At 36.7% G+C, this 72,089-nt stretch overlaps 2 long non-coding RNA genes across 2 annotated transcripts; one reads left to right on the plus strand and one right to left on the minus strand.

The window, feature by feature from the left end:
• Positions 1 to 9,701: 9,701 nt before the first annotated feature.
• LOC116579029 lies at positions 9,702 to 22,840 on the plus strand. Its single transcript, XR_004281119.1, has 3 exons — positions 9,702 to 9,712; positions 18,472 to 18,474; positions 22,736 to 22,840. It is a non-coding gene; the product is annotated as an uncharacterized LOC116579029 (long non-coding RNA).
• A 15,325-nt stretch (positions 22,841 to 38,165) lies between these two features.
• On the minus strand, positions 38,166 to 41,073 carry LOC116579028. The gene is made up of 2 exons (XR_004281118.1): positions 41,041 to 41,073; positions 38,166 to 38,448 (listed from the first exon to the last, which is right to left on the minus strand). It is a non-coding gene; the product is annotated as an uncharacterized LOC116579028 (long non-coding RNA).
• Between the last annotated feature and the right edge of the window lie 31,016 nt (positions 41,074 to 72,089).

Below are 72,089 nucleotides of genomic sequence, written 5' to 3' on the forward strand. Positions count from 1 at the left end.
ACATAGGAGCAATATTATTGAATTCAATGGAAACAGTGGTACATAGTTACTTCTGTTCTATTTAATTATCCCAAAGGATTTTTACTTAGTAACTCAACTTGTTATTTGGATATGGGGTTCTTACTCAACTTTGATACTTAGATTCATTATCTAATGATTTCTGCTTATGATTCAGTCTCTCTCCTTCAAAATACACACCCACACATGCATATACGCTCTCTGCATATTTTATAGTGAAGCTAACACTCAATTCTGCCATTCTGTAAATTTATTGTTTTCTGCTCAGCACCCCCAAAAAAGATTAAGAATAAGAGAAAGTCCATTTAAAGAACATGTATAAGATATTGTAATACTTTATTCTGAAGCTAGAGGAAGCAATGGAACAGAAGAACAGTTCTGCCTTTTGAAAATTATACTATACACTGTTAATTCTGATACAAGAATAAAAACTCAGTCCTAAGATTTGGTAAGTTGTGTAAAAGAAAATGAATTAGATGGATTTTCCACAGAAAGTTAAGAGAAAAAGGCAGAGTTATTCTGAATTACTGGAAGGCAAAAATATGTGAAATCAGAGAATATGTCTTTATTTGCATCAAATTTTAGCTTTGCAAAGGTGTCAAACAATATTTGCATCTGAGGACGGCATGGTGATGAACAGGACATGAGAGCAACTTTTACTGCCTCTGCCACTTTTTATTTAGTGACTAGTGGATAGCTAGATACAAAAATTCTTATGATTTGTTCTGCAGCTCCTTCTCTACCCACTTTACTGTAATAGGATCTGCAGAAATAATTTGAAAGGCTGTGAGATAATTTAGTGTTTTCGCTAAGCTTTCTTTCCTCCACCCCCTTCACACTTTCCACCAGCACTAAGTACCCTCCAAGTGAGCTAATCGTACTGTAAAATATTACTTCTGGTCTTATTCTTATCTATCTACTGTCCTCAGTTTTAATTACATGGCTTCAGATTAACTGTAGTGGAAATTACTACTCTTGATTATTTTCTTCTCTTCAGACTTCAGTTTCTATCATTTACTTTTTTAAAAGCTATTTTCTTTCTATCAATTCCCCATGCCCTGCTTCCCGCCTCTCTCTCTTTGTCTCTGAGAGCAGTATTACATAAAAATACAATTCTAAAACTTGAGTTTTCATTCTCTCAAAATTTTATTCAAGAATCCTTACTCTTTGGAAAAATAATCCCCAATTATCAATATACATGTAAATACCTGGGTAAATACACTTTTTGTGTAAATGGCAACTTTTATTCTATACTTGAAAATTATAGACCTGAAAGTAAACCCATATAGTAAGAATAAACAAGATTTATTAAATGATATAGCCCAGCCAAGGTAAACCATTAGGTAAGAGGATACTTGAATATCTAGAAAGCTGGACATATTTCTGGGTGACTCTGAAGCAGAATTTGCTGTGGTTCAAATCTTACTGACAATGTGATAACAAGACTACAGAATTAGTTTCAAACAATGGAGAGATGAAAACCCAAGTATTTTTGCTTCGGTGAAACCACTTCTAATGAGATCATAGACATGTTTCACTAAAATATTAAAGCATTTTGAAATGTGTCTATCTTTCAGATCTGAACTGATTTTCATGTCTAGAATTTATCCATCCCTTTATCCTTTTAAGTAATCTTTAAGAGTTGAGATGTGTTTATAGAGGAATTTAAAATGGGCTTCCAAGCCAAAGCATCCCTGTTTTAAAAGCAGGAGTTCTGATAAAAAAAAAAAAAAAAAAAGCACAGGCATAAGTAAGTGTCAGCCTAAGCAATGCACTGAATAACTTTGTTTAGTTTAACCAAGTCCTCCAAGCAGCTCTACGATGAACCCATAATGCTATTTCAATTTCTGCCACTCCCAAATTAGCATAAATTCCCTTTTATAAGTTGCCCATGGGCTTGTCTTTCATCTTGAGTTTTTAACCTATAAAAACAAATGCAAGCATATTTATAAGTGGGAAAATACTTGGGAGTTTGTAACCACAAATGAATCAAATCTATGATATAAAGGAGGTTGCAGTTAAACTAGACACAGTGAAATGTTGTATTTTTGAAAAGAAAAACAATTAAAATGAAAAATATTATGAATGAAATGAAATGAATGGGGTGAAGTGAAATGAAACTGGGTGGCATAGTTGGTTAAGTGCCCAACCCTTGGTTTCAGCACAGGTCATGATGCTGCGTCATAAGATAGTGGTATGGAGCGAGCCTTGCCTGGGGCTCTATGTTCAGTGCAGAGTCTACTTCAGATTCTTCTCCCTCTCCTTCAGCCTCACCCACTGGTGCTCTCTGTCTAAAATACATAAATCTTTAAAAAAAATGAAATGAATAAATGAGAAATGAATAAAAGAAAGACGTGTATAGCAACTATTTTAAAAATGGGAGAATGAAATGACATAATAGGCTAACCATCAAGGAAGAAAGAGACAAAAAAAGCAAAATGAAATAATGCCCAATAGAGGAATTAAAGGAAATCAGAAGGAATTAAAAATAGATTCAGAAAGGAGCACCTGGGTGGCTCAGTGGGTTAAGTCTCTGCCTTCAGTTCAGGTCATGATCCAGGGTCTTGGGATGGAGTCCCACATTGGGCTCTTTGCCCGGCAGGGAGTGTGCTTCCCTCTCTGTCTCTGCCTGTCTCTCTGCCTTCTTGTGATCTCTGTCAAATAAATAAATAGAATCTTTAAAAAAAAATATTCAGATGGAAGTAGGATAGGATGACTATAAAGCACAACAAATGAGAATTTGTAGAATGTTAAATAGCCCTTTTGCATAACTTACTGTGAAAAAGCCAATAATAAAAAAAGACCGTTATATAAGATACCAGTAAGTAAATCCAATAGTAGAAAAACTATGAACCTAAAGGGTTCATAGTTCATAGTCACAGAGAGATTGGAAAGAACAATATTTATTTATTTAGACAGACCCTTGCCTGATTTCAGGTGGAGGAGGGGCAGAGGAAGAGGGAAAGAGAGAATCCTAAGCAGGCTCCAAGACCAGTACAGAGCTCCACTTGGGGCTTGATCTTAGGACCCTGAGATCATGACCTGAGCCAAAATCAAGAGTTGGACACTTGGGGCGCCTGAGGGGCTCCATGGGTTAAAGCCTCTGCCTTTGGCTCAGGTCATGATCTTGGGTCCTGGGATGGAGCCCTGCATCTGGCTCTCTGCTCAGTAGGGAGCCTGCTCCCCACCCCCGCCGCCTGCCTCTCTGTCCACTTGAGATCTCTGTCTGTCAAATAAATAAATAAAATCTTAAAAAAAAAAAAAGAGTTGGACGCTCTTTTTGGACTGAGCCAGCCAGGCATCCCTGTAAATTATATTTAAATCTTAAGATTTAGGGTTATCTGGCTAGCTCAGTTGGTAGAGCATATGACTCTTGGTCTCGGGGTTGTGAGATCGAAGCGCAGAGTTTACTTAATAATAAATAAATAACAAATAAATCTACAGATTTGTATGAACTAGTCTCAAGAATGAAAAACTATGCAACACCCATAACTGATCTTGGAGTCCAGAGTTAATCCCATTATCGAAAGACAAACTAACAAACAAAAGGATGCTACCTTCACATTTTCAAGATAGCAGAATTTGAAACCTTGTGTTAATACAGCCTGACACTAGCTCCATGAAAACTATAAACTCACTACCAATTCATATATAAAGAGCTAAGAGAAAGATAACTGATTACCAGCAATCCTAATTTTTCCTAAATAATCCACATCAAATAAACCATATAGGCTTTGCATAAAATCTAGGATTTACATCATAATGATGATTGAGAATGGCAAGAGCAGGAATATTTCTCTCCAGGCAAGGGAAACAAAAGCAAAAATAAACAATTGGGACTACATCAAAATAAAAAGCTTCTGGGGGCGACTGGGTGGCTCAGTGGGTTAAAGCCTCTGCCTTCAGCTCAGGTCATGATCCCAGGGTCCTGGGATCGAGCCCCACATTGGGCTCTCTGCTCTTCGGGGAGCCTGCTTTCTCCTCTCTCTCTCTCTGCCTGCCTCTCTGCCTACTTGTGATCTCTGTCTGTCAAATAAAAAAATAAAATCTTAAAAAAAAATAAAAAAAATAAAAATAAAAAGATTCTGCACAGCAAAACAAAAACAACAACAACAATAACAAAAAAACCATCAACAAAACAAAAAGGCAACCAACTGAATGGGAGAAATATTTGCAAATTATATATCCAATGTGGAGTTAATATCTAAAATATATAAAAAGGGGGGCCTGCGTGGCTCAGTCAGTTAAGCGTCTGCCTTTGGCTCAGGTTATGATCCCAGGGTCCTGGGATTGAGCCCCACCTAGAGCTCTCTGCTCAGCAGGGAGCCTGCTTCTCCCTCTCCCACTCATCCTGCTTGGGTTCCCTCTCTAGCTCTCTCTGTGTGTCAAATAAATAAATAAAATCTTTAAAATATATATATATATATATATATACACACATATATATAGATGTATATATATGTATATATATGACTCAATTAACCCAATAACAAAATAACCCAAGAAAAAATGGAGAGAATGAACAGGCATGTCTCCAAAGAAGACATAAAGATGGTAAACAGAGACATGAAAAGATGTTCAATGTCGCTAGTCATCAAAGAAATGCAAATCAAAGCCACAATAAGACACCACTTTACACCTGTTAGAATGGGTACAATCAAAAAGACAAGGAATAGCAGGTGTTGACAAGGATGTAGGAAAAATGGTACCCTCATGTACTGCTGGTGGGAATGAAAATTGGACAACCACTGTGGAAAAAGCATAAAGGTTCCTCAAAAAATTAGAAAATATTAATACCATGTGATCAATAATTCCTCTACTGAGTATTTAGCCAAAGAAAACAAAAACACTAACTTGAAAAGATATATGTACCCCTATGTTTACTGCAGCACCACTTGCAACAGCCAAGATACGGAAGCAAGCCAAGTGTCCATTGACAGATAAATGGGTAAAGAATATGTAGTATATATATACAAAACGGAGTTATTACTCAGCATAGAAAAGAATGAGAACTTGCCATTTGTGACAATATGGTTGGACCTAGAGGGTACTATCCTAAGTGAAATAAGTTAGGCAGAGAAAGGCAGATACCATATAATTTTACTTACATGTGGAATCTAAAATATAAAACAAATGAACAACAAACTCATAAATAAGGAGAACAAACTGGCGGCTGCTAGAAGGCAAAAGGTGGGTAGACAGGCAAAATAGGTGAAGGGGACTAAGAGACACAAACTTCAATTATAAAGTAAGTCATGCGAATGAAAAATATGGCATAAGGACTATAGTCAATAATGTAAGAACTTTGTATGGTGACAGATGGTAACTACACTTATTGTAGTGAGCATTTTTTAATGTACAGATTTGTTACATTACTACGTTGTACAACTGAGAGTGACATAATATTGTATGTCAACTATGTTGCAATTTCAAAAAAAAAGAACATTTGGATATCATCAGGCATTTTTAATACCTAATTATTATTTTTAAAAACTTGTAACACTAAATAAATTCTAAGAAAATAAATTATGGTATGGTTTCTATATGACAGAGTCTATAAAGGTAACACTTCAATCTATTTCATTTTGATCACATACTGCCTGACTAAATGCAGTTGTGATGAATTCAGTGCAAAAGAAAGTGAATGTAAAGTTCCTCATACATGTTAGAATTTGATTAGTAAGTCTGAATAAAGAACAATGATCTGGATAATAGAAAAACTATAATAAATAGAATTAAACCCCACATTACTTTCTCTTTTTATCAGTGTCTAAAATAAACATTAACTCGTTTAAGTTAATGGAACACATATCCTACCCCCAGGTTTTATGCACAAGAAAAAGATGTGACTCTTCTGATTATTCTTATCTAAATTTTGTGAAAAGATAGAGTAGCTAAGGGGGAAGGAAGGAGTTGGGAAGAAAAAACAAAACATTTGAAGGTGGTGTTTAGAGATATTTCCAGTATTCAAGCACGCTTCAGAAATCTCTATGGGGTCACCAATTTAAAACATACTGCAAATTCTATTATAAATACCTCTATAAATGTCAACATCACTGCAAAGGAAAGTAACAGTAACAATGAATTCAAATTACGATGAAAGGATTAGAGAGAGGATAAACACGAGATGAAGTTTTCCAAATGTTCTAAATGGTTGTACATTTTGTATTTATGGTTTAGCAGACTGCGTTTTTTCCTACATAGTATAGGAAGTAGATTACAATGATAAACAATAAAAATATAGAGCTCTCATTCCATGATTAAGATATGTGAATAACAAAAATAAAATGGGAAATATGGAAATCTAGTGCCATAAGTAGGATAATTCTATAATTATTTTAATATTGTTAGTTTAAATGAAAGTATGAAATATAAGAGACAATAATCTGAAATTAGGAAAAAAATTCTTAGGAATATTCTCTGAAGAGAGAGCACAATTGAGTAATTTAAAAGATAAAGACAGAAGTGAAGGAGCCAGAGTCAGAATAAATTACCCATTGTTTAAGTGAAATTGTAATCCTATCTTTAAAATAATGAATTCCTGAAATAACTACACAAAAGGAGGCAATCAATAATTCTAATCTTAACTTTCATAAGAATAACAAGAAAATATCCCTCAACATCTTTCAAGTGGTCCCTTTAAGAATCTAAGGTCCACCTATACAGTAAGTTAATGTAAATTTATGTAATAATGATGGTTCTTGATAAACACAAGTAATTCTTTACCCTAAAAAGCAGTAGAGCCTGGTAAATCAGAAGAAATTTATACATTTTATAAATGATATATCCACAGAAAGTTAAACTTTTTAAGTTTTGAAGTATGGTAGACAACCACTCTTCCCCATAAAACCAGCTTTGGCATTACTTTTGGAGGCTGAATACCATGCTGGTTGAGCTGTAGGTTTAAAAAATATGGTAAGTCTTATGCTTCTTGTACTTATGTCATAAAGAATATTTATTCTTACCATGATTGCACTGATTACACCCAGAATGGAACAAAATAACATATTCTACCAAAATTGACATTAAAAATCAACATCAGAATCCAAAAAATCCAGGGCTAGCAGCAAATTTCCTGAGGTAAGTCATACCAGCTCTTTTTTCCCTAAACCCTATACATTATATATGTACATGTAAGTGTTTGTGCATGTGTGTGTATGTGTGTGTGTGTGCGCATGTGTTCTTTTCACGACTAACTGTGGTGAGGACCCAAGTTTTACAACTTTGATGAACATCTTCAGAATTACTATAGGAGCAAAAGAAGAACGTTTCTCCTTTTTTGCCATTTTTATAAAGAATCCAGAACTCTTATTATATCTTGGCAGTAGTAAGCATGTTAGAAATAAATATATGCTACATTTAACCAAAAGTTATATATAGATTGTAGTTTACAAATATAAAATATTTAGCAATACAGAGTTTATTTACAGAGTTACATGGGATACTTCAATTCATGTCTATATAAAGACATGCATCACAGGTGGTAACAGCTGGTAAAGCAAGACCATGATAACTAGCTTCAGAATGAGTGAAATAGAGAAATCTGGGGATATCTTAGAGGGTGGATTTTGACTGGTTTATTATGGGAGAGTCGGCAGTCATAGGCTAAGTCAACAGGTCTTAGGATGAAATTTAAAGAATCAGGAAGTCTACTTGGCACTTAGATTCAGAGATGTTTTAAGGTGGTAGAGCCAATATGAGAAATCTATCACCCGTCCTGATACAAACATTAAAGGCAAGTCCAGAGAAATCTGCAAGTTTGCAAAATGAAATGAGTAAAATCTTGCTACTGCAAATAAACAAAAAACCCAGACAATTTAATCTTATTACCATTTAATCAAGTATGCATTTGATTATAACAAATACTTTTTTGTTGTTGTTGCTCAGGTTATTTCTCTGTTTTGTGATCTATTATAATAATCATTTGATGAAAATACAGGAAGTTGGCAAGGGCCAGAAGTCATGTCTATTGTTTTTATGGAAGAATATTTGCCAAATGATTAAGAGCCCTTCTCAGATATAAATATTCAAAATAGTTCTCAATATGCTAGCTATACCACTGCAAAAGATTTAAAGATAAAATATATCATAGGCAGCAAAGAACTCATGCTCAAGGATCTAGTCTCAGCTTCTAAGGGAGATGCAGATGTTAAGACCTAAATAAAAATTTTAAAAATGGTAACAAATAGCATCTAGGGTGACAAGGATATTGAGAAATATGTGCCTTTCTAAAAATATTAAGCCCTAGATGAGCAAATTAGATACTTAATATCAATATTAAATTAGATTCTTCTGTGAGTTAAGTCAGTGGACATGATCAGTTTTACGATCTATTGTTGGAATGACTGTAGAAATGACAGCTATGCCTCTGCAGATGGGTTAGGATAAAATTATGACAGGGTCACCTCAAAGAACATAAAGAATGCAACTTTTTGGAGTTTACTATAAAAATGTCTTAAGAAAATAGTGAACTGTATGAACTATTTCAGGTACAGAAGCACCATTCCCCCTTTTATTTATTGTCACAAAGTTTTTCAAAGAATTAATGATAACTGTGCTTCTTACATCTAGCCTTTTAACCTCCCTACACTTCTGATGTTCAGGGTTCTATATTATATGAGAGTTAAGGCCAAGTTCTTCCGTAGTAAATAATTCAATAATCAAGTATAACACCTAGGCAACTACAGACTGAACTGAGGGAGCAGTTCTTGATATACTTTATACATTTTTGTTGTATATATATGATACTTGCTCAATTTTATACTGAAGAGCTTTATCTCTACAGTGGGGCAGTTTGTTGAAAATACGGGGATAGATGATATTGTTTAGTTTTATAAAGATTTTAAGACAAACATTTCACATTTGTACGCTATAGGCACTCAAGCAGCCAAATAATTCACACAAAATATCTTCAAAACATGGAGAGGGACCTTAGAATTCATTCGGTCCAGTCTTCCGTCCAATGTAGGCTTCTCCTCAGTTTCTTAAAAAGATAACATCAATTTATTATTTAATACCCTTTCCCCAACCATGGAGGGTATTCCTTCCTTCATCTTGGTGCACTCCATGACCTTACACTTAAGAGGAGGGGGTTGAGACAAGATCTCAAATATTTCTTCTAAATCACTGATTCTCATAAATATTTTCCTTGTAACCTACTGAGCCTAAGTATTATTTATGCCCTCAGGATTATACATTTTCCACATAGAAGTCATAGAAAGGCATATTCTTAAACCATAAAGATAATAATTCATAGATTTTTTGTACTGAGAAAATTTTTCAAAAGCATCTATTATGTAATACTTAATAAGTATATGTAGTCATCCAGAAAAGTGATTTCTTCATACATTATTCTGAATGACTCCTTGCCAATAGGTGATAATGTCTTGGGGTTTCCTGATATATGCTGTGATCACTGGAACATTGCACTGCTATTAGAATTCTGATCTGTGTGGGTTTTTTTTTTTTTTTTAATGGTTGTTATTCAGTTAGGTCTCAACTGCAGCACACTTCTCAGATGTTACTCTAGTTTATGCTCTTTGTTCTATAGCTGCTGGTAGAAGCATACACATGTATTTGCAAACAAAGCTTACATCATTGGGATACAGATGTGACATAAGTTTCATTCAGTTTTAGTAAGTAATCAAGAGAGGCTATACTAATCTTAATGAAAATAAGAAATTACAAAGCACTTGTAAACTTAATCTGGGAGACAAAGGAGAAGGTTAAAAAGAGTTAGGTAATGTGCTCCGAGGCTTAGTTTAAGTTGTATGTTTGACGAAGGGTCACCTATATGGGATATGAACTAGAATCAGCAGTTATGAATGTAAAGACTGGTAAAAAAAAAAAAAAAGCTCAGTGTAATTTGCTGAAGATAAATATACTTGTCAGCAGTGTTCTAAGGCTTAATCATTTTTATTACTACTTCTGTTTTGTCGATGGTAGTTAGGTACCAACCTGGCACAAAACAAATTCAGTCTTCCAGATGTCATTTTACTAGAGGTCTGAAGAACAGACATGTTATTCTTCCTTTATGGTATATAGTGTATGTAGCCATAATCTTCAAAAGCACTGTTTCATAAATTCATATCTACTTTGTTATTCATTTTCCCCCTCAGGTCTTTTTGACCATTTGATGACTTTCAGATCGGACTCCCTTTGAATATCTATTCTGTTTTATTGTTTTTCTCCTAATGCAGTAGTAATTTCTATGTTGGAGGGGCAGAATCTCATTTTGTTGTCTCCACTCCATCTTTCCTTCTTTTTTTCCCCAAGATTTATTTATTTGAGAGAGCAAAAGAGAGAGCCAGTGAACAAGCAGCAGAGGGAGAAGGGGAAGCAGACTCCCCACAGAGCAGGGAGCTTAATGTGGGAGTGGATCCTAGGACCCTGGGATAATGACCTAAGCCAAAAGCAGACATGTAACCGACTGAGCCACCCAGGTGCCCCTCCACTCCATATTTTAAGTTCTCTAGGTACCTTTATATTGCTTTACTGCCCTTACTGCTACTTGCAATTTAATATAACCTGTGAATTTCATTAACATGGTTTTTAACTCCCTTTTCTACATCATTAATGCAGCAGCTATATAAGGACATAACACTGATTCTTGGAGCACCTAGACATATTCCCCAACTTGATACATTTCCTTTTATGGTTTATCAATATTTTTTATGGTTCTCCAGCCAGTTTTGAATACCTGTGACTCTGCTTATATCCGGGACAATTTGAATTAATTGTGCACAGATGTCATGAGACACTGTATCACAGCTTGACTAATTTGAGAAATATTACACCTACTATATTTTTTCATTTACTAATACATCTACAAAACTCATATTTTCAGATTAGGTTAATATTTATAATTCTAGCCATCTATATATATTTACTTCTCTTTGAATACCTGCACCATTATTTTCATGTAATGAATATAGATGATCTTTATTCTTTGAATACTCTTTTTAACTTTTAATTTTGTAATAATTTTAGATTTACAGAGAAGTTACAAAGACAGCAGAGTGAGTTCCCTTTTACCCTTCCTCCAGCTTTCCCTAATATTATCTTGAAAAACCATGGTACACTTGTCAAAACTAAGAAATTAACACTGATAAAATACTATTAACTAAACGACAGACTTCACTCATATTCCACCCATTTTTCTCCGAGTGCTCTTTTTCTGTGCAAGGATCTAGGATAACACATTACATTTATTAGTCATGTTTCCTTGGTCTTGAATGATCTGGGACAGTTTCTCTGTCTTGCCTTGTTTTTTATTCCATTGACACTTTTGAAGGGTGCTGGCCAGATATTTAATAGACTGTCCCTCAGTTTGGGTTAGTTAGATGTTTTCTTGTGATGACACGTGGGTTATGTGTTCTGGGGAAGACTCCTACAAAGGCAAAATACCCTTCTCACTGTATCATACTGGGTATACCTGGCATTAACAGGATTTATCACTGGTGACGTTAAATGTGATCACTTTGTTAATGTGGTGTCTGCCAGATTTCTCCACAACAAGATAGAAATTTTCCCTTTCCATACTCTGTTCTGTGCATTCTCAGTCGGGGTTATTTACACCCTTAGGGGAGTAAAAATTCATTCCTACGGGCAAAAAAATTTAATTCTTCTTATGCATAAAACATGAGTATATAAATAGTAGATAAACAGATATACAATAAATTTACAGTATTAAAACTTCAACTCGGGGTGGGGAGCGCCTGGGTGGCTCAGTGGGTTAAAGCCTCTGTCTCTGGCTTGGGTGGTGATCCCAGGGACCTGGGATAGAGCCGGGCATCCGGCTCTCTGCTCAGCAGGGAGCCTGCTTCTTCCTCTATCTCTGCCTGTCCCTCTGTCTACTTGTGAACTCTGTCAAATAAATTAAAAAAAAAATCTTTAAAACTTCAACTGGGGACTTTATGAAAAAATGTCTAAAAAGGTTCCCGTGTCTGTGTGGAGCAGGGATTGGTATTTTAAAGGCAGTTACTGGCAGATACTGCTCTGTTCATTGGAAGCAAGTCACTAAGCCCATCCCACACTGGAAAGAAGAATTAAACCCTAGCTCCTAAAAAGGACAGAGTATCTACATATAGTATCAGGAATCTTTCTGTAAGAACATTTTTTTTCTTTAAGTCATCATTTTGGTCCATTTTCTGTCAGTACTGTACGTTTGTGTTTTTGTGCTGGTTTGAGGCTTCTAACAAGCATATGACAAATAGGATTAGACAAGCAAAAGATCTGGGGATTAGCTTATAATCAGTGATGAGAAAGGAAGAAGAGAGCCTTCAGATTGTGATGGGAAAAGGGAAGGAAAAGAGGCCTGGGTGGGAAGAGCATGAGACTGTAGCACAGTTCTAAGAAAGTTTTGGCCCAACTAATGGGAAGTCCTTGAACCAAAATATCCCAGTAAAGGAGTCCTGCATCTCATTGTAAAAGACCTGCCTTACAGTGGCCACCATGTGCAGTCACTGCCTGTAAGGGTCACTTGGGATTCATGGCCTTGGCATGAACTTGAGAGTGGGTCTAAAAGGCAGTGGGTGGGCCCATCAGTGAATTATGTTCCTTGCAGCAGGAAATCTAAGCAATTTGTTTTCACACCTCACATTCCATACTTTTACACAGTTGTAGTAAAACTCCAGAATTATTTTTGAAATATTACCTACTTCTTTCCATATTCTAGGAAGTATCTTATTTTCTGCTTTTCTAAAAACAGCTGCATACAATACAGTAAGCAGCAATTTCTTAGAAACCATACCCTTATCAAAATACCAATAACATTTTTCACAGAACTAAAAAGTAATCCTAAATTTGTATGTAACCACCCAAGACCCTAAATAGCCAAAGTAATCTTGAAAAAGAAGAACAAAACTGGAGGTATCAAATCCCAGACTTGAGAGATACTACAAAGCTGTAATAACCAAAACAGTAGGGTATGGACACAAAAATAGACATATAGTTCGACATATCGTTCGACCAGAAATAATCCCACAATGATATGGTTAATCTTTGACAAAGGAGACAAGAATATGCAATGGGAAAAAGATGTTCAACAAGGAGTATTGGGAAAACCGGACAGCTACTTGCAAAACAATGAAACTGGACCACTTCTTTACACCATACACAAAAGTAAATTCAAAACAGATTCAAGACCTAAATGTGAGACAGGAAATCATTAACTTCTCTGACATCAGCTGGAGCATTTTTTTTTCTAGGTATGTGTCCTGAGGCAAGGGAAATAAAACAAAAAATAAACTATTAAGACTATATCGAAACTTCTAACATATCAAAGGAAGGATCAACAAACCAAAAGACAACCTACACAATGGGAGAAGATATTTGAAAATGACATATCTGATAAAGGGTCAGTATCTAAAACATACAAAGAGACTTATAAAACTCAACACACAACAAACAAAAAACTCCAGTCAAGAGATGGGTGGAAGACACAAACAGGCATTTCTCCAAAGAAGATATACAGATGGTCAACATACATATGAAAAGATGCTCAACATCCCTCATCATCAAGTAAATGCAAATACAAGCCACAATAATATCCATCTCACACTGGTCAGAATGGCTAAAATTAACAACCTAGGAAACAACAGATGTTGGCAAGGATGCAGAGAAAGGGGAACCTTCTTACACTCTTGGTGGGAATGCAAACTGGCACATCCACTCTGGAAAACAGTATGGAGGTTCCTCAAAAGTTAAAAAGAGAGCTATCCTACAGCTCAGCAATTGCACTACTAGGTATTTATCCAAAGGATACAAAAATCGTGATTTGAAGGAGGGGTACCTGCACTACAGTATTTATAGCAGCAATGTCCATAAGAGCCAAACTATGGGAAGTACCCAGATGTCCATTGAGAGATGAAGGGAATATATGAAGAATATATGGTGTGTACACACACACACACACACGCGCGCGCACACACACACACACACACACACACACACAGAGGAATATTATTCAACCATCAAAAAGAATGAACTCTTGGCATTTGCAACGACATGGATGGAACTAGAGGGTATTATGCTAAGTGAAATAAGTCAGAGAAAAACAAATACCATATAATTTAAATCGTAAGTAGAATTTAAGAAACAAAATGGATAAACATAGGGGAAGGGAAACAATAAAGTAAGACAAAAATCATAAGAGAATCTTAACTATAGGAAACAAACTGAGGGTTGCTGGAGGGAAGGTAGAGGGCATGGGGGAAGAACACTTGGAGGGGCGCCTGGGTGGCTCAGAGGGTTAAAGCTTCTGCATTCGGCTCAGGTCATGATCCCAAGGTCCTAGGATCGAGCCCCACATCGGGCTCTCTGCTCAGCAGGGAGCCTGCTTCCTCCTCTCTCTCTGCTTGCCTCTCCACCAACTTGTGATTGCTGTCTGTCAAATAAATAAATAAAACATTAAAAAAAAAAACACTTGGAGTAATAAGCACTGGGTGTTGTACAACTGATGAATTACTAAATTATACCTCTGAAACTAATAATACAGTATATGTTAATTCAATTGAATTTAAATAAAAAATAAATGGAGGTATGGAGGAAGGAATCAGGAAAATTAAAGGATTTCCTACATATATTACTATATAAATACACCCCTATCCTTTATAAACTCTTTGGTACAATGAAAACTGTTTTTTTTTATTCCTACACAAATATATTATAATACCATGTTTAGTTCTCATCAGGGTGTTGCTAATAGATTACCTAATTTAGATAGAAAGTAAATAGAATAATAACTTCCTAATCAATTTTTTATAGCTTGGAAAGCAAGATTTTGTATTTATAACTCAGGTACACTAATGCTAATTATTTGCTTCCATCCCAAGGTAAAATTCGCCTTAAGTAAGCAGCTATAGGGGGCGCCTGGGTGGCTCAGTGGGTTAGAGCCTCTGCCTTCCACTCGCGTCGTGATCTCAGGGTCCTGGGATCGAGCCTTGCATCAGGCTCTCTGCTCGGCGGGGAGCCTGCTTCCTCCTCTCTCTCTCTGCTTGCTTGAGCTCTCTCTCTCTCAAATAAATGAATAAATAGAATCTTAAAAAAAATTTTTTAAAAAAAGAAAGCAGCTATAGTTATCATGACATTCACATTTTTTGAACTGTTTCAGGGAAACCTAATATTCCTAGGTACTTGCCATTCTTAGCTGTGACACTTCAGTAACCTTCCACAGTAGTAGGAACAACAGAAAGAAACATTTTTTTTTAAGAGTGAAAAAAGAATGAAATTGGCATTATTGTGTAATAACTGATGGATGACACTGGCAAGGAACTAAGCAGTTAGATAACTGAATTTCCTTTATGTGAGGATTAAAAAGAAATGGGAAATATTCCATAATGCAGACTAACAGCTATGGTATGTACCCATTTCTCCAAGTTATACAGCACCAATTTTGTTTAAACATCCACTCTTTAATAAGTGACACAACCCAAACTTCAGGGATAAATCTTGATTTTTCTTTTTAAGTGTTTATTTAAATTCCAGTTAGTTAACATACAGTGTAGTATTATTTTCAGGTGTACAATATAGTCATTCCATACTTTCATAAAACATATTCCTGAATCCCCATCACCTATTTAACCTATCTCCTCTGGTAACCATCAGTTTGGTCTCTCTCTCATTTCCTCTTGTTCATTTGTTTCTTAAATTCCACATATGAATGAAATCATATGGTATTTGTCTTTCTCTGATTGACTTATTTGGCTAGCTTCATCCATGTCATTGCAAATGGCAAGATTTAAATCTTTATATGGCTGAGTAATATTCCATTTTGTATATATACCATATCTTCTTTATTCATTCATCAGTTAATGGACATTTGGGCTCTTTCCATAATTTGGATACTGTTAATAATGCTGCTATGAACAACAAGGTGTATGCGTCCCTTTAAATCAGTATTTTTGTATTCTTTGGATAAATATCTGGATCATAGGGCAGTTCATTTCTTAACATTTTGAGGACCCTCCCTACTGTTTTCCAGAGTGGCTATACCAGTTTGCATTCACACCAACAGTATTTTCTCTTCATTCTCACCAATACTTTTTTACAGATTTTATTTATTTACTTTAGAGAGAGAGCAAGCAGGGGTAGGAGCAGAGGGAGAGGGACAAACAGACTCCATGGTGAAGGTGGAGCCCAACGCACACTCCATCTCACGACCCAGAGATCACGACTTGAGCTGAAACTGAGAGTCAGACACTTAACTGAATGTGCCACTAGGCAACCCCTCCCGATAGTATATTTTTGCTTTTGTTTCCCTTGCCTCAGGAGACACACCTAGTAAGAAGTTGCGGCTTATGTTGTCCTCTAGGATTTTTAATGGTGTCCTGTCTCACATTTAGGTCTTTCATACATTTTGAATTTACTTTTGTGTATGGTGTAAGAAAATGGTCCAGTTTATTCTTCTGCATGTTCCTATCCAATTTTTCCCAACACCATTTGTTGAAGAGACTGTTTTCCATTGGGTATTCTTTTCTGCTTTGTTAAATCTTGATTTTTCTAAGCCCACCTACCCCTAGGTAACCCATAATCCCTTTCTCCTTACTTGTGATCATTTAGGAAGTGAGGATATGACCTAGTCACTAAGTCATGCAGGCAAGGGTGTTGGAAGTTTTCCAAAAAAACATTCCCTTGTTCTTAAAAAGAAACACACACATTACACTGAAAAGAAAAAGAAAAAAAAAAAGAAACACGCACAAAGAGATGGTGTTTTCTTTTGCTAGATGCTGTGTTGACTGGATTTGAAGACAAAAAATTGAGTGGTCATCTTACGACCATGAGGAAACCTAATCTGAAGACAAGGGTTAACATTTTGAGGATAACAGAGTAGCAAAATGAGAAGATCTGAATTCTGATCATGCCACTGAGAAGCTGAAGTGATCAATGTGGAAGCTGTTCTATCTTAGAATTTCTTTGGGAGTATATTTTCTAAATTTTTAAGTAATTTTGAGGTTTAAAAATTTCATTGCAATGAGAATTACTCTTAATGTGTACTTAGTAGGTATCTGGGACTGTGCTAAATGTTGTACCTGGATTATTTCATTTAGTACAATAAATGTATGCGATAACTATTATCATGCCCATAAAACTAAAGAGAAAACTTTGTCCTACAGACAAAACTTTGTCCTAAATTATATTACCCACAGTCACATAGCTAATAAATGGCACAGTTAGAATTTAAAACTTTTTTAGTTCAAAGTTGGGCTCTTAGCTACTGACTTAATGTTATTTTATCAAAACCAGAAAAAAACAATTGTTTTGTTTAAAACAAAAAGTTTTTTAGAGGAATCTGTATCTAAAATCCATGTAGAAAACCTAAATATGATTAAAGATTAAAAGATAACTTAAGAAACAGAACAAAGAAAACCAAAGGGTTTTTGGTGGCACAGTTGGTTAAGCAAGTGACTCTTAGCTTCAGCTTAGGTCTGATCTCAGGGTTGTGAAATTAAACCCCAGGTCGGGCTCTGAGCTCTGCATGGAGTCTGCTTGGGTTTCTCTCTCCCTCTCCCTTTACCCCCTCCTCAACTTTCTCATTCTGTCAAATAAATGAAATCTTTAAAAAAAAAAAAAAAGAAAGAAAACCAAAGGGTTTTCTCATTAATTTTTAAGTTAGAGCAGCAATTCTCAAAAACAATAGCCACATTAAATTTTATTCATATATACATAGAATATAAAACTTAACCACTACAGCCATTTTTAAATTTATGTGGCATAAATTAATTAAATAAATTATTAAGTACATTCATAGTGTTGTGCACCCATCACCACTATCTATACCCAGAACTTCAAATCATCCCAAACAGAAATTCTTCATCCATAAAGTAATAACCTATTTGCCCCCTCCCACCAAATTCCTGATAACCTCTAATTACTGTCTTTACAGATCATACAACTTTTAGAATTATAAAATATTGAACTTCTATATATGGATTATTTTTTCATAGGGATTGAATATAATTTCTAGATTGCTTTAGCTAGTATTGTCATCTTAATGGTATTAAGTTTCCCAATCCATGTATATGGGATGGCCTTCTATTTACCTAGGTCTTCTTTAATAACTTTCAACAATGTTTTGCAGTTTTTGGTGCACAAATCTTGGGCCTCCTTGGTTAAGTCTATTGCTAAATATGTCTACAGTTATCCATGTGGTCACAGATGTTACTTTTCCATTACCCCCCCAGTCATGCAGAATTCTAACAGAGTTTACACAAATGCTTTTCAAAAAAAGGGAAAAGAAACCATCTCTAAATTTTTTGATAGTAGCCACAGCTATGGAAGCTGCAGAAACAAGAGTAAGCATCTTTGCTGGTCAAGGGTGACAAGACTGATCAAAATGAGTCTCCAAATTATGGAGGATGAAGTCCTTACTGCCTGCACTGACATCAGCCAGCCACTCCAAAAATGCACACTATTACCACAATCATGGCAGAGCAGAAGAAAGGAGGTTAATAGCTGGTTCATGCACGTCACTCTTTTACTGAATTTCAGTAGTCTCTCCTTTCATTATGCACTCCTCTGGTTTCTTTAAGTGTCTGATCAGGCTCCAGAGTTCCAAAATGGTTGACTGTGAGAAATTTTTCCCTTTTAGTGGGTATTTCGGTGGGAAGACCAAGCCTTAAAACTTTATATTCCATTATTTTTCATGAAATCATACACTTTATAAATTTTGTCTAATTCACTGATATGACAGTAAAGATCCACACAAGATGTACAACTAGGTTAATTTCCACAAGAAAACATTCTCAAAGGAAAGACAGGCAATGGCCATTGAACCATCCTTAAAGATAAAAAGTGGTGCTGTCTAGAAACCCAGAACCATGTGTGCCAGGACTTGAAATTAAGAAGTTGTTTTTTTGTTTGTTTGTTTTTGTTTTGTTTTGTTTTGTTTTGTTTACCATTGCTAATTGCTGTCATGTGGTTTTATTCCAACAATTCTTCCCTTACTATCTACAGGCCACAAACATGGAAAGAGATCCACTCCTCTACTAGACAGAAGGCTTATATTTTATTTTTTAAATGTCTTTACTATGAGGGGGGCTGAGGGGAAGATGGCAGTGGAGTAGGAGGACCCTAGGCTCCCCTCATCCCACAAATACAATTAGGTAAATATTGAGTCATTCTGAGTACCCCAGAAATCACTTGAAAACTGGCATAACAAACAAAGGTAGAGAAGAGTTCACAGTGAAGAAGGTAGTAAGTGTAGACGTGGCTTGGGAAAGAAAGTGATTGTGGCTGCTGCAGTGGGGAGGTAGCCATGTTTTTTAAAGCAGCAGAAATTAATTCCTTGAATTAATGGGCTTGGCATGAACAGAGCCCTAAGTGCAGTGGGGCTGTTTGTGGAGGTAAGGCAGGGCAAACAGCCTGTTGTCATACAGCACAGAAAAAGTGATCTGAAGAGTGCCTGAAGTACACAGTGGGGACATGATATATTCATTTCAGAGTGAGGCCCAGAGAGGCACCATTCATGGAGAGACCCCTCTGAGAACAAAGGAACTAGCAAGGCCCTTTCCCTCCCCTGCCGCTCAGCATAAGCACAGGGCCACATGTAGAAACCAGCATAGAGCAAACACTTGCTATCTAACTTGCTTACACCAATCACCACCTCCCCATGCTCTGGTGAGACTCCTCTTTCTAGTAAGCTTGCCTTACTCTAAGCATAGCAAGTTCTTGCATCCAGAAGCACCGATCACCGCCCAAACCCACGCCACACTATGTCTCCCTATCCAGAAGATTTACAGAGTCTCAGTTCCAGTGGTGGTGACAAGAGGTCTCATTTCACAAGCAGACTGGAGAATAGCTAGTTAAAACATGCTGTAATCAGGCCAAGGACCAAAGACTGCCACAACAAGCAAAGAGGGCATCTGCAGATGGCTGGTCTGAAGGATAAAATGGCAGAGCATAACAGCAGAGCACATGCAGTACATGTTAAAGACAGTTCTTGAAGTGTCAGGCTCTGGGGAATAGAAAATACTACATAGCAGTATAGGACCTAAGTATTATAAGACCTCCTCATCATAAGGCCATTACCCTCAAGAACAGGAGATACAGTTGACTTTCCTAACATACAGAAACAGGCATACAGACTTAGACAACATGAGAAGACAGAGGAATTTGTCCCAAATGAAAGAACAGGGCAAATACATAGAGAATGAAGTGAAACAGATATAATTTAAATGGCTGATAGAGAATTTAAAGTAATAAATGTAAATATATTCACTGGACCTAGGAAAAGTGGAAGGCATTAATGAGTCCCTTAACACAGAGATAATGAATAACATAGCACAGATAAAGCACTCAATAACATGAAGTACATGCTTAACGGAATGAACAGGAGGTTGTAAGGCAGGAAAAAAATTAATGAGCTAGAAGAGAGAGCAATGGGAAGTAATCAAGCTAAACAAAAGACAGAAAAAAACTATTCAAAACAATAACAGACTTAGGCAACTCAGTGACTCAACCGAACGTAATAATTTTTGTATTACAAGAGTCCCAGAAAAAGAAGAAGAAGAGAGAAAAGGGAGCAGGAAATTTATTTGAAGAAATAATAACTGAAAACATCCCTAATCTGGAGCAGGAAAGAGCTATCCAGATCTAGGATACACAAAGAACCCCAAGCAATATCAATGAAAGCAGATTAACAGCAAGACCTATTTTAGTTAAACTGGCAAAATATAGTGTGATTTAAAAAAGTGTAAAAGCAGCAAGATAAAAAAGAAAAGAAAAGAAAAGGGACGCCTGGGTGGCTAAGTCAGTTAAGTATCTGCCTTCAGCTCTGGTTATGATCCAAGAGTCCTGGGCTTGAGTCCCGGCCTCAGGCTCCTTTGCTCAGTAGGGAGTCTGCCTATCCCTCTGCCTGCCACTCTCTCTCTCTGACAAATAAATATATAAAATCTTTAAAAAAGTAATAAAATAAAATAACATACAAGGGAAACCTCATTAGACTACTGGTATTTTTCAGTAGAAAATTCCCAAGCCAGAAGGAAGGAACGTGATATATTTAAAGTGATGAATGAAAATAATGTGCAGCCAAGAATACTGCATCCAGCAAGGCTATCATTCAGAACAGAAGGAGAGAGGAAGAGTTTCCCATACAAGAAAAAACTAAAAGAGCTCATGATCAATAAATCAGCCCTGCAAGAAATATTAAAGGTGACTCTTTGAGTGGAAAGGAAAGACCAAAAATGACAGTACCAAGGTAGGAAACACCAAAACAGTAAAATGAATATTTCTGTAAAGAAAAGTGGTCAAGGAACTGACAAAATAAAAGCATGTAAAATATGACACCCTATGCCTAAAACACGAGGAAGAGAAGAGTCAAGAATGGGTTCAAATTTGGGGCGCCTGGGTGGCACAGTCAGTTAAGCATCCAACTCTTCATTTCAGCTCAGGTTGTGATTTCAGGGTTATGAGATCAAGCTCCATGTTGGGCTCCGTGGAGCCTGCTTGAGATTCGCTCTCCCTCTCCCTCTGCCCTGCCTCCCTGTACTGTCAAGTAGTCTCTTTTACTAAAATAATTCTTAAAAAAAAAAAAAAAGAAGGGATTCAAACTTAAATGACCATCAAAGTAATATAGACGGCTACACATAGATGTTATATACAAACTTAATTGTAACCACAAATCAGAAACCACTAATAAATATGGAAAGAGTAAAGAAGGAAATCAATATATATACGAAAAAAAAAAACCAGCAAATCACAAAAGACAAGAAAGGATGAGAGGAAATCTTCAGAAGCAACCACAAAAAAGTAATAAAATGATAATAAAGATATAACTATCAATAATTCCTTTGAGTATAAAATATAAATGGACTTAACACTCCAATCAAAAGATACAGGGTGGCAGAATGGATAAAAAACCAAGACTCATCTTTATGCTACTTTGGAGAGATTCATATTAGACCTAAAGACACATGAAGATTGAAAGTAAGGAGATAGATAAACATCATGAAAAGGATGGCAAGAGAAACCAACAGTAGCAATATTTATATCAGACAAAATACACTTTCAGATAAAAACTGCATCAAGAGACAAACAAAGATGCTATATAAAGGGGAGAATCCAAAAAGAAGTCATAAAAATTGCAAATACTTATGTCCCCAAAATGGGAGCATCCAAATACATATAACAGTTAATAACAAACATAAAGGATCAAATCAATAAAGTACAATATTAGTAGGGAACTTTAATACCCCACTTTCTCAACGGACATATTCTCTAAATAGAAAATCAACAAGGAAAAATAGCTTTGAATGACACAGTAGACCCAATGGGTTTAGCAGCTAAATTCATAACATTCCATCCTAAAACAGCAAAGTACACATTATTTTCAAGTGTACAGGGGACATTTTCAAGAACAGATCACATATTGGGCCACAAAACAAGCTTCAGCAAATTCTATATGGTCAAAATCATATCATGCACCTTCCCTAACCACAATGCTATGAAACTGGAAGTCAACCACAAGAAAAAATCTGTATACACCACAATACATGAAGGTTAAATAACATGCTACTAAATACTGAATGGGCCAACCAGGAAATAAAGAAAAGTTGCATGGCAACGAAAATAAAAACACAATGATCCAAAACTTGGAGATGCAGGAAAAGTGGTTCTTGGAAATTTACATCAATACAAGCCTACTTTATGAAAAAAAAAAAATTTCAAGCAGCGTAACACCTAAAATAAGCTAAAAAGAACTAACAAAACCTAAAGCCAGCAGAAGGAAGGAAATAATAAAGATTAGAGCAGACTAAATGATACAGGAACTAAAAAAGCAATAGAGCAGTAACACCAGAAGCTGGGTCTTTGAGGAAAAAAATTCAAAAACTGAAAAACCACAGGGTGCCTGGACAGCTCAGATGGTTAAGTGTTTGCGCTCTGCTCAGATCATGATCTCTGGGTCCTGAGATCAATTCCCACATCAGGCTCCTAGCCCAATACAAAATCTGCTTCTCCCTCTCTCTCTGCTCACATGTGTGCTCTCTTTCTCTCTGTCTCAAATGATTAAAAATAAAATCTTAAAAAATTGATAAACTTCTACCAGACTTATCCAGGAAAAAAAAGACTCAAATAAATAAAATCACAAGTGAGAGAATTGAAATGAAAACCAACACCACAGAAATACAATTATAAGAGAATATTATGAAAAGCTATGTGCCAACAAATTGGACAATCTAGAAGAAATGGATAAGTTCCAAGAAACATATAAACTATCAAAACAAATAGGAAGAAACAGAAAAGTTGAAGAGACTGATAATCAGCAATGAAATTGAATCCATAAACAAAAAATTCCCAACCAACAAATCCCAGGACCAGATGGCCTCACATGTGAATTCTACTAAAAAACTGAAAAAGAAAAAGAGGGGAAGAAGCAGGATGGCGAGCAGTAGCAGACTGAAATATTGTTAGGTCCCAGGTGTTCAGCTAGATAGTTATCAAACCATTCTGAACACCTACAAACTCAACAGGAGATGGAGGAGAAGAAGAGCAACAATTCTAGGAAAAGAAAATTAAACACTTTCTGTAAGGAAGGACATGTGGAGAACTGAATCTGAAGTGACCTAAACATAAACTGGGGGGTAGAGGGGCTAGCACCCGACAAACAGCGGAGCACAAAATCAGAACTTTTAGAGTCTGTGCCACTGAGGACATCACTCCAGAGGCTAAGCAGAGCTAAAGCCCTCGCAGGGGCCCTGTGGTCTTAGACCCCCAGGGTCACAGAAAGACCAGGGGTGTCTGTCTGTGGCAGAGGTGCCACGTATTGGAGTGGGGAACTGGCTACAGAGATGGAGCTGAGGAGTGAGCTCTCAGCTCAGGTTTACCTTAAACCATGATCCAAGGCACAGTTGGACCACTGCTCTTCAAGCAGGCAGCCCACAGGTAGCAGATCCAGAGAAACCCCCTCCTTCCTCCTCCAGAAGGAGCACCGCAGCAGTGTGTGACAGTTATCTGCTGGGATTGGAGCTTCCAAATGGAGGCTGTGAGCCAAAGGCAGAAACGGGCAGTCACAAGCCAGTGAGCACGGAGCACGGCCAGAGACCAGAGAAATGGGAGTGATTGACTGCTTTTCTCTGAGGGTGTACTGAGGAGGGGGGCCTTAAGCCCTCAGCTCCTCCAGGCCAGAGATTGGGAGGCCGCCATTTTCATTCCCTCCTCCAAAGCTGTATGGAAAGAGAGCAGGGAACAAAAGCTACCAAGAGCAAACCCAAGCAGATTACTTAGCCTGGTCCCTGACAAGGGGTGGTGTAACTCCACCTCCCAAAAAGACAGATGAGAATCACTGCAACATGCCCCTCCCACAGAAAATCAGCAAGAACACCCGGCCAAGAACAAGTTCACCGATGGAGAACTGCGGAACTCCAGAACTAGGAGAAAGCAATGCATAGAATTCATGCCTTTTTCACCATGATCCTTTAGTTTTGCAAAATTAAATTTTAAAAATTTTATTGTAACTCTTTATTTTTTTTAACTTTACCGCTTTCTTCTTTTAATGTTTAACTTGTTTACTTTAACAATACTTTTCGTAAAAAAAGTTCCTAAATCTTTATTGTTAAAGCCAAATTTTATCCCTTCATTGTATTTAACATCTTTTTGTACACATAAAGGGTTTGAGTTTTTTCTTTAAAATTTTGGAATACACTATCTTCTAATACATCAAAATATACCCTAAATCTAGCACATGGCTTTGTTCTAGTCTCCAGCCTGATCACATTCTCTCCCCTTTTTATTTTCTCTTTCCAACTAATTTATCAATTCCCTTTTTAGAATCTTTTTAAAATTTTCATCTTTACACTCATATTCCATCCCGTTACTGTGTTTACCCTTATTTTTGTATATATGTTAAGTCTTTCATCTTTAAAATTTTGGAAGATAGTCTCTTCTACAAGAACAGAATACACCCAAAATCAAGTTGGTGGCTCTGTTCTATTCACTGGTATAATATATATATATATATATATATATATATTATATATATATATATATATATAATAATATATATGATATATATCATTCTTTATTTATTTTTACTTCTTTTTCTCCCCCTTTTTTTTCCTCCCGATTTCGGTCTCTTCAGATTTGGTTAGGGTATATTTTTCAGGGGTTACTACCATCCTTTTACTATTTTATTCTCTCATTCACATTTTATTATCTGGATAAAATGACAAGGCAGAAGAACAACACCATAAAAAGAACAAGAGGCAATACTGATATCAAGGGACATAATCGATACGAACATTGGTAATACGTCAGAACTACAGTTCAGAATGATGATTATCAAGGTGCTAGCTGGGCTTGAAAAAGGCATGGGAGATATCAGAGATTCCCTTTATGGAGAAATAAAAGCGATTTCTGGAGAAATAAAAGAACTAAAATCTAACAAAGTTGAAATTTAAAAAAGCTATTAACGAGGTGCAATCAAAAAATGGAGGCTCTTCCTGCTAGGATAAATGAGGTTGAAGAGAGAATTAGTGATATAAAAGACCAAATGACAGAGAATAAAGAAGCTGAGAAAAAGAGAGACAACTACTGGACCATGAGGGGAGAATACAAGAGATAAGTGATACCATGAGACTAAACAATTAGAATAATTGGGATCCCAGAAAAAAAATAAAGAGAGAAAGGGGCAGAAGGCATATTGGAGAAGATTATAGTAGAGAATTTCCCTAATATGGCAGAGGGAACAAGCATCAAAATCCAGGAGGCACAGAGAATACCACCTCAAAATCAATACAAATAGGACCACACCCCATCATCTAATAGTAAAACATACAAGACTTAGTGACAAAGAGAAAATCCTGAGAGCAACACGGGACAAGATGTCTGCAACATACAATGGCAGAGATATTAGATTGGCAGCAGACTTATCCAGAGAACTGGCAGGCCAGAAAAAATTGGCATGATATATTCAGAGCACTGAATGAGAAAAATATGCAGCCAAGAATACTATATCCACCTAGGCTGCCATCAAAACAGAGATAAAAAGCTTCCAGGACAAACAAAAATTAAAAGAATTTGCAAACACCAAGCCAGCCCTACAGGAAATATTGAAAGAGAGCAAGAGAGAGTAAAGTAACAGACCAGAAAAGAACAGAGACAATATACAGTAACAGTCACCTTATAGGCAATACAATGGCACTAAATTCATATCTTTTAATAGTTATCCTGAATGTAAATGGGGTAATTGCCCCAATCAAAAGAAACAGGGTATGGATTAAAAAAAAAACAAGACCCACCAATATGCTATCTACAAGAAACTCATTTTAGACCCAAAGACACCTCCAGATTTAAAGTGAGGGGGTGGAAAACAATTTACCATGTTAATGGACATCAAAAGAAAGCTGGGGTGGCAATCCTTAGATCAATTATATTTTAAGCCAAAGACTATAATAAGAGATGAGGAAGGACACTATATCATACTCAAAGGGTCTGTCCAACAAGAAGATCTAACAATTTTAAATATCTATGTTCCTAACATGAGAGCAGCCAATTATATAAACCAATTAATAACAAAGTCAAAGAAACACATTGACAATAATATAATAATAGTAGGGGACTTTAACACCTCCCCCCTCACTGAAATGAACAGATCATCCAAGCAAAAGATCAACAAAAAAATAAAGGCTCTAAATGACACACTGGGCCAGATGGACATCACAGATATTTTCAGAACATTCCATCCCAAAGCAACAGAATACACATTCTTCTCTAGTGCACATGGATCATTCTCCAGAATAGGTAATATCCTGGGTCACAAAGGTCTCAACCTGTACCAAACGACTGGGATCATTCCCTGCACATTTTCAGACCACAGTGCCCTGAAGCTAGAACTCAATCACTAGAGGAATGTTGTAAGGAACTCAAATATATGGAGGCTAAAGAGCATCCTACTAAAGAATGAATGGGTCAACCAGGAAATTGAAGAAGAATTGAAAAAATTTCATGGAAACAAATGAAAATAAACACAACTGGTCAAAATCTGTGGTACAGAGCAAAGACAGTCCTGAGAGGAAAGTATATAGCAATACAAGCCTTTCTCAAGAGACAAGAAAGATCTCAAGTACACAACCTAATCCTACACCTAAAGGAGCTGGAGAAAGAACAGCAAAGAAAGCCTAAACCAAGCAGGGGAAGAGAAATAATAAAGATCAGAGCAGAAATCAATGAAATAGAAACAAACAAACAAATTAAAAAACCAGTAGAACAAATCAACGAAACTAGGAGCTGGTTCTTTGAAAGAATTAATAAGATTAATAAACCCTTGGCCAGACTTATCAAAAAGGAAAGAGAAAGTACCCAAGTAAATAAAATCATGAATGAAAGAGGAGAGATTACAATCAACACCAAAGAAATACAAACAGTTATAAGAACATACTATGGGCAACAATAAGCCAGCAAGTTTGACAATCCGGAAGAAATTGATGGATTTCCAGAGGCGTATAAACAACCAAAACTGAACCAGGAAGAAACAGAAAACCTGAACAGACCCATAACCAGTAAAGAGATTGAAGCAGTCATCAAAAATCTCCCAACAAAAAACAGCCTAGGGCCAGATAATTTCCCAGGGAAATTCTACCAAACATTTAAAGAATTAATACCTATTCTCCTGAAACTGTTCCAAAACATAGAAATGGAAGGAAAATGGAATGAAAACTTCCAGACTCATTTTATGAGGCCATAAAATGGCCTTGATCCCCAAACCAGACAAAGACCCCATCAAAAAGTAGAATTACAAACCAATATCCTTGATGAACACGTATGTGAAAATTCTCACCAAAATACTAGCCAATAGGATCCAACAGTACATTAAAAGGATAATTCACTATGACCAAGTGGGATTTATTCCTGGGCTGCAAGGTTGGTTCAACAACTGCAAATCAGTCAGTGAGATGCAATACATTAATAAAAGAAAGAACAAGAACTATATGATACTCTCAATAGATGCTGAAAAAGCATTTGACAAAGTACAGCATCCTTTCTTGATCAAAACTCTTCAAAGTGTAGGGATAGAGGGCATATACCTCAATATCATCAAAGACATCTATGAAAAACCCACAACAAATATCATTCTCAATGGGGAAAAATGGACAGCTTTTCCCCTAAGGTCAGGAACACAGCAGGGCTGTCCACTGTCACCACTGCTAATCGACATAGTACTAGATAGAAGTCCTAGCCTCAGCAGTCAAACAAAAAGAAATGAAAGGCATCCAAATCACCAAAGAGAAGTCAAAATCTCACTCTTTGCAGATGATATGATACTTTATGTGGAAAACCCAAAAGACTCTACTCCAAATCTGCTAGAACTTGTACAGGAATTCAGTAAAGTGTCAGGATATAAAATCAATGCACAGAAATCAGTTGCATATCTGTATACCAAGAGCAAGACAGAAGAAAGAGAGTTTAAGGAGTTGACCCCATTTACAACTGCACCAAAAACCACAAGACACCTAGGAATAAACCAAACCAAAGAGGCAAAGAATCTGTACCCAGAAAACTATAAAGTACTCATGAAAGAAACTGAGGAAGATGACAAAGAAATGGAAAAATGTTCCATGCTCATGGATTGGAAGAATAAATACTGTGAAAATGTCTATGCTACCTAAAGCAATCTACATATTTAATGCAATCCCTTTCAAAAATACAATCAATTTTTTTCAAAGAAATGGAACAAATAATCCTAAAATTCAATATGGAATCAGAAAAGACCCCAAATAGCCAGAGGATTATTGAAAAAGAAAGCCAAAGCTGGTGGCATCACAATTCCAGACTTCAAGCTCTATTACAAAGTTATCATCATCAAGACAGTATGGTACTGTCTTGTTAATTTTAGCCATTCTGACTGGCATGAGGTGGTATCTCATTATGGTTCTGATTTGTATTTCCCTGATGCCAAGTGATGTGGAGCACTCTTTCATGTGTCTGTTGGCCATCTGGATGTCCAGACACATAGATCAATGGAACAGACACAAAGAACAATGGAAACAGAAACATAGATCAATGGAACAGGAGAGAGCGCCCAGAAATAGACCCTCAACTCTATTGTCAACTCATCTTCAACAAAGCAGAAAAGAACATCCAATGGAAAAAAGACAGTCTCTGCAACAAATGGTTTTGTGAGAATTAGAAGAAGAATGCAGATGCAGAAGAATGAAACTGGACCATTTCCTCACACCATATGCACAAAAATAGACCTTAAATGGTTGAAAGACCTCAGTGTGAGACAGGAATCCATTGAAATCCTTGATGAGAACACAGGCATCAACCTCTTCGACCTCAGTTGCAGCAACTTCTTCCTAGAAACATCACCAAAGGCAAAGGAAGCAAGGGTAAGAAAGAACTATTTGGACTTCATCAAGATCAAAAGCTTTTGCACAGCAAAAGAAACAGTTAACAAAACCAAAAGACAACTGACAGAATGGGAGAAGATATTTGCAAACGACATATCAGATAAAGGGCCAGTATCCGAAATCTATAGGGAACTTCTCAAATTCAATACCCAAAGAACAAAGAATCCAATCAAGAAATGGGCAGAAGACATGAACAGATATTTCTGCAAAGAAGACATCCAGATGGCCAACAGACACATGAAAGAGTGCTCCACATCACTTGGCATCAGAGAAATACAAATCAGAACCACAATGAGATACCACCTCATGCCAGTCAGAATGGCTAAAATTAACAACTCAGGAAATGACAGATGCTGACGAGGATGCGGAGAAAGGGGAACCCTCCTACACTGTTGGTGGGAATACAAGCTGGTGCAGCCACTCTGGAAAACAGCATGGAGGTTCCTCAAAAAGCTGAAAATAGAGCTACCCTACAACCCAGCAATTGCACTACTGAGTATTTACCCTAAAGATACAAATGTAGTGATCCAAAGGGGCACATGCACCCAAATGTTTATAGCAGCAATGTCCACAATAGCCAAACTATGGAAAGAACCTAGATGTCCATCAACAGATGAATGGATAAAGAAGATGTGGTATATATATACAACGGAATACTATGCAGCCATCAAAAGAAATGAAATCTTGCCATTTGCGAAGACGTGGATGGAAATAGAGGGTACTCTGCTGAGAGAAATAAGTTAATCAGAGAAAGACAATTATCTATCATATGATCTCTCTGATATGAGGAATTTGAGCGGCAGCACAGGGGGTTTGTGAGGGTAGGAAAGAAAAAAAATGAAACAAGATGGGATCAGGAGGGAGACAAACCATAAGAAACTTAATCTCACAAAACAAACTGAGGGCTGCTGGGGTGAGGGGAGGTAGGATGAGGGTGGTTGGTTTATGGACATTGGGAGGGTATGTACCCCTGGAGCTAATAATACATTATATGTTAATAAAAATAATTTAAAAAGAAAAAAGAAAAAGAGAGACCAGTATCACCTTGATACTAATATCAGAAAATGACAACACAGTGAAAGAAGGAAAGAAAGAACGAATGAACGAACTCAAACTGCAGGCCAATAACTAACAAACACAGATGCAAGAACTCTCAACAAAAGACTATCAAATCAAATCCAACAATACATTTAAAAAATCATTCACTGCGATCAAGTGCGATTTATTCCAGGATTGCAAGGGTGTTTCAATATCTGCAAATCAATCACCATGATACATCACATCAATAAAAGACAAAACCCATATGATCATTTTAGTAGATGGAGATAAAGCTCTGAGAGTGTACAACATAGATCCATGATAAAAACCCTCAACAAAGTAGGTTTAGAGGGAACATACATCAATGTAATAAAGTCCATACAGGAAAATCCCACAGCTAACATAATGTCTAATGGGGGGAAAAGGAGCTTTTCCTGTATGGTCAGGAACAAGATAAGGATGTCCACTCTCAAGTACTTTTAGCCACAGCAGAGAATGAATAAATGAATAAATGGCAACCAAACTGTAAGGAAGAAATAAAATTTTCACTATTTGCAGGTGACATAATACCATACATAGAAAACATGAAATACTACCAAAAAACTGTTAGAACTGATAGGCAAATTCAGTATAGTGGCAGGATACAAAATCAATATACAGAAATTTGTTGCACTTGTATACACCAATAATAAAGCAGCAGAAAGAGAAATTAAGAAAACAAACCCATTTACAATTACATCAAAAATAATAAAGTACTGAGGAATAAATCTAAGCATAGATATGAAAGACTTATACTCTAAAAATTATAAAACATTAACGAAAGAAAGGAAAGAACACAAAGAAATGGAAAAACATTTAATGCTCATAGATTGGAAGAAGATCTTGAAACTGTCTATACTACAGAAGCAATCTACGTATTCAATGCAATCCCTATCAAAATATCAATAGCTTTTTTCACAGAACTAGAGCAAACAATCCTAAAATTTATATGTAACCATCGAAGACCCTGAATAACCAAAGCAGTCTTGAAAAAGAACACACTGGACATATTTCAACTCCAGACTTCAAGTTATATTACAAAGCAGTAGTAATCAAAATAGTATGTATTGGCACAAAAATAGAAACATAGATCAATAAAACAGAATAGAAAACCCAAAAATACATAGACAGTTACAGGTTAATTTTCAACGAAGTAAGCAAGGATATGCAATGAGTAGAAGTCTCTTTAAAAAATGGTGTTGGAGGGGCCCCTGGCTGGCTCAGTGGGTTAAAGCCTCTGCCTTCGGCCATGATTCCAGGGTCCTGGGATCGAGCCCCGCATCAGGCTCTCTGCTCAGAGGGGAGCCTGTATCCTCGTCTCTCTCTCTCTCTGCCTGCCTCTCTGCCTACTTGTGATCTCTGTCAAATAAATAAATGAAATCTTTAAAAAAAGAAAAATATTTAAATAAAAAAACACAAATGGTGTTGGGAAAACTGGACAGCAACATGCAAAAGAATTCAACTGGACCACTTTCTTACATCAGACACAAAAATAAATTTAAAATGGACTAAAGACCTAAATGTGAGACCTGAAACTGTATAAATCCTAGAATAGAACATGGGCAGTAACCTCTCCGACATCAGTCATGGCCACTATTTTTTCTAGATATGTCTCCTGAGGCAAGGGAAACAAAAGCAAAAATAAACTATTGGGACTACATCAAAAGAAAAGGCTTCTGCACAGTAAAGAAAACAATAAACAAAATAAAAGGTAAACTACAGAATAGGAGAAGGTATCTGCAAATTTCAAATCCAATAAAGGGTTAGTATCCAAAATAAAGAACTTCTACAACTCAACACCTGAAATACAAATAACACCAATTTAAAAATGGGCAGAAGACCTGAAAAGACATTTTTCCAAAGACTTACAGATGCCCAACAGATACATGAACGAATGCTCAACATCATTTATCACTAGGGAAATGCAAATCAAAACTTCAATGAGATACTACCTCACACCAGTCAGAATGGCTAAAATCACAAGAAACACAAAGATACAAGAAACATAAGAAACAACTGGTGTTGGCAAGGATGTGGAGAAAAGGGAACCCTTGTGTACTGCTGGCAGTAATGCCATGTGATGCAGTCAAAGAAAAAAACAGTATGGAGGTTCTTGAAAAGTTAAAAATCGTATTTAACCTTGGGACACCTGGGTGGCTCAGTGGGTTAAAGCCTCTGCCTTCAGCTCAGGTCATGATCTTAGGGTCCTGGGATCGAGCCCCCGTATCAGGCTCTCTGCTCGGCAGAGAGCTTGCTTTCCCCTCTCTTTGCGTGTCTCTCTGCCTACTTGTGATCTCTGCCTGTCAAGTAAATAAATAAATAAAATCTAAAAAAATAGTATTTAACCAAAGAATACAAGAATACTAATCCAAAAAGATACATGCACTCCATGTTTATAGCAGCATTATTTACAATAGCCAAATTACAGACACAGCCCAAGTGTCCAATGACTGAAGAATGAATAAAGATGAGGTATATATCTGCACATGCTATGGAATTATTATTCAGCCATAAAAAAGAATGAAATATTGCCGTTTACTACAACATGGGTGGAGCTATAGAGTAGAATGCTAAATGAAGTAAGTTAATCAGAGAGAGATAAGTATTATATGATTTCACACATATGGAGAATTTAAGAAACAGAACAAATGAGCAAAAGGGGGAAAAAAAAGAGAGACAAATCAAGAAACAGACTCTTAATTACAGAGAACAATCTGATGGTTACCAGTGGGCAGGAGGGTGGGTGAGTGAGTTAAATAGGTGATGAGGATTAAGGAGTGCACTTCTTGTGATGAGCACTGGGTGATGTACGGAATGACTGAATGACAATATGGTACACCTTAAACTAATATAACAATGGACATTAACTGGAATTTAAAAACTTGAAAAAATGTCTTTACTTTTAATTGCTACAAATGAAACATAAATTTAATTAACAGTAAGACTCAATTATCTCAAAAAGTTACAACTGTTATTGCATTTACACAACATTCTCAAAGTAACTAAATTATAGACATGTAGAACAGTTTAGTGGTTGCCAGGGCTTAGCAACTGGGATCTAGGTGGAAGATCTGTGACTATCAAAAATGTAGTATAACAAATCATATGGTGAAAACAGAGTTATGTATCTCGACTATAAAGGTGGTTACATGAATCTACACACAGATACAACTGCATAGAATGCACGCATGCACACAAATTAGTGTATGTAAAACTGGTAAAATCTAAGTAAGCCTATTAGCTATCTATTTCTTGGTTGTGAAATTATACTGTAATTATACAAGATACAGTTACCATTGCGTGAAACTGCGTGAAGGTGTACAAGGAACCACTGTATACTATTACTAGCAATTACATATGAATCTAAAATTTCAAAATAAAAAGGTAAAAAAAATAAGGTTTGTGACTTAAATGCCAAATATTGTACCATGTAAAACAGAACTGGCCTAGGAGTGAGAAAACTTTGCTGCTTCTTTTGGCTCTAAGTTACTCAAGCTTTCTGACTCTCATCTATAAAAAAGGGACAATCTCACAATACTATTGAAAAGACTATATGAAGAATGTATTTCTAAGGACTGTGAAAACACAGATAAATAAGTGATATTACTTTTAGAATTTTGAATAATAGCATTAGCCATCTACTGAATGTTTTTATGTATTAAACATTATTGCAAAGTCCTTTGATAATTCCAATTTTCTAATAACCTAATCTTAGTAACCCTACCTCCCTGCATGGATGTCTTTGTCCATATAACTTATTATTTTACAGAGAACACTTAAAAATTCAGGGGCACCTGGGTGGCTCAGTCAGTTAAGCCTCTGCCTTTGGCTCAGGTCATGGTCCAGTCCCAGGGTCCTGGGATCGAGCCCTACGTCGGGCTCTCTGCTCAGCAGGAAGCCTGCTTCACAGCCTCCCCTCCCCGCCCCGCCCCCGCCTCTCTGCCTACTTGTGGACTCTGTCTGTCAAATAAATAAATAAAATCTTTTTTAAAAAATTGAGAACAATTAAGTAACTTAAAAAAGGTCACTCAATAGGTCATTATTATTTAATCTTTATTATATGTCAGACACATATTTAACATTGTATCATTTCATTTCCATTTTATTTAACAGGATCTTAACCAAGATTGTATACTCATCTATTAAAAGGTAGACCTGAATTTTGAATCCTAGTCTGTTATATAAATTACTATACTACTTATGTACTTAGGGATAGTTTATAAGGTTGGCATATAAGATAACATTTATAAAACCATTTTCTTGATAAGTCTAGAAAGGCTGTTACTTGAAAAAATTTCTTTTTTAAGGCCTATATTAAAAAACTCTGTTCCAGAAATTCCTTCTACTCTTTTGTTTTACTTCTTAAAAAGGGAATTTTTAATTAAGCTTATTATTGATTTCCTTTACTACTTTACTACCCTGGAAAGACCTTTAAAAAAATCCCACTACTACATATTTATCTAAAGGATAAAAAAAATTGTGATCTGAAGGGGCATATGCACCCTAAGGTTTATAGCAGCAATGTCCACAATAGTTCATGGATGAACTTTATTTTCCTCTAAACCATATACTGCATATCTGTTAATGGCTTATCATCCTCCCTGTCACTCAAGATTTAATCTTTAGATTTTTCAATCTTCTTTCTTACAGTGGTCAGCAGATCAGTGTGTTCTTAAACTGAGGTCTTAAATTAAAAGATTAAATAACCTAAATCAAAATCATGAGTAAGGGTTGTTAAAAATGCAGATTCATTTGCTTCACCCTGGATTAACTAGGATTTCACACAAGATTCCTGCAACCCACCTTTTAAACAAACACATCTAAGTCTTAGGCACACTATGTTTGGGAACTAGTGCATTATACCAAGTATCATCTAATTTTGTAGCTTGGTCAACCTTTTCAATGTTTTTTATTTGGTTCTCTCCTTTTCTATGGACTTAACCCTAGTTTAGGGCTGTTTTATCTCTCAGCTGGACATCTGTAATAGTACTTCCTTGCCTCTAGGATATTTTCCACTCTAATTCATCCTACACACTGGAGTATTATTAATCTTACTAAGTCACAGCTCTGCTTATTTAATGTGACAAGAATTTATTGAGAGCATACTACATACTAGGTGCTCTAGGGCAGGAGGCTCCAAATGGGGCTGATAACCACAGTCATTAAGTGAGAAGCCTTTTTTAAATAGATTCTCTATCACCATTCCAGGTTTATTAAATTAAAATCTCTAGAAATAGAGTTAAACAAAAAAATTTTTTAAGATTTTATTTATTTGACAGAGAGAGAGATCACAAGTAGGCAGAGAGGCAGGCACAGAGAGGGAGGGAAGCGGACTCCCTGTTGAGCAGAGAGCCCAATGCAGGGTTCGATCCCAGGACCCTGGGACCATGACTTGAGCTGAAGGCAGATGCTTAACCGACTGAGCCACCCAGGTGCCCCAAGAATCTCTAGAAAGAGATTTGAGAAGTTTTTTTTTTTTTTTTTTTTAAAGTTCCCCAGGTGGGGCACCCTGTGGATCAGTGGGGTAAAGCCTCTGCCTTCAGCTCAGGTCATGTCCCCAGGGTCCTAGGATAAAGGCCCGAATCGGGCTCTCTGCTCAGCAGGGAGCCTGCTTCCCCCACTCTCTCTCTTTCTGCCTACCTTTCCGCCTACTTGTGATCTCTGTCAAATAAATAAATAAAATTTAAAAAAATAAAATAAAATTCCCCAGGTGACTCTTAATACTTTGGGGGAACACTAGATTGGAGCATATAAAGACTAAGACATTCTAGTGTGTTTCAGAGTGTATTGGAAAAGATGTGAATATTTATAAATAGCTACCATATAACACATTGACTAATGCTACATTAGAAGTACCAGGTGCCATAGGAAAGATTAATTCTAACTTTGTTAAATACCTTTGGTAAATACCCAGCTGGAAAAAATCTTTTCCTCCTCTAATTTCCCACAGTACTTTATCTATAATTCTTTTAAAGTGTGAATTTTGTCTTGCACTATAATTACCTTTGTTTATGTCTCATGTCTTCCACAGTTGTACTTCAGGGCAAAGCCTTGACCTTATGAGGGCAAATAATCTGACAAGGAATTTTTTGGTTCTAGTTTATTTACAGGATAAAGCTGTACTAAAACAAACCTAAATTACGCATACTTATGCATTTAATAAAGTATCTAAAAAATAGGATGTCTCTGTAACTCTTGGATATATGAGGCCACATTTGTGGATTTTAAGCACAGCACAGCACCACACTCAGTCAAGTTCCTTCACAACTGCAGGTACTCAATACAAAGTTATGTGTGAACTATCGCCGTCCAGCAGCGATAATAACAACCCTCCGTCCGGTTGGGTTTCAAAAAAGCAAGGGGCTTTATTTCATATGGCCATCGCTTATATAGGGGAGCTAAGCCAATCAGCATAGACAGTGATATGCATCCACCAATCTTAAGCTTGTTACCAAGTACCCACAGCATAGCAATAGTTCAACAGCCAATAGGTAGTACTTCCTGTTTACGATCACTCTACACACCTTCTGGCAAATCGCCAGGCGCCATTTTGCAAAGCTCTGCGATTGATGGATCTCCGGGCCCCTGGAGCATCTGCCCTCAACAGTTCCCCCTTTTTGTTTTATGGTAGAAGGAAAGACTCAGCAGGGGTCGTGCCTGTCTTAGGTTGTCGCAAGGCCAAGAATATCCTTACCCGTCATTGGATCATGATGTTTATAGGATCATGTCCTGTCTTAGGTTGGTATATTCCGCCTACGATCTTACCCGTCTTTGACTACCGATCCAGCATACTGAGCCATACCTGGGGCGGCTGTCCGGACTCGATGGATAACAGAGCTTGTTTGATGGCAATGGTGTCTCTTTTATGAATCCTCATCATGGGGCAAATGCACCATAAGCAACACACCACAGCGAATATCAGCAATCCACCCATGGATATGAACCCAAACCATTGCTTCCCCCATCCTACAACATTTTTCATAAAGGCAACAAATTGAGATACTGAAGCTACTTCTATCTTACTGGCATTAATGTTAACAATATTAGCACGAAGCTGTATTGTCAGATTCTCGAATCTGGCACTCCAGTTGCCTGTAAGCATCTTGGATAATTCCCTGGAATAATTAGCTGCTCGAGTGAAGTTATCATATGCAACTGGAGTAATGCAGAGTCCAGTATCTGAGCGAAGGCATCCTACAGTCAGTAGTTGTATTACAATGTCCATTTGTTCTTGTAGCAAGTCAATCTTTTTGCTGATTAGCAAAAAGAATACCCGCAGCGAGATTATCATTAATTTCACTCTGGGTTTGTAGAGCTTCTGCGGTATTCGTAGACAGTTGATTAATTTCCTTGGCTGCAGGAATAGCAATGGCAAGTGCAGTAGCAGTGGCAGCGGCGGCAGCAGCGGAGGCGGCAACATTTGTCACCACGGCAGCGGTGATACCAAAGTCTCTTTTATAAGTCTCAGCAAAACTGGAAGGTCTCCCTCTGGGACAGAGATGGGCATAGGCAAAAACACTGGAATACACATTATCATAGCAAATGAAAAGCCTGTAGCATTCCAACATTGTGTAAGGAAGCAAGTGTTCAACATACAGTTCAACTTATTAGAAATGGTTGTACTGTTACTGACAAGAAACATAAAAGGGGGGCGAATACAAACAGGAGTAGGCAAAAACGTGATATTTTTAGAACAAGTTTGCACTTCAACGCTCGTTTCAAATGTTTGGGAAAAGTTGTGCTTTTAAGAGGAGTTACATAATAAATTAGTAGTTAAGAGTGCGGGGTAAGTAGCAGAGGAAGACGTTAAAGGGAGTGGATAGGGCCAGGCTTTAACAATGGCCCAAAGGGTCTGTCCTGATGTCATGGTCAGGAGTGCGTAGATCATCATCATCCGGATTATTGTCACCATGGCTGTCGTCCTTTTGGGCTTCTGCCTCTTTTGGTGCCGAGTGTAAGACTGGCTTGACTAGCCATTCAGGGACCCAAATAGGGGATGGAGCGTTCTCTGGAAAGACACAAACAGAGCCTCGGCTCCAGATTAGCACTTGGTCTGGGCCCTTCCATTGACCCGACAGAAGGTCCCTCCAAAGAACCTTAGGTTGAGAATTGCCTAGTGTGCACCAATGTCTTTCGGCGGCAGTACGCTGGTTTTTATCCACATTCAAGAAATTTAAAATGCAGAGGATAGTGGATAGTTTGTCTCTTGGGGATCGGAATGTATCTCCTATTCCCCCTTTTTGTTTAAATAAGGTATTTTTAATAGGTGGGCACGTTCCACTATGCTTTGACTCTGGGGACTGTAGGGGATACCAGTGACATGAGTGATTCCAAATGTAGCACAAAATTGTTTAAATGTAGTAGAGCTATATCCAGGGCCATTGTCTGTTTTTAATTGTTTTGGTATCCCTAGAACAGAGAACGAATGCAAACAATGTGCGATAACATCTTTAGTTTTTTCTCCAGAATGCAAGGAGGCCGTAATAAATCCAGAGAAAGTGTCAATGGAAACATGAACGTATTTTAAGAGTCCGAATTTGGGCATATGTGTTATGTCCATTTGCCATATGTGATTAGGGAGTAACCCCTTAGGATTGACTTCCAAAGAAGGTTGAGGGAGTAAGGAGACACAGCGTTCACAGGATTTAACTATATCGCGAGCTACAGCTTTAGTAAGTTTGAATTTTAATTTTAAGGTAGAAACGTTCACATGGAATTTCTCATGAAAGGTTTTTGCTGCTTCTATAGAGTTAAATATATGTAGATCTTTAGCAGCAGAATCGACCAGGGCATTTCCCAACGAGAGGGGCCCAGGTAAGTTAGAATGTGCTCTTAAATGCCCTATAAAAAAAGGATGCTTTCTGTTCCAAATAAGAACTTGTAATGCTCTTAAGTAGGTATGTACAGAAGAGCTAGTAGATACAGTTCCTGCTGTTTCTAACAGAGATAGTGCATATACTACATATTTACTATCAGAAAATAAATTGAAGGGGCAAAAGGAGAATGCCTTGAAGACCTCAGTGACTGCTAATAATTCCACATGTTGAGCAGAGGTAGTGGGAAACAAAAATGTATTAATTTTCCCATCTGCCATAAAGGCGCCAGTTCCATTATTGGAACCATCAGAAAACACCACAGGGGCGTTATCAATAGGTTTTTGGCTGGTTATCCTTGGGAAAATTATGGGATGTTCTTTCCAGAATTGTAATAAAGGGTGGGAGGGATAATGATTGTCAAATTTAGCAGTAGTACTAGTCATGATAATGGCCCAATTAGAGGAGGAGTTACTCAAGAATTGAAGTTGGGCAGGGGTGTAGGGTGTGATGATCAACGCGGGTGACGTCCCAAAGGAAATGGTGGCTATTTTGATGGCTTTCAGAATTAGTTCAGCTATGGCCTCTGGGTAGCTACTCAAAACCTTAGCTGGGGAGTCAGCACCTAGATAACTTTTGACAATTGACCCTGTAAATCACCTGTGCCTTGTATGGTTTTCCACACCCTAGCGGCAGCAGTAGCAATTTGCAAATACACTGCAGGTGGAAAATTGATCTGATTTTGATTTCCAGAAAACTGTCCTGTACCAGTCAGCATTTCTAAATTCCAAGCTCCATTCCCAGCTCCCGCATTATGGCGAGCATATTTTCCACATAAGATATTGCCCTCCAGACAAGCAAGCTCGCACTAGATTACTCCAGTCTAAAGGTGTTAGGTTTTGTTCTGCGAGAGTCTCGAGTAAGGTAATAGTATAAGCAGCCTAAGGGCCATAAGACATGACTGCCTCTTTTAGCTGTTTTACTTGTTTAATATCTAATGGCTGATGCACGCGATTCCCTTGCTGATCTTGAAAGACTGGTAGGGCTAAGCCTAACTGTTGTCCTATTGAATTCCAATCAGTGACGTCATGTCTATCGTGCGAGCAGGCTCCTGGGCAGCTACAATTTATTTCAGGATTATAAGGTGGGGGAGCTGAAGGCTGCAACGACTCACAAGATAAGTTGCTTAATTTTTTTGCTAATTCATCCCCTGAAAGCTCTTCTTCCTCTTCTGAAGAGGCCCCTATAGTTGAGGCCTTCGATCGTTCCTCTTTTACTTCCTCCAAGACCTGTTCCCCTGCTTGTAGGCTTTCTTTTATAATCTCAGGGGGTTTGGGGCTAAGCAAACAGGATCTTATGAGAGCCCATATAGCGAGTGTGCCAGATGGAAGGGGTTTCTCTTTATCAACCTTCCTAAGATCCTCCCCTAAATGTTCCCATTGTGGAATGTTTAATGATCCTTCATCTAGGAACCAAGGGCTGACTCCTTCTACGGTGCGCAAGAACACCCGAGCAGTTTTCATTTTCAAAGGAGTTCCATTTGCTTTTAGCAACTCCCGCAGAGGCCCTTCCATACGCATTCTTGAGACCTCTGAACTCATAGTAGATCAGAAATAAATAGTCAAGAAGCAAAGAAAAGACTAGTCTGCTATCGTCACTAAAACAGTGAGCTTTCTCAAGATCGTCACTAACACCAGTGAGCTTATGTTGCAATGGTCACTATAATCAGTGAACTTTCCTAAAACTTCTCTGGCCAGAATTTTCTTCTAAATAAATTCGTCACTTACCTCAGTGCACTGTTAGAAACGGAGAAAGGTGGCGGGCGGAGACGTCAGGCTCCCGCGGCCCCAGCGGCTGCTGGGCTCGCGCGGCGCAGTAGGCTCGAGTGCGCTCAGCAGGGAGGTGGTGTCTTCGGCTGTCCTGCTGTCCGCTGCCGCCGGGCTGTGCCGCCTCCTTCCCCGTAGGGGCCACCATTTATCGCCGTCCAGCAGCGATAATAACAACCCTCCGACGGTTGGGTTTCAAAAAAGCAAGGGGCTTTATTTCATATGGCCATCGCCTTATATAGGGGAGCTAAGCCAATCAGCATAGACAGCGATATGCATCCACCAATCTTAAGCTTGTTACCAAGTACCCACAGCATAGCAATAGTTCAACAGCCAATAGGTAGTACTTCCTGTTTACGATCAGTCATTCTAGACACAAATCGCCAGGCGCCATTTTGCAAAGCTCTGTGGTTGATGGATCTCCGGGCCCCTGGAGCATCCACCCTCAACAGTGAACCAATGACATCTGGGGAAAATTCCTTTGGATATGCCAAAACATGCTTAATATGTCCAGTATCTATCATAAAAGGTTACAGATTCCAAATTAAATAATATGCTGGTAGTTTTTGCAAACCTATCCCTTATAAGCCAAAACCAGTTAGTCTTTTTGTTTTGTTTGCATAGTCTAGTATTATTAGGGATGTGTTTTGTTTACAAATTTTAATTTGAATGTTTTGCTTAGGCAGACACTCTGTGATTTAACACAGGCTCTACTACTTCCTATTATCTTACACTAATCTGATTACATATTTATGTCTATATAAATGGTCTAAACAGAAGAATTCTATTGGTGACAGACAACAGCTCCCAACCTTTTCTGCTTTTTGAGCACCAGCTATTGGTAAGCGCTGGACTGTGTGTACCCCCCACCAAACCTCCACATTTCTTTGTTGAAGTCCTAATCCCCAGCTTCTCAGAATGCAGCCATATTTAAAGACAAGATCTCTGAAGAGATAATTAAGCTTAAAAAAATGTCTTTAGGGTAGACCTTAATCCAGTATGAATGGTCTGCTTTTAAGAAGAAATTAAGACACAGTTTACATGCACGTAGGAGAGACGATGCAAAGACAAAGTCAGAACATGGCCATCTATATAAGCCAAGGAGAGAGGCCTCAGAATGAAATCAACCCTGCTAACAACTTGATCTTGGACTTTCTACCTTCTAGAATTACAAGAAAATAAATTGCTGTTGCTTAAGCCACCCAGTCCACAGTATTTTGTTAAAGTCATCCTAGCAAACTAATATAGCTACCAATTATATTTAACCTTAACCTTAGTCATTTTTACATCAAAATCATGTTTACTATGTTCAAGTCATTTTGCCAGGTACACGGCAAATACCATTCTAAGTAGTTTAAAAGCTAGTGGTTGAGGCAAACTATATGTAAGATATATTTGTCAATATAAAGGAGAAACATCACAAGGTCTAAAGCAAAAATGCCAAATAAAGAGCATGTTATAATTCTATAGGTGGTCTGGAGTGAGAATTAATTATGGGCTACAACTCAAAAAAATTAGAATTTAGCCTAGGTGTTAAAGGATAAGTAAGAGTCAACTAAGCAGAGAGGAAAGGACATCTAGGTGAGAGGAACAGTGTACAAAAACAAATATATCTACTATTTGAATAAACATATTTTTTCCATGTTATAGGTACATCTAAGGAGTTCAAGTTTTTTCTCAAACTTAAGTCACTATACAGTATTAATGACTAAGTCCTTATAAAATTTAGGCATTTTTTTTTCCTGCCAGATAAGTAAGAGTCCAACTGACTTTGTTCAGTACAATACTGACATCCAAAGGATGCTCTGGTTCATCTCTAAAGTCTCCTGGGTCTCTGCTGAGATTTAGTTTTATTTTCAAATAGTCTGTGAGGGCAGTTAAGCAGCTCATTGAACATTCTCTTTTGAAATTCTGGCCATTTTTTGATCTCTTGCCTATATATCAAATCTCATCACATTAGATGGCTCCACAATGCAGGTGGCCTATGTTTTCTTAAGAGCCTCCTCTTTTGCAGAATGTATTACACAGTTCATTAATGTTTCATACCTAAGCATTCTAATGTATTTAATTTTTTATTTAATGAAATTTCTAACCTAGAGGCTGGGGAAGTTATTCAAAATGTTTCATCCAAGCTGCTGGAAGAGTGCTCATTAGCAGGGTGTTCTGAAGATGAAATATTAAGAGGTTGGCAGGAACCTAAACACAGATAGATCTAAGCTTTCAAAAATGCTTCCTTGCCTTAACTCTAGAGAACTAAATTCTTCCTGATAAGCAGGTAAGTTTTGCTGAAGTTTTCTTAAAGACACTGGTGACAAGAATTTAACAATGACTCTTGTGGTTTGTTTAACAGTGTGTTTTAAAGCAGCAAATCTTTTTAGAAGAATTATGTCTTTAAAGAGCCTGATTTCTCTTCTATCATTTCAAGGTTTACTTCACGACTTATGTGAGACAAATATCTTCAAACGAGATACACTTTGAAACAAAGGCGCCATATTTAGCACCTGGCTTCAATTATTTTAGATTAAAATGATTCTCCTAAAGAAAAGAGCTGAATTAGTTTGATTCTTGGAATGGTTCAGGCTCAAAACACCTGGCCATTTCACCATCTACCTTCAGATTTGTGGGAGATTAAGAGTTTAAGTATGAGAATCTTTGACACTGTTAACAGAAAATTTGAAAATTTAGGTCTTTCTCCATTACCGGGTTAAGATGGAATTTGGCAGTCAGGAATAACCAAATTTTAAATTTAAGAACAACAACGAAATTTAAATTTAACAGTAAGTCGAATTGCACGCGGTGTTTTAAAACTACAAAATGTGTACAGTGCAGTAAAAAATCCGCACTCTAAGAAGATACTGAATTTTCACCCTTTCCTTTTTTCAGTACCTGCTCCTCCGGTGACAAAGTGGACTAGACTTTCCATAAACCCCTATATAATGAGTGGGTAGGGTTACCACACGCTTACCTGAGGGAAACAACTTGCACTTTGTAACTGGACAGGAATATCGTTTGGTGACACAGAAGGGTAAAGAAAACGGAGGCCAGTGGCGTGACCCTAGCACAGGCCCGCCTTTACTCTTGAGGAAACTGTCTCAGCCAAACAGCTCCTTGTCCAACTAACAGGGACGCTTTTCCCGCGGAGTCTCGTCTTCCGGTCCGAAGTCACCTCGGCCCGCCCACCCGGAAGCCGTCGTCTTAGCAACAGCGTATCGACCCGCCTCCATTCCTTTACCACGCCCACCAACTTTAGCGTCTGGAGCCATTCTGGCTTTGATTGGTCCATCTCTCCCTCACTCTAGGAGACGTTTGGGGCGGTGCGACTCCAGACTTCGTATTTGAATTTATGGCGCGTTGAGTTCTTGAGGTGCGGTATGGGGCTGGGCGTTTTGCTGAAGCCAGTAATCTTGTGGTGAGCGACTTTGAGGGGAAGATGACAAAAAGGGCGGCCGGAGGTGTAGGGGCCTTGAGTCAAACAGGTCGCCGCGAGATGGGGGACTTCAGGAGGCTGCTTCACTCGCCTGAGGCAGGACCTCTGTCCGCCTACACACACCTCCTCACGTCTTTTTCCCTGCGATTCAGAGACAGAAACAACCCTCCCGAGCTCTGAAGCGCTTCCGCGTCCCACCAGCTGCACTTTATGCCCACCGCTGTCTTTCATAATTGTATCCTCCTCCCCCTCATCAGTATTAGAAACTTTACATCTGCTCTTGACTGTGGAAAGATGTCTCCGCAGCAACTGGTGAGCGTCCACACCTCACAATCTGAATCCAGGACGTCCCTCATCAAGAAAGAGGATGCTGCTGTCCCAATCTTCCCGAGTGGGATGTAGTGAAGGTCACGTGGAGATCGGAAGCTCTGTATAAAGCAACACAAAAATGTAAGTTACTATTGTGCAGTTGCTGACTCTGAATAATGACGGATTCGTATCAAAAACATGGTTATTTTTTTCCTTCTCAGACCTATTCATGTATGCGTTTCACCTGTATTTTGGAGTACATCCAAACTCAGGCTTGATCTGAAACAAAAGCAACAGCTGATTGAAACCTCTTCACTAAATTTCAACTTACTTGGTATGACCTGATTTCCCACCACTCCCCAGCGTATTTAAATGTCAAATTGAGATTCAGGACCTGAGATTCAGGATGTTTCCCAAACATCTCCTGTCTATGACTATGAGAATCTTCTTTTTCTTTCTAACTGGATAATTCAACGTAATTTTCTAAATGTCCAGCCTCTAGAACAGAGGTTCTTAACTGTGGGGTGTGGCGTTCACAGTCCCCTCTAAGAACCAAGATAAGTCTTGGAGATCTTGTATACAATATAACATACAAAAATTTTGTATCAATTTCAGGGAGTTTTAGGGTCCACTTTGAAGTATGGATATCTCTAGGGCCCCTGTTCAGTTCTAGAAGTTTATTTCTATTGTTTAAAAAAGTAGTAGTTATGCAGCAAAAACAGGTGTTTTATTTTTTAAAAAAAAGTGTCTTTTAATTTCTGTTGTTTTGAAACTCACAGTTCTGAAGCAAGTGAGATTGAGAAACAATTGTATTAGTAACAAAACTTTTAAAGGAGCACTGATTTAAGAATTTTGGAGAAGTCACTGAAATGCTTCTTAAAATCATAGCAAAGTCAACCACAGATGACGGTAGTATATGGGCACAGAGGCATACAAAAAATAAGTGGACAAGGGGTGTCTGGGTGACTCAGTCAATTAAGTATCTGCCTTTGGCTTAGGTCATGATTCCAGGGTCCTGGATGGAGCCCCATCTAGGGCTCCCTGCTCAGCAGGAAGCCTTGCTTCTCCCTCTTCCATTCTCCTTGCTTGTGTTCCCTCTCTCACACTCTCTCTTTCTCCGTGTCAAATAAGTAAAATCTTAAAAAAAAAAAAGTGGACAAGATTTTGTATCCAGAATCTTTTTGAATTAACATAAAAAGTAGGAAAATTCTTGACAGACACAGAGTTAAAATAATTTACTTGCCTTAATTTTTTGAATGTTTTATATTGAAATACTTTTTGTGAAATTCCACCAAATGTCTATTATACAGTGTCTTCTGAACTATTTAAAGCATTATTTTTTCACATTAGAACTTTAGTTCACCTGAAACTTAATTTTGTGTATGATGTGAAGAATGGCTTTAACTAAATTTTTTTTTATTGTTTTATTGCTGTTTGGAAGTCTATGGTTCATGGGCCAAATCTGGCTCACCATTTTTGTAAATAAAATTGTTGGAACACAGACACATCTTTACTTGTCAGTGGCTACTTTTGTGCCACTATGTCAGAGTTTAGTAGTTGTGACAGAGACTACATGGGCTTCAAAACCCAATTATCTTACTGTCTGTCCCTTTACAGAACAAGTTTGCCAGCCCGTTATATGACATTCTTTTGCCACTAAAGGGATAATATCATGTTTGTCCCATGTAGTTTCCATTTGTTTGTCTTTGTTTTTGAGTTCTCTAGTCTGTCTCATTTGTCTAGCCCTGCACGTATATCACAATGTTTTCATTTTTGAGCTCTAAAATAAAACAGTATCTGATAAGTTAAATTGCTGCCCTTATTCCTCATATGAGTTGTTTTTCACCTTACTCTTGGCTGTTAGATCCTCCATATTAAGTTTATGATAAGTTTACCAAATGCCATGAGAAATCTTTTTGGGGGTTTGATGGTAATTACTTTGAATATACAGATTATTTTGGGAAGAATTATCATCTTTGTGTTATTCTACCTGAACATGAGCATACTATATCCTGATTGTTATTGTGTCTTTTAATGTGATTTTATTTCTGTTTCTTTTAGAGTGTTCTTAAGAGAGATTAGTCTTTGGTTTTGCTTTCTTGTCCCTAGTCTTAGGATTAGGGCAAGGCTGGCTGGTTTCTTTAAGTGAGGAAGAGTTTCTTTAAGTTGGAAGAGTTTGTATGGAATTGGTATTACTTCTTTGTTAAATAGAATGCATCAGTGCATCTCTCTAGGCCTGACATTTTCTTTGTGAGAAGGTTTTAATGAAATTTAAAAAATGAGAACAAAGTTTACTTCTTTACACCTTACCGTTTCTGGCACTCTTGCTTCTTGTCTAAGTTTGTATCATTTCCCTTAAGTCTGAAGAACTTCCTTGAACATTGCTTATAGTGTGGCTTGTTGGTCATGGATTCTATTAGTGTTTTCTTGAAAATGTTTTTATTTATCTTTGATTTTTGAAAGTTATACTTTTATACTGTATATATGATTCTGGTTTTTAGCACTTTTGTATTGTCTTTATGCTTGTGTTGTTTTTAGTTAGATATTTGAAGTTGTATTTTGTTCTCTCATATGTCTGCTTTTTATAAAAATTTTTTTTTAAGATTTTTTACCTTATTTGAGAGAGAGAGTGAATAGAGCAAGGGGAAGAGGACACAAGCTGGGGGACCCAGCAGAGGGAGAAGGAGAAGCAGACTCTCAGCTGAGTAGAGAGCCCAGTGACCTGGGGCTTGATCCCAGGACCCTGGGATTATGACCTGAGCCAAAGGCAGATGCTTAACCAACTGAGCCACTCACACCTGCTTCTTATTTTTAAAGTCAGTTTTATTGAGGCGAAATTCACAGAGAGTAAAATTCACTCTTATTAGAAATACAGTTCCATGAATTTTGACAAATGTAAACAGTTGTGAACTTTTACCATAATCAAAATATGAAGTATTTCTGTAAATCTACAAAATTTCCTCATTATCCATCATCGTCAGTTCTCCACCTCCACTCCCAGCCCCTAGCAAAACTTATCTGAGATTTGCTGCTCATAGATTTGCATTTTAAAAACATCTTGTTAATGGCATCTTATGCAGCTTTTTGTGTCCAGCTTCTTCCAGTTAGTATAATGCATTTAAGTTTCATCCATGTTGTTGCATATATCAGTAGCTTATCCTTTTATGTGTGTTGAGTAGTATTCCATTACAGATATGTACCATAATTTGTCCATTTGCCAGTTTGTAAACATTTTGGGTTGTTCCCAGGTTTTGGCTTTTAGCAATAAAGTGCTGTATATATTGGCCGATAGGTCTTTGTGTGATTATAAATATTTATTTTTGCTAGGTGACTACATAGGATTGATACTGCTGGGTCATATGATAAAAATATATTTAACTTTATAAAATACTACCAATCTTTTCTTCATAGTGGCTATTCCTTCTGTTTTCCTATCAGCAACTTATGATCACTTTCATTAGTGTACATTCATATCAGCTCTTTGATGGTGTTAGTAGTTTAAATTTAACTGTTCCAGTACCTGTGTATTAGATGTCTCATAATTTTAATTGCATTTCTCTGATGACTAATGATCTAAAGTATCTCCTATGTATTTATTTGCTTTATGTATAACTTCTTTGGATGAAGCATCTATTAAAATCTCTATTTTTAAAATATAGCTTCACTGAAGTAAAATTGACATACAATAAGTTGCATATATTTAAATCATATGTTTTAAGTTTTGATATATGTATATACCCATCACTACAATCAAATTAATACACATGCTACAGCATGAATGAACCTTGAAAACATTATACTATGTGAAAGAAGATAATCATAAAAGGTTACATATTGTTTGAGTCTATATAAAATGTCCTAATAGGCAAATCTATAGAAATAGAATGTAGATTAGTGTTTGCCAGGGACTGAGAGAAGCAGAAGTGGAGTGGGAGAGGGGTTTTTTGGGGGGGATTATAAAATATTCTGGAATTAGAACTTGTGATGGCTGAATAGTTCTGTGAATATTCTGAAAAACTACTGAGTAGTATTTTAAAAGGACAAATTTTATGGTATGTGAACTATATGTAAATGAAGATTTTTTTAAAAAAGAGGGAGGGACAACTTAGTGGCTAAGTTGGTGAAGCATCCAGCTATTGATTTGGCTCATGTCATGATCTCAGAGTGCTGGAATTGAGCCTAGGGTCCAGCTCTGTGCTTAGCAGGGAATCTACTTGGGATTCTCTCACTCCCTCTCCTTCTGCCCCTCCCCCCACACATTCTCTTTCTCTCTCTCTTTCAAATAAATAAATAAATTGTAAAAAAAAGAAAAAGAAAAAGAAAAAAACAACTAGTTGTGATCTGCTAATGGACTGTTCAAACAGCATTGTTTATAAGTGCAAAACATGGAAACTAACTCTATGTCCATCAATAGAAGAATGTAAAAAAAAAAAAAGAAAAAGAAAAATTTGAATGAAAAAGTGAAGCTATTAAAATAATGAATTCATTAAAATTTTAATGAATAAAAGCTTGTATCAGTATGATGAAACTCATGATCATAATCTGAGCAAAAATATTTTGCATAAGAATCTGTCAGAGGTATAATACCGAATTAAAGTTTAAAAATATATGGAACACTATATAATTTAGTTTAAAAAAGAAAAATTCATGGGGTTACAAACATCAGCTTCCAGAGAGTAATTGGTTGTGGAGGTAACTTGTAATATGTACTTGTAGCAGGGAAGAGTGAAAAAGTAGAACTAAGGAAGAACGCATACGGTGCTTGAACTATATCTGTCAGTGTGTTATTTTTTAAGCTATATGATAGGTATACAGAATTCTTTTTATTTTTAGAACATTTTATATAATTTTGTATAAGAAAAAGGACACTAAAATGGAGATGGAACCATAGCACCTGGAAAGGCAAAGTTAGGTAATTTTTTTTTTTTAAACAAAAGAATAGCAATGTCAAATGTAGAATCGAAAGCAGATCAGATGGAATTGAGAAAAGGATGTTGAGGGAGTACTGATTTGCATAAATGAAGTTATAATATAACTTCTTCTAAGGTTATATTTTCCTTTGAGAAACCAAGCAAAAATATAGAGCAAGATGACCTGGAAGCAATTTAACTAATGCTATATTTGGCAAAGTGGTACTACTCTCAGAAGTCAAATCAGTGCCTTCTAGGAGATTTTAGCCAATCTCAGAAGAAGAACATAAAGATGTGGGATATGAGGAAATGCCATGCATGAGATCTTCCTTACATGGAATAGGAGCTCGGTTAAAAGATAATCACCTCCTTAGAAGGCACCCTGAGAAACAGATTATTCAGTTGAGCAGGAGGATACATGAGTGGTTTCTAGGTTTTTTATATCGTACCCCATTCTAGTGTCAAGGAAATGTAAAAATTCAATTCTTGTCCACAACGAGGAAAGGAATTTGTTAAAATTGTACTATCAAGACTTTTGCCTGGGAAGATAATTTTTTATAAAGAGAGGACTTTGTAGAAGCTGTGAGTTCAGAGGGCTAGGGTCATTTAAAAAGTGCTACCCACAGTGATAAAAAGAGGAAAACAGGAGTGCCAAAAGACTTCCAGAAACCCCGGGCCTGCAGAATATGGACAGGGATTATATGAATTCTGTACAGTTTCTTAAATATGATATTCTCTATTTTGGGTCAAATGATATCCCCCAGAAAGTTATATTCATGTCTTCACCTTCACCTTGGGTATTTGTGAATGTGACCTTATTGGGAAATGAGGTTGTTGCAGATGTAACCCAAATTAAGGTCATTCTCAGTTAGGTTAGACCCTAATCCAGTGGTAGGCATCCTTATATAGAGAAGGGAGAAGATTGAGATTTAGGGAAGGAAGGAATAAAACAAAATCCTAAGACCTGTTTCTGTAGTAGTGTATAGACAGCTTATGACAGATGTACCCTATAGGGGTCTCATTTGTTTCTATGAGGAATCCTCAAGATTCCTTAGAGGACCTTATCTAGATACTTGACCTTACTCTCAAAGCAGTTACCATTGCTGGGAAAAATTAGTAAACAGGAATAATAATAGTTATAGCAAAGCAACAGCTAACCTAACATTTTCATCTTGTGGTTATCTCATTTGTTTCTTTATTGATAACAATTATCCCTCTTTCACAGATGAGGAGGTGATGTTTACTAGAAAGTTGACTGATTAAAAAACAAATCTACATTTCAAAAAAAGACATCACCCTCCCCAAGAGAGTAAGGAAAACAGGAGTTCAGGCATTGAATGGTACCGGTTAACAACTGAGATTCTAAGCTTAAGATATGTTTAAGATTGGAAGGGTGAATGCAAACATTTTAATTATGTGGTCTGGAGTTAAACTCATACAACAAGTATCTTGTAGTTGCTGTAGAAATAAAGGCATGATTTCTCAATTGGCATTTTATAAAGATAACACTATTACAGTCACCTTTTAAAAAAATTAATGACAGTTGTTGTTTTTTTGTTTTTTTAACTTACATAGCATGTACTTTTTCCCCTCTCCCTATGAAGAGCTATCTGGAACAATATATACAATTCATTTTTTAAAAAATTTTTTATTTATTTGAGAAAAAGAGATCACAAGTAGGCAGAGAAGTAGGCAGAGAGAGGGGAAAGCAGGCTCCCTGCTGAGCAGAAAGCCTGATGTGAGTCTCGATTCCAGGACCCTGAGATCATGACCTGAGCTGAAGGCAGAAGCTTAATTCACTGAGGCACCCAGGCGCCCCTATACAATTCATTCTATCTTCTTCAGGTTAGACAACCATTAGAACTATCAGCCATGATGAGACTTCTAAGAGCATACATAGAAACTATTTATATTAAAAAGTAGGTATTTTATTTCCCTTCAAGGAAATAGGTATCAGGAACTTGAAAATGTCTCGAGTACATAAAGATTTCCCTTATCATATTTTTTTCTGGAAGAATATAGATTTTTTTGTTAAAGTAAGAAGAATATTAAGTCAAATTATTGTTAACAAAATCTTTTTCACCTTTTGTGGTAGGAAATAAGTCCAATTTTATCTAAAACAAAAAAATCTTAGATATTTAAGATTATAATTAAAATTATAATTAAAATCAGGTAATATGGAATATAAAATATATCCCAAAGTATCTTAAATCCCAAGTTCTTATTTTTCAGTAAACTTTTAGATTTCTTGTTCCTGCATTGTGGAAGAAAAGATAAGCTAAAGTGCCCTCACTTATGAAAAAACAAAAACAAAAACTGTGTCCTATTAAAGGGAAATCTCTAGGGTCTAGAACTACTGAGGTGCTGGTGGGGGAAAAGCAGTAAACTTATAGACTTTATTCATTCACCTACTGAAAGACGTCTTGGTTGCTTCCAAGTTTCGGCAATTATGAATAATGGTGCTATAAACATTTATGTAGTGATCTTTCAACTCTTTTGGGTAAATAGCAAGGAGCAGATTGCTGGATTATGTGATAAGGGTATATTTAGTTTTGATAAAAAACAAACAAACAAAAAACCCTGCCAAACTCTCTTCCAAAGTGATTGTACCATTTTGCATTTCCCCAGCAATAAATGAGAGTACCTGTTGTTTCACAGCTTCACCGGCATTTGGTATTGTAATTGTTTTGAATTTTTGGCATTCTAAGAAATGTGTACATTTTTTAAATTTGTAATTCCCTAATGCATTATATAATGAGCATCTCTCTCTCTCTCTCTCTTTTTTTTTTTTTTTGCCATTTGCATATCTTCTTTGGTGAGGTATCCCTTCATGCTTTTTTAAGAGGGTTATTTTCTTATTGTTAAGTTTTAAGGGTTATGTCTAAGAGTTATGTTCAACAATTGTCTCTGGTTGGTTTTAACAAATGGTCTCAGGGAAAATCCTTTTTGTACTGATGAGCTCTGGTAAGTTTAAATAACAATAGTCTTACATGTAGGATCTTTCATGTCCAATAATGACGACCTTTCTCTGGGATGAGACTTTGAAAGAATTCTAGCTTCTTGGACTGCCAGACATGATTGTAGCTGTTGTTTTTTGAGAATCATGTGGGGCTGAGGGTGGACAGATGGGTATAAGGCAAATTAAAATGCTACAAAGCTCATTGTTCTTAGGAGATTTTCTTGGGCCCCCATGTTGGGTCCCCCAATAATGGGTCCGTGATTAAAGGAGTGAGACTGATACAAAGTGAAGGTCAAGCAAAGCTTTATTTCACGCCAAGCATCAAGAATCAACCCAACTGGCCGGGGTCACGCCTCTTACAGAGAGCGGGACCCCTCCCTGCCTCACAGACTAACTTTTATAGAGCAAAGGCCATGTGGTTGATCCTGGCCACACACAGGTGGCCAATGAGATTACAATACACAGAGAAAGCTGCACAGTCATGCTAGGTCACACACGGGTGGCCAATTGAACTACAGTTCACCCTATAGTAGCTATTTGAACTAGCCTATCACTTTAGTCAGAATGGGCACCCAAAAGGCACCCCAAGGGTGGGACCCACACTCCTTGGTAGCTAGGAGACAGTATGTGCCCCCACTGATTGAATGTCTCCACCTGACCTGACCCACCCTTGTATTTGGGCTTTATTACCTGGGACTGCTTTCTGGGACTTGCTTTTAAGTAAGTTCCCCTGGGGGGAGGGCAGGGTCAATTTAAGTTTTACTGCATAAACAACAAAATGGCAGTTCAACTGGGTGGGGCCCCTCTGGCTGAATAGGCCCTTACAATTTGACTGTTTTTCTTGAATAATCATTCCCTGCATTCCTACAGGCTTTTGGTTAATTTCTAGCATTCTGAAAAGGTTTAATAGGTTTTGTTGATGCTCTCATTTTTTCAGTAAAGAGAGGATTTTTAGAGGTCTTTGAGATATTCAGTGATGTCTACTTTACTTTTTGCGAACAGTGACACAAAATTTATAAGTTAGTGCTATGAGATCTGGAAATATTCCTTGTCTGTGGAACAGGACAAGATATAAGTTTACCAAGAAAGGTAATATGCTTGCTATCAACATAGGTCAGTTTATAATTTTATAGAACACAATCTTATGGAAAAGTCTCTGCCTCTGATTCTTGATAAGCCCGATACTCAGAAGTAGGAAGAGAGATGGAATCTACAGGGTCAAACAAAAAGACATAAAAAAACCTAAGCATGTCTAGAAAAAAACTGTGGCTACTGGACACTAAGGACCTAACTGAAATGAAATACATAAGCCAGACAACTTTTTGAAACAATCGTGTATTTCAATTTCCTAGCACATCATAGTTTTCCAAAATGGTTAAACCAGTTTGCACTCTCATAAAACAGTTGAGATGATTGATCAAATAGTGTATTAATCTTGTAGCAGTTGTAGTGTTATGCCCCCCCACAAAATGGGTCCGTGATTAAAGGAGTGAGACTGATATAAAGTGAAGGTCAAGCAAAGCTTTATTTTGCGCCAAGCATCAAGAATCAAACCGACTGGCCAGGGCCGTGCCTCTTACAGTGAAGGCGACTCTTCTCTGTTTCACAGACTAGCTTTAAAGGGCAAAGGCCATGCAGTTGGGCCTGGCCACGCACAGGTGGCCAATGAGATTATAACACACAGAGAAAGCTGCACAGTGATGCTAGGTGACCAATTGAATTACAATTTACCCTGTAGTAGACATTTGACCTAGCGTATCACACCTTGGTTAGAATTGGCGCCCAAAAGGCTCCCAAAGGGCAGGGCCCATACTCCTTGGTAGCTAGGGAGACAGTATGCAACTCCCCACTGACTGGATGTCTCCACCTGGCCTGACCCACCCTTGTATCTGGGCTTTGTTATCTGGGGCTGGTTTCTGGGACTTGTTTTTAAGTCATGGGGGAAGGAGAGCAGGAACAGTTTAAGGGTTAAACAAGGTTGTTGTTTAACGTTAATGGAAGCCTCTGGTTAAATAGGTCCTTACAGTAGTAGTGGTTTAATTGGCATTTCCTTGGTACCTAATGAGGCTGAGCATACTTAAGTTTTCTGACCATTTGAATTTCCTTTTTTGATGAAGTGTTTGTTTATAACTGTTTTTGTACTTTTGACATGTAGTAGAGTGTCGGGGCACTAATCTTAAGTGTACAGTTCAGAATTTTTTTTTATTGTTTTCTACATTTATATATACATCCAGATCAAGATATTGAACATTCTCAGCATCTCATAAGTCCTTATGTTCATTCAATTAGTACTATCCTATCTTCCTAGAGATAAGCACAATATTCTTCTTATTACCAGCATCAATTAAATTTTTATTCCAAGTTTTTTATTCTGGTAAAATATACATAACATAAAATTTATCATCTTACCCATTTTTAAGCATGCAGTTTAGTGATATCAAATACCTTTATAATGTTCTCCAACCATCATCATCACCCAGCTTCATAATTTTTTCCTCTTATAAAACTGAAACTCTATACCCATTAAACAGTAACTCCTCATTTCCTCTTTCCTCCAGCTCCTGGCAACTACCATTCTACTTTATGGCTCTGATTTTAACACAAACACACACACACACACTTGTATTACATATATAAAATATATTTTAAAATTTTATATAATTTTTAATTGCTACTGTTATATATAGCATGTATACTAGTATGTATAGTGTGTAATGAACCTTTACATGTTGATAGTATCCTATTTCCTGGCTGAATTCATTTATTCTAAAATTTCTTTGTGGCATCTGTAAGATTTTCTACATAAAAGATCGCATGATCTGTGAACAGAGATAACTTTATGTATTTTCTAATTAGGATGTCTTTTATTTTTCTTACCTAAATGATCTGGCTAACATCAATTAGTTTTACTTTCTTTTGAACTTCATTTAAAAGTATGTGGTCTTTTGTGTCTGGTTTCTTTTACTTAAAATAACACATGATGCCGTTTATGTTGTGCGAGGCCACTTTTATTTTTCATTGTGTGTAATATTGTGCTATATGAATATAGCGCAATATAGAATTGTATAGAATATACAATCCTCTTGTTCATGCACATTGAGGTTGTCTATCAAGCTCTTAATATCCTTGTACATGTCATTCCAGAGACATACACTCACATCTTTTTTAGGTGTGTATATGTATGTATATCTGTATGTATCTGTTTGTTTGTCTAGGAGAAGATATAGGATATAGAACTTCTGCCTGGGTCATACAACGGAGATGTGTTTAGGTTTAGTAGAAATTGCTTGAAGAGTTTTCTAAAGTGGTTATATCAACTTACAGTCCTACCAGATTGTAGAAGAGTTTTAGTTGCTCCCCATCTTCCCCACACTTGGTATTGTCTGTAATTTTGACAGTTTTGTTTCGTGTGGCAGGTTGTATTTCCCCTTTCATTAAGAACTTTGCTGGATAGTTCTAAAATTACCATGGGTGGAAGACCTTTTTAATTTTGTTATAATTTTCCACTTATTATTATAAGTGGAAATCAGAGAATCAGAGAATACTATTTATATTGTTTATATACTATTCCTATTGTTTTTATATATTGTTTATATATATACTATTGTTTCTACTTTATGGAACATATTGAAGTTTTCTTTGAGATTTATAGTATTTGTGATGTTTGTGATAATATTTGTGATAATGTTTGTAAATGTTTCATGTACACTTGGAAAGTATTTGTTATGGGAGTTTAAAAATCTAGATATTGATAGAGCTTTGTTTAGTTTATGACTTCCATGGTTGTTTCTTGTTTTGTTTTGTTTTTTACTTTTTGTACATTTTGTACTGAGTTTTGGTATATTGATGTCTTCTGTTTGGTTTCTTTCTTGCATTTTTATTTCTCCTGGACTCATATCATCAAAGCAGTTGCCATGTTATTTGGTGTGTAGATATTCATAACTAATATGTTTATTTTGAATATGGTCTCTAGGTCATTATTATATAATGCGTTTTGGTCTCAGTTCTACCATGTCTGGTATCAGAATTATAACACTGGGTGCCTGGGTTGCTCAGTGGGTTAAAGCCTCTGCCTTTGGCTCAGGTCATGATCTTGGGGTCCTGGGATTGAGTCCCGCATCGGGCTCTCTGCTCCACGGGGAGTCTGCTTCCTCCTCTCTCTCTCTCTCTCTCTCTCTCTGCCTGTTTGTGATCTCTATCTGTCAAATAAATAAAATCTTTTTAAAAAAAAGAGTACAAAGGCAGAAGTTCTATATCCTGTAACTATTACTAAGCTGCAAACTGTTATTTTTTTTCTTGCAAACATGGTACAATATGTTTGTTATGTCAGTAGAACAGCATCCCACACACTTTTCAGGAAACAATTTTATGTTATTTCGTAAGGCGATTTTACAGGTTTCTTTAACAGTAACTAAGGGCTATGTGACTACAGTCAGAAGTAACTAGGAGCCATATATCTAAATTGTGTGGTGTGGAGGAGTATGTAGTTTTATCTTTAAAGCCCAGTTATATATTGCATACTTCCCATATTAGTTTCCCAGATCTTTCATAGGTCTTTTTAACATATAGACTCATGTCTTCTCTTATTTCTGCTTATCTTTTTTTGTATTCAAGTTTTAAATATTAGCTCTACAATTTTATGTGTGTTGGATCCTCTTTCTCTTTTTTGTATATTAACACTTTTCTTCCTGATTCTCATTACAGTCTTTCTTCATTTTGTTCTAGTATTTTCATTCTTTCATTCAATACCTCTTACTGTATTCTCATTCAATTCTATCTTCTCTTGAGTAATTTATAATTTATTCTTCATTTCTAAAATAACTTTGTCTACAAAATTTCTTTCATTAAACCACGTATCTCTCATGTCACATCTTCCTAATGTGAAGATTTGGGGCTCATTTCTGTTCTCAATTATAGAATATTTGATTTGAAGGGTTCCCCCTCCCCAATATTTGTAAATACTGTTTATATAATTCAGGTTGAAATATTGTTAAAGTTATCTCTACCTTATGGCCTTTTCTTCCTTCCTTTCTGCCTTCTTTCCTTCCTTCCTTCCTTCCTTCCTTCCCTCCCTCCTTAGAGAGGGGTGTTCATCAGTGGAAACATTTTGGTTCTAATTTTCTGTATTCTTTTATAAACCTACTTACAGTTGTTGCCAGCTATTTAATGATCAGTTAAGAAATTCAATTTTCCTTGACCAATGATAATAGTTTAATAGTGAAAATACAGAGTTTCTTAGTTCAAAAGCAGTCTGTTCTGTTACTATAATGAACTGCAGTATCTTGAAATCCATGGTGCATTTGTTTTGGAGAATGACAGCATTTGAGATCTCTCTAATTTTGTGCTTCTCTTTTATATCTTTAGGACCGTTACTGTTTTCTTCTTTCTCTTTACCACCAAGCATCCAAGAAGTACCACTTCTAAGTCTCTTATGGAAGTGGAGCTTCTATAAGATGGTCACTTCCATTTCTTGTGATTGCCAACATCTTCTTTTTGATTCCACAGTAACAAGTGCTCTGATCTAATAGGTCTTAGACCCATTATAAGGATTTCCCCACTTCCTGGTGCTTATTTTATCTGTATTTTGTCACCTTCTCTTTTCTACACAATCTTCATTTATTTCTCTTTTAAAAGCATAGGCTCCTGGGTTTTCCTAGTTTTTGTCTCTCAGTTTTGCTGTAGATATGAGTTTTGAGGGTTTTTTCCCCACTCCCTTTTTATTTTTATAGTTTTGTTAAGGTTATGTAGCAATATCGGATTTAGATGGGCGTTATTTTATGGGAAACTAGGGTCCTCTTCAATTTTTCACATATTAATTGAAGATATTTGAAGTCCACATTTAGGAGTGCCTGGATGGCTCAGTGGGTGAGCCTCTGCCTTTGGCTTAGGTCATGATTCCAGGGTCCTGTGATCAAGCCCCACATTGGGCTCTCTGCTCTGTGGGGAGCTTGCTTCCCCCGCCCCCCCCCGCCTGCCTCTCTGCCTACTTGTGATCTCTCTTTCTGTCAAATAAATAAATAAAATCTAAAAAAAAATTATAAAACAAAGTCTAATAAATCTAGTAACTAATAACTATAACTAATAACACATCTAATAACTCTGGTACCTGTATATTTTGTAGGTCTGTTTCTTTTCTTTTAAATTTTATTGTGGTTTTGTCTCTTGATATGCCTAGTAATCATCAATGGAATGTCAGACATTGAGTATGTATTTGGAAGGTCTGGATGATACTAACTTTCCCAAAGATTTTGTTTTTGTTTTTGTTTTGCTTCTGACAGTAGGTAGAATATAGAGTGTTAAACTTAATACAACCTGAGACTGCGCTGATGTATAGCTGGATTTCATTTTTGTGATACGTTTCTGGTTTACCACTAGTAGTATCCAACAGCAAAAATTTCCCCTCTGGCCTGTGATACTGCTAACAATTCTACTCAGTTTCTCATCCTCCTAATTAAGTATTGGCAATGACTTAAGAAAACTGATGCCGAAAGCTGAGCTTCATTCTGTATACCTCTCTTACGTACTTCTTGGTTGGTTTTGGTAGCTCTCTCATGTCTTTCCATAGTTGTTTTCCATATTTTACGTAGTTTTTCTAGTTCTTTTAATTGGAATGTTAGTCTCATTGGAGATAATCTGCCATATCCTCTCCACTGAGTTTTAAATTTAACTACTGTGTATTTGTGTAGATGTCTTTTGAAGATTCTAGGTCATTTATTTATTTATTTTTAAAAGAGTTTATTTATTTATTTATTTGGCATACAGAGATCACTATCAGGCAGAGAGAGGAAGGGAAGCAGGCTCCTTGCTGAGCAGAGAGCCAGACATGGAGCTCGATTCTTGGACCCCGGGACCTAAGCCGAAGGCAGAGGCTTTAACCCACTGAGCCACCCAGGCACTCCAAGATTCTAGGTCATTAATTTTTTGTTCTTCAAAATGTGTTTACAATCTAAAAATTATTTTAAATATATTAAATGTGTATAAACTGTTTTTGACAGTTCCAAGAAGTGAAATCCTCATAGGTTCATTTTTGCTGGTTCTCTTTCATGGTGCCTTCTTTACTTATGTATTTAATAGTTTGTTCCACCAGATAACATTTTCGTTTGCTGTGATCTGGCTTCTGTGATACTACCAGTTGTGTACCAGTTTATGTTTATTTACTTATTTATTTATTTTTTGATCCATTCTGGTGATAAGGATTTAGCATGTATATTTTCTTGAGTTCCAAGGTTATGGTTACATCTCCTTGTGGTTTTCTGTTTTCCCTGCTTTGCTCATTGCCACAGCAACTTTCCATATGGTCCCTTAAGGGCTAGACTCCTGATCACCTTTACATTGAGGAGATAACAATTTGAGTTCCCAGCTTCATGGGAGGAGAGTCTCCTGTTAGACTCTTAGGTGGTGTTCAGGTTTGTTTTCTAACCCTCATCCCAAATAAGATCTAGATAAGTTTTTACTTTGGTCAAAATGGTTGATGAAGTATTTCTGAAAGCAAAAACATATTCAGTACTTTTGACTTCTGAGTTCCATTTTCACTGAAACTTTGAGTTGATAACTTCTTACTATTCTTATCAACTAAGAAGCTTTTAAGAAGGTATTTTTGTATATTACTTTGCATTTTTAGTTGTTTTCAGTGATAGAGTTGTTGTATATATTCTGGTTTTCCATATTGCCTGAAATAAACTTTCTGTTTATTGAAATTTGGAAAGCCAATGTTGAAATTTGGAAAGCCATTAATAGAAACTTGCTTTTTTGGGGTACCGTCTTTTTCCTACTATAATACCACACACCCACATCCACACTCTCACACTTTTTTTTTCTTTGATGACTTCTTCTTTTTTTTTTTTTTTTTATGAACATATAATGTATTATTAGCCCCAGGGGTACAGGTCTGTGAATCACCAGGTTTACACACTTCACAGCAGTCACCATAGCCCATACCCTCCCCAATGTCTATAACCCCACCACCCTCTCCCAAACCCTTGACCCCCAACAACCCTCAGTTTGTTTTGTGAGATTAAGAGTCTCTTATGGTTTGTCTCCCTCCCAATCCCATCTTGTTTCATTTATTCTTCTCCTACCTAGACATTCACACTTTTAAAAGGAGACGGTTTCTTCTACCTTTTAAACTTTGCTTTTACACAAAGATTTTGAAATGCATCTGGTATTGTCTGTTAAGTTGAATTTTCCTTTTTGATGCAGGATTGTAATTATTATTGCTGACATTCTTTAGACTCTATGAAGCCCTTGAATGGTTTCCTAAAGGTCAAGATTTATGCTACAATCAACTTATCTAGGACATTTCTGTAATTCCAAGAATTTACTTGTACTTAAATCATATTTGTTTTAATAGTGAAAAGTAAGTAAAGGATTATCTGAAAAGCAGGACTAGTCCCTCTTTTTATTTTTTGCACAATCCCTTACCTCCCCATTTCCTGGTTAGTAAAAATTTGATAAATTGATGGAAGTTTTCATGAGTTTGTATACTTACAAACTTTTTAAAATTTGTATACTTTAGGGGCACCTGGGTGGCTCAGTGGGTTAATCCTCTGCCTTCAGCTCAGGTCATGATCTCAGGGTCCTGGGATCGAGCCCCGCATCGGGCTCTCTGCTCGGCGGAGGTCCTGCTTCCTCCTCTCTGCCTCCTCTCTGCCTGTGTCTCTCCCTACTTGTGATCTCTGTCTGTCAAATAAATAAATAAAATCTTAAAAAAAAAATTTGTATACTTTAAAAAAAAAGATTTATTTGAGAAAGAGCAAGCACCAACAGGAGGAGGGGCAGAGGGAGAGGAAGAGAGAGAATCTCAAACAGGCTCCCTGCTGAGCACGGAGCCCAACCTTGGGCTCCATCCCAGGCCCGTGAGATCATGACCTGAGCGGAAATCAAGAGTCACATGCTCAATGGCTTGAGACACCCAGGTGCCCTTGTTTGTTTTCTAAACAGTTTCAGAGTTTATCTTTCTTTAAGGAGGAATACCCCAAAGACAAGGACCTGTTTTAAGATGATTTTTAAATAGTTTCCTTCTATGAAAGATTATGTAATCACTATTTTGATGAAAAGAGACACTTTGTGTTAGAGTAATACATAACTTTAATATTCCTTTAGTATTTGGCTTTGTAAATAAATTTGAAAAGTGATCTGCTCATATCATTTCTTAAAATTGACTTGCTTCTTTCCCCAAAACTACCAAAGTAAATAAAACCAGCATTCTTTTCTAATCTTCATAAATAATTTCTCCTTGGCCCTGGGTGAGAAACTGTTTTCAGGGCCATCCTATGGTATCTACCAAGATAAGACCTTGCAGTTTGGGCCTCTGTGAAAGTGCTTCTAAATTACAGAAGAGAGCTTACACTTAATCTTTGGATAATTTCAGTTGGGGACTTGAGAATGAAGCAGTTAGGGGGAAAAAGATCCCTTATTAGAAGCAAAAAAACCTACAGACTGTATCTTGGCCAGTGTTCCCTTTTTTCCAGTAAGCTGTCTGCTATACAGAGGTGTATAACCCTAATGGCTTGTTGTATGCCATTAAAAGGTATTGTACACTCATAAAAGAATGACATTTTGATCAATGCTGTTAAAAGAATTACTGTCTTGACACAGAAAAGCTTTCCTGCTGCAAGTTTAAAAATATGCCTTTAAAAGCTTTTTATTGAATACCTTTGCATCCCTCAGAAATGTGCCATTTTGGCATGAGGTTACTCTGAAGTAGTCCACATTGTGCAAATGCAAAACCTCCTATTTACCTTTAGAAATAGCAAAGCCAACACAGGTATTTCCCTACCAAATGGAGCTTAAAGACATGGTAGCATCTTAAACCACTATATCTTATCTAAAAATAGAATTTTTGTAAAGAGAAAGCTGAAAACTGAATTTTCCTTTTCATTTTGTGAGGTATTTTTTTCATGCTGTTTTGTTTAAACTTTGTGGTTTTAATTTCCCTTTGAATTTAGGAATCATGCTTTTTCATGAAGTTCACATAGCTCTTTTCTAATCACCTGGGAATTGGTTCTCTTAAATCGTAATATGTTAGATGTGGATTTCCACTGTTTCTTTTTCTTTTATTATATTTTTGATTAGTAGTGTATGAAAACCATGTCATCATAAACACAATATTCCAAAGCTGACAGTTTCTTCGATACACGATGTTTTATAGATTTTCCAATGTGTCATTGCTATAATTTTAACTTTATTTCATACTTTGTAAACCTGCTATTACCTAACTTCTGACTTTATACTATATTTTCTAACTTGTGAATGGAGCATTTTAAAGTCCAAAACCCTGAAAACCACAATTTTCTTAAATATGTCACTATAGAATGATTGTTTACTTGATAGATTTTAATTTTTGTACTTTTTGAATTAGACTTTTTATCTCAATCTTATGAATTATTTACACATTTCAGGGTATGGGCATATTTTAGCACAGATAACATCAATTTTTATATAACATGTTGTCTTTGTCAATCTGTTTTACAAGTAGTTCCATTGGTTGTTTTTATTATTCACTACACACTTAATGGCAGGAGATTCATATGTAATCTTGATAACACTGAAACTCTTTATATTTATTATGTGCCATCATATTCTGTGTTCAAGTTCTCAGGTTCAAAGAAGTTATATAACTTGGTTAAACAACAAGGAAGTTGTGGAGTTGGGAACTCCAATACAGGTACTATGACTCCCAACTATTTTGGGGATTATGTTTTTGTGCAATCTAACCCTTTGTATAATCTATTTATTTGTTCTGACTGGTATCATCCCCATTTTACAAGTGAAGAATCTGAAGCTGAGATGGAGTTAAGCACTTTGCCCATTGACACAGAATAAAGGACTGACAGAGCTGGCATTTGGAACAAGCTCTGTTTGACTTCAAAGTGTATTTTTCACTACATTATCCTATTTATTTTTCCTCGGCCTGCTCATCACACCTCTTAATTGTTGTGTATTTAAAGATGATTTTTAAATCTTTTTTTTTTTTTAAGATTTTTTTATTTGTTTATTTGACAGACACAGATCACAGTAGACAGAGAGGCAGGCAGAGGGAGAGAGAGGAGGAAGCAGGCTCCCTGCTGAGCAGAAAGCCCGATGCGGGACTCCATCCCAGCACCCCGAGATCACGACCCGAGCCGAAGGCAGCGGCCCAACCCACTGAGCCACCCAGACGCCCCTAAAGATGATTTTTAATAGACATTTTAAAATAGGAATTTACCTCATGATCTTCACTTATGATCTGGAGAGAAACATATTGAAAAGATAATTAGAGTAGGTAGTAGGAAACGTGACTTACTGTATGATCTCTGATTCTGGTCATATGACATTGGATAGATTAGCTTTTTTGGGTCTTATTTATAAAATGAGGGCATTGGACTAGATGATTTTAGAGGTTTCCTCGAACTCTAAAATCTAATTTGACTCTGTTTTGATTTAATATTTACACTTGTTCTTTTTAGCACACATAAAATTTTATCATCTGTATTTTAGCCCATTAAATATGATACTTTATTAAAGTTAGGGGGCAAGGAGCTCTGATTTTTATTCTTTACTTGCACTATTACATCTGATGCTGAAATTCAATAATGGAAAGAAATTCCATATAAAGAAGAAATTAATCTTATTATAAGAGCACTCTTTCTTTTAAATTGTTCAAGGTTTTCATAGTTTTTACAGTCAGAAATAGTATTCTGGAAATCTAAATATTATAAAAGGAAATAAATTATTTTTAGTAGAAAATGTTTCTACCAAAGAAGACAGGAACAAGTGAATGCTACCTTCAAAGCACTTGTAAGTTCTTACCTGTACAATAATACTATTAGCAACTATAAGAGTAACATTTATTGAGAAAAAATTTTATACTACTGTACTTTACCAAGATTTTATATACATTACATCATTTAGTACTCATGAAAACCGTATGAGGTAAGTACAATTATCCCTATTTTACACACTGGGAAATAAAGAATTAATGAGGTTAAGCAGTTTCTCCTAAAGTTACATCATTGTTAAGTGATAAAGCAGCAATTTAGATGAGTGAATACCACAGAGATTTTCCTCATATTTACAACACAGAATAATTGTAAGAGGATACCAATGGTAATACTTATCTATATAAATATGATATAAGCATAAAACTTTTTAGGACTGAAAAGGTCTGATGATTTGTGATGAATGGCAGTTTCCACATTCTCAGATTTGATCACTGCCGGTTGTATATTTTATTGATATAGTTATAAAACAAGTTAAAGCTATTAGATAATTTTTATAGCACTACTTATTTTCTGAAGAGTTAATAAGTTCATTATTTAGGAAAGTACTTTTTGGAGTTTGGGATGTGGATGGGTGAGAGTTTATGTGTATGTGAGTTGGCACCCATGCACATGCAAGTGTAGCTATAGATTAGGGTAACCAACAATCCCAGATTGCCCAGGTTTGGGTTTCTGAATCATGGAATTTTCAGTGATGTAACTAGGAGCTTTGCCTAACAGGCAAATAGGGGCAAGTATATATGTATGTATATTTAGATATATCGCATGGGAATGTGTATATGTAGGTGTGTATATGTCTAAACCAATGGTAGTAGTTGGGCTACAGGGAATTCAGATCTTTCAGGGCATAAAACAGCTCTGAGCTCAGTGCTTAGACTGATATTTGTCTGTTTTATTAGCAGAAAGCTCAGTCTCCTGTGTTTTCCCTGTTTCAGATAACCTTTTCTTGTCATCTAAGAAATTAATTTCTTTGTTGGAATCATTGCAAGTAAACTTGATAGCAGGAGTGCTGTTATTGAGGCAGCTTACACAGTGATTTGCTAAGTACAGTCTCTTCATAAAAGGTGAAGCAAAGTCGATTTATCGATCACCACCAGGATTTCAGTAACCTGTTGAACGACCTGATTTTTCCCCCATTTTCATAAAACCTACTATTTTTATTTCTCCTTGTACAATTGCACTTAGTTGTTTCTTTGGTAACACTTTTTTGCATGTATTTGCAGATGATATAAACATTTTTTTTTGTATTATTTGTTTTTTTCTAGAATAGAGTTGGAACTGTCTAAAAAATTGTTATTAGGTTAAGCCACGTGAAATTGCCAAGATTTAGCTGTTGTTTACCGATAGCAATGGCAATTTAATATAGCCTAACTAATAGTTAATAGTTCAACTAAGTTTCAAGGAAACCTCTAAAATCATCTAGTCCAATGCCCTCATTTTATAAATAAGACCCAAAAAAGCTAATCTATCCAATGTCATACGACCAGAATCAGAGATCATACAGTAAGTCACGTTTCCTACTACCTACTCTAATTATCTTTTCAATATGTTTCTCTCCAGATCATAAGTGAAGATCATGAGGTAAATTCCTATTTTAAAATGTCTATTAAAAATCATCTTTAAATACACAACAATTAAGAGGTATGATGAGCAGGCCGAGGAAAAATAAATAGGATAATGTAGTGAAAAATACACTTTGAAGTCAAACAGAGCTTGTTCCAAATGCCAGCTCTGTCAGTCCTTTATTCTGTGTCAATGGGCAAAGTGCTTAACTCCATCTCAGCTTCAGATTCTTCACTTGTAAAATGGGGATGATACCAGTCAGAACAAATAAATAGATTATACAAAGGGTTAGATTGCACAAAAACATAATCCCCAAAATAGTTGGGAGTCATAGTACCTGTATTGGAGTTCCCAACTCCACAACTTCCTTGTTGTTTAACCAAGTTATATAACTTCTTTGAACCTGAGAACTTGAACACAGAATATGATGGCACATAATAAATATAAAGAGTTTCAGTGTTATCAAGATTACATATGAATCTTCTGCCATTAAGTGTGTAGTGAATAATAAAAACAACCAATGGAACTACTTGTAAAACAGATTGACAAAGACAACATGTTACATAAAAATTGATGTTATCTGTGCTAAAATATGCCCATACCCTGAAATGTGTAAATAATTCATAAGATTGAGATAAAAAGTCTAATTCAAAAAGTACAAAAATTAAAATCTATCAAGTAAACAATTCAACTTTCGGTTATTTGGAAGTTGTAGGCTACTAATTTAAATCTAAAGAAGATTCCTGGGATACCTGGGTGGCTGAGTCAGTTCAGTGTCTGCCTTCAGCTCAGGTAATGATCCCAGGGTCTGGGATCAAGTTTGTGTTCTGTTCCTTGCTCAGTAGGGAGTCTGCCTCTTCCTCTGCCTATCTCGCCCCCTGCTTGTGCTCTTTCTCTGATGAATAAATAAAATCTTAAAAAAAAAAAAAAATCTAGAGAAGATTCCTTTGAAATCCTGGTTAATGTTAAAGAGGAGCTCTCTTGAAATTTGGGCTGATTATTCTATGCTATTCATTTGCTAAAATACATTTTAAGGGGTGCCTGGGTGGCTTAGTCACTAAGTGGCTGCCTTTGGCTCAGGTCATGATCCTGGGGTCCTGGGATTGAGCTCTGCATCTGGCTCCCTGCACAGTAGGAGGCCTGCTTCTCTCTCTCTCACTGCTTGTGTTCCCTGTCTCGCTCACTGTCTGTCTCTCTCTGTCAAATAAATAAATAAATAAAATCTTTAAAAAAAAGATCTATTTATTTATTTATTTGTTTATTTGACAGACAGAGATCACAAGTAGGCAGAGAGGCAGGCAGAGAGGAGAAAGCAGGCTCCCTGCTGAGCAAAGAGCTCAATGCGGGGGCTCGATCCCAGGACTCTGGGATCATGACCTGAGCCAAAGGCAGAGGCTCTAACCCACTGAGCCACCCAGGCGCCCCTAGATATATCTTTAATAGTGTTTTGCAAAACTGGAATTCATCCTTGAGCTGCAATCATTTTCTCATCATGATCTTTCATAAATACTTTGAGCAGTGTCTTAGTCTATCTCTTGGTTTGCCTTTGCCATCAGTAGCACATATTTTGAGTGCCCTCTACCATTGAAACATTGTACTCAATCTTGTTGTGTATTTTTCACAAACTACTTGGTGACTGTTAAAGAGTAATGTGCCTATGTTGTGGTTTGGTAGATCTTTTTAGCAATGAAATATCCTGATTATCAGGACTATTTAAAAAAATATTTTGTAGGTCTTTAGAATAGAAATACTTGTCATTGTGAAAAGCTATGTTACGAGATAAAAGGTCCAAATATAATAAAACAGGTTCTATTTCTCTAACATGTCTAACTTGAGTCTCTCACTAAATGGTTTAGCTTGAAAAGCTGAAAAACAAGTACATGTGAAGCTGAGATGATCTTGATCAAATGGGAATTTGATACTATAGTTTTTTTCAAAGACTTAATTCATGGGGCAGTTGACTAGAGGACATGATATCCCTTTAATCACAAAGTTTCTTTGATCACAAAGATTCTTACTGTAAGTGTGCAGCTCAATGAATTTTTATAACTTAATGGTACCTCTGTAGCTAGCAACTTGATCAACCAATAGAATATCCTTGTTAGTGCTAACACCTAACTGAATATCAGAATCTATCTACCCACCTAAATTTTTTTTTCTCCACCTAAATTTTGAGTATTAAGTAGTTATCTAGATTTAAAAACTTATGAAGAGCACAATTACTTAATATTTGCACAAATTATCCACATAGTTATATATATTTTTTTGTCATACTGGCTGGACATACTAATATTCAGTTTAATTCCACAGAATTTTAAATGTCTGGAGTCTCCATGGTTGTCTTTGTGATTGCTGAATAAGAACTTAGAGAATTTCTGAGTGTGACCCTGATTTTTCTGATTAACTACATTACTTGGACAGTCCCTGACATTCAAAACTGATTTGATTGGCCCCTTAAGTTTCTCTGTTTTGAGCTGCTAAGCTTCCAAAACTCAATCATATGCAGAGAATTTGCCATTCAGACTGACAGTTCTGTCAGGTCAGGTGGTATGATTATCATGCATTCAGCAAGTGCATTGTTATTTGTAGGTTTTTGTCTTTTTTTTTTTTTTTTCTTGGAATCTAGGTGGAAGCTCTGGTATGGGAAGGTAAAAAGCTAGAACATCATTCTGCCATCTCCACTTTTAGTTTCTCTACTGAATTTCCATTCATGTGTGCTGAGCTTTTCTAGTCAAGCCCCAACCTCTGAGGTTTTCACTAATGTTTTGTCAAAGAAAGATCCGTCCTCTTTGGAAAGATTGAAATGAGTAATAGTCTTTCGACACTATTGGCAAGTGGCTTTCACGGTCCATGAAAGATCTAATGAACTACAGCTGCCTACTTGGAAAATTCTTCCTTTGATTGTCTGAAAGGATCCCAGGAATATGGGCTTGAGTTTCTGGGTGCATTAAAACAACAACAGCAACAACACAATCTTAACAAACATTTGCAGTTTCAACTGCAACACTTTTTGCAGACACCTGGCAAAGTGAGTGATATAAACTATTTAACAAAGGTAGTTTTTATATCAAGAACTGAATTTATGCTCTGTTCTACAAAGTCAGTTGTTCATTCATATTTAAGAGCAAGGAAATTATATACACTCTACAGTGTGGATTGTATATATGTATCTTCTCAGACCATCACGTTCTTTCTGCATATACAATTAGGTATATTCCATGATATGGGAATAAATTGTGTTGCATGGAATCATATGACAGAATGTGATTCAGTGGATAACACAGTGTATAAGCGTAGTTACACCCAAGGATTTGGGTTGCAACCTCAGTAATTTCTATTATTTTGAGAGCGGAGAGTGATCTCTTACAACTCAAAAAGAAAAGTAAGCAAGCCATTTGTCTAAACTCTTAGAAGGGAAGTGTTCTATCTCAAGGTGGATAATGGATCTACCATTATGGGCTGGGTTAATGGTATTTTATTAATTTATCTGAACAGCTTTAATGTATCAGTTTCAGGGAAGTGTTTTCTTTGAAATGGCTTGATCACTTATTCAAAGGAGGTATTAGGAACGATTTAGTTGATTATTTTCATATTATCTACAAGAAAGCTCCAAGCAAAATCGGTCCAGCATTCTAATTTGTAAGCATAACTATGTAGTGACCTCTGACAGCCAGGTTTTACTCTGCCTTGGTGTTTGAATAAAGGGAGTATTGTTGCTCTTGAGAAATAGGATGCAGGTAAAATGAAATGCAGAGAGGTCATTCAGTAGCATTATACAGATGAGCTAAGGTCACCGTTTGCCATTGTAATAGTTATAACTATAAAACAGAGCAAACGGAGGATGTCTACTAAAGTATGATCTTTGCACATTCACACCACACCAAAAATTCTTTGAATTTAATAGGAGAATCTTGACACAAGGAGGCATGAATCTCACACAGGCTGTTGTGATACATGGAATGATATTTAGGGCATACAAAGAATCATGGGCACACAACACAGAATGAGGGTGACAAAACAAGCATTTAAAACAGGATCAGGATGGGAATGTCTCCCCTCTCCATACTTCGTTCGTAGTAGAAAGCTTTGGGAGTTAACATCAGATTTATGAAACAAGTTTGTTATATATGTTGTATGTGTATATTATTGATAAATAAACTTCCAAAAGAGGAAAGGAAAATGTGGGAAGTTGAGAGTTTTCTAAGAACAAAAGCTACAAAAAGGTAAAGAACAAAGTGGAAAGTAGTAGATACTAAGGAAGGATCTTCATTAAGATCATAAATTGAATAAGACCTCTCTTCCCATTTAATCCTAGTGTTTAATTGGATACTCCTCTACTGTCTTCTCTTTGTGACCCAAGTGTTTTTTCTAACAACTTAATTAAGATATAATCTACATGCTATACAATTCACCTATTTAAAATGTACAGTGCAATTTTTTGTTAATCCCAAAGTTGTGCAACCATCACAACAATCAATTTTAGAAAATATTTATTTCCCAAAAGGAAACTCCATACTTATTAGCAGTGTCTCTCTATTCCTCCACCAATCCCCCAGCCCTAGGGAAACATTAATCTATGCAATCCAAGTTTTTAAAGTTGTTGATTTGAAGTCCCCAGTATAATTAGAAAAATGTGACTATTCTCTTTGTTGATACAAGTCTTGTAAATCAAAAGGAGTGACATAAATCTGCATTTTTAGAGATGTCTTATTATATATAGTTTCTTAAACATGATATCCAAAGTTTTGTTTTTATCATAGATACCGACCTGTTAAATATACCCCCCTCCCCCTCTGATCCTTAAGTTGAAGATTCAGAATATTGATTTTGTCTGAGTCCTAGAGTTTTTGAACTAAGAAGTTCTGACTCATTCTGACAGCATTCACAAGACACTAATGTATAACTCAGAAAACAAATTATTCAATATAATGTAAAATATATTCAACTAGGGGATTGAGCACTGTGTCTTTTAAATAGTACATTCTCTTCCTATGAGTAAGTTATAGGGCAAGCCAAAATACTATGATAAATTGCCTTGTGCATGTGGAACCAGAACAAGGAAGCTAGTTACATGGTTCAAGCACTGAGTGGCACCACTCTCTCATAGACTGTAGGCAGAATAATGGCTCCCCGGTGATGTCTATGCCCTAATCTGCACAACTTGTTATGTTGCATAGCAGCGGGAGCTTTTCAGATGTGAATTAAGTTAAGGTCCTTGAGATGGGGTGATTTATGGTGGATTATCTAGTGGGTCCATTCTGATTACAAGTTTTCTTATAATCAGGAAAACTCTGTGGTGAAAGGTAATTGAAATTGTGGAAAACTAGAGAAACTATAGCATGAGGAGTCAACCTGCCTTGCTGCCTTTAAAGATGGTGGCAAGGAGCCATGAGCCAGAGAATGCTGGTGGCCTCAAGCAGCTGGAAAAAGAAAGAAAGTAGATACTGCTCTAGAGCCTTCAGAATGGAATGCAGCCTTGGTGATACCTTGATCTGTACCTTGAGTCCCGCAGTGAGACTCATGTCAGACTTCTGACATAAACTGTATGTAAAAATAATAAATTTGTGTTGTTTTAAGCCACTAAATTTGTGGTAATTGGTTACCAGCAGTAGAAAACTAATACACAAACCTAGGGTTTTCAGTGAATGGATCTAGTCATTGAGCCTTGGATAGCAAACACATTCTCTCCTAGCACACTACATGAGTCTTGCCTCAGTGAGTCTTCCCTTTCTGTATCTCAGATGCCTCCCTCAAAACTCTTTCTTAAATACCTTATCTGTTAAAATACATTTAAAAAGAACAATGACTTGAGAATTAGATGGGCCTGGGTTTAAATTCTGGCTTTGCCATTATACACCTTGAACAGTGACTTAATATTCTTGGTTTTCATGAATGAAGTGAGAATAATAATAATACCTATACTTTGGGGCTGTTTGGAGTATAAAATTAGATAATATATGGAAAATGGCACGATGTTTGGTATAAGTGAGACCCATTACTTTTTTTACCATCTCTTAAAAGCCAAAGGTGTTTGCCAAAAGCATGCATTCCAGTACTTCCTCAGATAAAAACCTAGTGTTTAG

Source organism: Mustela erminea, chromosome 19 (assembly GCF_009829155.1).
Source record: "Mustela erminea isolate mMusErm1 chromosome 19, mMusErm1.Pri, whole genome shotgun sequence".
In the NCBI taxonomy this organism is placed as follows: Eukaryota; Metazoa; Chordata; class Mammalia; order Carnivora; family Mustelidae; genus Mustela; species Mustela erminea.